This window comes from Microplitis mediator, chromosome 9 (genome assembly GCF_029852145.1).
Source record: "Microplitis mediator isolate UGA2020A chromosome 9, iyMicMedi2.1, whole genome shotgun sequence".
In the NCBI taxonomy this organism is placed as follows: domain Eukaryota; kingdom Metazoa; phylum Arthropoda; class Insecta; order Hymenoptera; family Braconidae; genus Microplitis; species Microplitis mediator.
This window is the reverse complement of record NC_079977.1, coordinates 21,216,938-21,289,026: the sequence shown is the minus strand read 5'-3', so window position 1 is coordinate 21,289,026 and position 72,089 is coordinate 21,216,938. Positions and strand designations below refer to the sequence as shown.

At 29.1% G+C, this 72,089-nt stretch overlaps 1 protein-coding gene and 1 long non-coding RNA gene across 3 annotated transcripts; one reads left to right on the top strand and one right to left on the bottom strand.

Annotated features, from left to right (window-relative positions):
- Nucleotides 1-25,756: 25,756 nt before the first annotated feature.
- LOC130674918 (uncharacterized) lies at nt 25,757-63,195 on the top strand. 2 transcript variants are annotated; one of them, XM_057480372.1, is made up of 9 exons: nt 25,757-25,923; nt 28,406-28,481; nt 46,232-46,263; nt 46,353-46,440; nt 46,916-46,995; nt 55,277-55,320; nt 61,463-61,570; nt 61,698-62,978; nt 63,054-63,195. In XM_057480372.1, exons 1-9 carry the CDS (start codon nt 25,904-25,906, stop codon nt 63,092-63,094), a joined length of 1,770 nt encoding a protein of 589 aa, XP_057336355.1. In that variant the 5' UTR covers nt 25,757-25,903; the 3' UTR covers nt 63,095-63,195. The 2 variants fall into 2 exon arrangements, with proteins under 2 accessions (XP_057336355.1, XP_057336354.1); XM_057480371.1 differs by having other exon boundaries at nt 61,698-63,186.
- Nucleotides 63,196-68,441: 5,246 nt separating this feature from the next.
- LOC130674753 (uncharacterized) lies at nt 68,442-70,497 on the bottom strand. Its single transcript, XR_008991114.1, has 3 exons — nt 70,348-70,497; nt 69,098-69,201; nt 68,442-68,644 (listed from the first exon to the last, which is right to left on the bottom strand). It is a non-coding gene; the product is annotated as an uncharacterized LOC130674753 (long non-coding RNA).
- Nucleotides 70,498-72,089: the final 1,592 nt, after the last annotated feature.

The window sequence follows — 72,089 nt, the reverse complement described above, 5'->3', positions numbered from 1 at the left end:
TTGCAATTATTACTAAAGGTTTAGTAAAATTTACCACGGTCCGTTGGCTCTTCGGAAATAAAAAAATTTTAAAATTCTTAGTCTCGTGGTATTTCTCATGCTTGCACAATAGCCGGAGCTCTTAAAAAATTTTGATAAAAATGCACCGAAACCAGAGATTTCAAGCTATAAAAAACTTTTTTTTTCAAATGCCGATACGATAATTTTTCTCAAAGTTATAGCCTTCAAAAAAGCACTGAAAAATTTATAATAGGTTTGTGTTACTTTAATTTACTGCGTTAGTGTATTAAAAATTATATTTTTCTCGATATATTAAAAATATAGTTTTTATAAACCGATATTTTTTTAGAAGCTGCCTGATAGAATAGAAATACAAATTGCAAACTAAAATGCATGGTTTTTATTACGTAACATAGGGGAGAGTGGGGCAGAGCGGCCCCCCTAAAATTTTGATCAAAAAAAAAAATTTTTCTTTTTTTTCGACTAATTACTATAAATCCGATATGTTCGCGCATTTTTACCCCTACGCATGACATTTGGGCAAAATGAACAAGCTCAAAATTTTGAAAGAGTGATTTCTCCATATTTTTATCGTCAAATTAAAAAAAATTATTGTAATTCCACATTTCTAGCCCTACGCATAACACCTGGGTCAAATTGGACCAGCCGAAACTTCCGAAAAAATTATTTTTTCATATTTTTCGGCCGTTCCTCTATGTAAGACGCAAATTTGGTCACTAAAAATTTATAAAAATAAAATTTTTTTTTTTTGTTGATAAATTTTTGAAACAGAGTAAAACTACAGAATTGTTTTTTTTTTTTTATTAAAAAACAATTAGTAATTAAGGTAATCGAGAGTGAACGATTTATTACGCTTTAAAAAATTTTTTTCGAGTAATATAAAACCAAAAATAGTTGTCAAGAGAAAGAAATACATTTTTAATGATAAAAACAATTTAAAAAAAAAAAAAAAAACGAAAAAAAAAATTTTTTCATCACTTTTTGGAGGGGGGCCGCTCTGCCCCACAAAAAAAATTTTTTTTTTCAGAATTTTTACAAAACCTCCATAAATTCGTTCGAAATAGAACAAAAGTAAAGTGATCTTATGGTTGAAAGCTACAAAAAGTAATAATTGGCTTAGGGGGGCCGCTCTGCCCCAACCTTCCCTACCATAGTTCGAAAAATATGTATAGTACCATATATTTTGCAATATACTGGAAAACTTACATAAAAATATACATCATACTGTATATTAATAAATATACTACTTTCAAGACAATATATCAATACATAATAAAATATACTAACCCGAGTAGAATTCTGGGTAATGAAGATGAGTTTAAAGCCAGCCACTAGCAGTTTAAAGCATTACTAGCTAGCAGATTAAGCTAATAACGAGCTCACCGTTGGCTAATTTTTGTTTCAAGAATATTTTTGAAACTAATATAATAATTTTGAATATAATAAATTATACCAAGATATATATGCTAAACATACATCAAAAAAGTTATATTGATAAATATATAATTAACACATAGTAGCAATATATTTTTTTTCAATATATTATCATATATTAATACGGCAAAGATATAAATATTATTTTATATACTGTGCAATATATCGCATTATTATATTCATATATTTTTTCACATAGTAAGTTTTTTTGTGCGGAATATTTACGTGGCTATCAATATAAGTGCTGACAAATCCCAATCGTATTTGGCGTCATGACTGATGCCTTAGAACGATAGTGTAATACTTTAAATGAATGTCTTACGTTAAGCTCCTGTTACAAAGATAATTGATTTCAATTAAAAAACGATTAAAAACTGTGAAGTTTTCATACATTCATTGAACTTATTGTCTAAACATCGGTGCCAGACTTTTAATTTCAGAACCCTTAGTATCTACATATATATAGATATATAAATATATTAGAGTACTTTAAAGAAAAAAATGTTTTTCTTATGGCCTCAAAATTTATTTTTAAGTATAAAAAAATCCTACCAAAAGAGCAACTCGGAATCTCAATTCTACTAAGAGCTCACCGAATATTCATTTCCCCATTTAAATTGCATGTAAAATCTATTTTTTTTTTGATTTTCGAAAATAAAAGTATGTCAAATTTTTTTTTAAACATCAAAGTACATGGTCACGTAGGAAATTAAATACTCTACAAAAAAGCCCCTGAGTGTTTTTTTCGCACAACTAACAGAAAAAAAGTTATGAAGCTTGAAACAATAGTGAATTGAAAAGCTTAACGTAAAGATAATTCCCGGACTTTTTTACGTGGAAATGTTTATACGGTGAAGCTATATAATATGTATAATCAGTGAAGTGTTTTAAAAAGATTTCTAAAATCTTACTTGTTTTTCGTATAAATTTCAAACAAGAAACATTTTTTTTTTATTAAAATATTTTTTCCTTTCTGTATTTTTAAATAAAAAAGAAAGTTCTGTATTGAAAGTAAGAAAAATTTTTTCCGTGTATTCAAAAAAAAATTGACAGTTAACATGAGTTCGGATAAAAGAACCTAAATTTCTATAAAAAAACTGTTTCATATAATAAAAACACGCAGTTATACGATTTGACATCGTTCAAAGCTTCATAACTTTTTTTCTGTTAGTCCTCCGGAGAAAAAACACTTAGGAGCGTTTCCTGTAGAGAATTTCATTTCCTACTAGACTGTGTATTTTGATAAAAAAAAAAAAAAACAAAATTTGAATCCTTTAATTTCCAAAAAACTAAAAAAATATTTTGCGATTTAAATGGGAAAATGAATATTCGTTGAGCTCTTAGTAGAATTGAGATTTCGATCTGCTCTTTTGGGAGTTTTTTTTTATTCCTAAGACTAATTGTTGAGACCATAAGAAAAAAATTTTTTTTTCTTTTAAGTACCCTAATATATTTATATATCTATATATATATATATATATGTGGATACTAAGGGTTCTGAAATCAAAAGTCTGGCGCCAATGTTCAGACAATAAGTTCAATGAATGTATGAAAACTTCACAGTTTTTTAATAGTTTTTTAATCGAAATCAAATATGTTTGTAAAGGAAGCTTAACTTAAGACATCCATTTAAAGTATTACACTATCGTTCTAAGGCCTGACTCATTACGACATATACGACTGGTATTTATCAGCACTTACATCGACAGCAACGTAAATACCCCACATGAAAAAACTTTATATGTGAAAAAAAATTGATTATAATAATGCGATATATTTCACAATATATAAAATAATATTTATATTTTTGCCGTATTAATATACGACAATATATTGAAAAAAATGTATTGCTTCTATATATTAATTATATAGGGAAAAGGGAGGTAAAAGGGGATAGGGTAGGCAAAACGGGGTACCTCCAAAATTTTATGAAAAAAAAAATTTTTTTTTTTCGCCTAATTACTATAAATCCAATACGTTTGCGCATTTTTCCCCTACGCATGACTCCTATGGCAAAATGGACCAGCCGAAAATTAAAAAAAAATGATTCTTTCATATTTTTATCGTCAAATTGAAAAAAATATAATACACTAATCCATTTTTCGGCTGATTTGTTATAGCTGGGGCAAATTTGGTAACTAAAAATATTCGAAAATGATATTTTATTTTTTTATTGATAAAATATTTAAATAATGCAAAATAATCTGCAATCTAAAAAATCAAAAATCATGTTTTTTGGGTTCAAAATAATGACAAATAATGTATTTGAAATTATATTTTCCTCGATACACTGAGAAAAAAAAATACTTTTATTAAGAACATTTACTTGATACAAGAACATATATTTTTGATAATTTTCAAGAATATATAATTTTGTCTCAAGAATTCGTAGAATTGTAGGAAATAATTTTTATTTAATTCAAGTAAAGCTATTCTTTTGTTCACTCATAATACTTCAATTTTATCCATTAGTGTATAATATCAAATTCATATAATAACAAAAATAAATTCGATGCTTTTTTTTCAAAAATTTGATAATTAATAATAATAAAATAAATATTTTGAACGGATTTCTTGAACCAAGAAATTCTTGTTTGGAAAATAGTATTTTTTTTTCTCAGTGTATATTGAAAATTATAGTCTTTATAAACTGATATTTTTTCAGAAGCTGCCTGATAAAATAATAAAAATTACAAACTAAAATGCATGGTTTTCATTAAGTAATACCATAGTTCAAAAAATTCGTATAGAACCATATATTTTGCAATAGACTGGAAAACTTACATAAAAATGTACATCATACTGTATATTAATAAATATACTACTTTCAATACAACTTATCAATATAATGCTGAACATACATAAAAAAAGTTTGATTGATAAATATATAATTTTTATATAGTCTGGTCGTATTAAATCGGATTGAGAAACGGAGATATCAATAACTGCTTCGAATCGTGTTAAAGAGGATCGGATGTTGAATCCGATTCAATCCGATCCTGTTTGCTGGGGTAGAGTAACTATTATAATTAGAGTTGTATCCGTTTTGTGGTTGATGATGATACTGATGTTGATATACAGTCTGACCATATCCAGCCGATGTATTTCCATCTCCTTCGGCGATCAACTTCCTTCGGTTTCTGTCGTTTATTTCTTTCTGCCTCAATATTTTTTCTTTCTGCCGACGATTTTGAAACCAGACTTTTATCTGTAAAAAAATTATTAACTTAGGAATTTTCAAACATCACATCTATTAATATTTTATTACAACCCGGGTCGAAAATGAAACTTGATTCAGGCTCGCTTCGCCTTATTTTCTTTTGAATTTATCGATTTTCCGACGATTTTTTGATAAGATCTCGACTTTTTCAACTTTTTGCATCTTAGTTTCAACTTATTTGTCTTTACTTCGAGCACGATAGTCATTCATCTTACTTTTGACTTGCTAAACCAAGTCGAAAAAAAGTCATTTATTCGCCTTACTTTCGCGTTAATATTTAAAAATTATTTCACCTTAGTTCTGACTTTTTCGACATAATTTAAGTCGAATAAGTCTACATCAAGTAAATTTCGACTTGATTTCAACTTTTTCGTCTTAAATCGTGACTAAGTAAGCCAGTAAAGTCCAAACCAAGGCGAAAACGTAATATATTTCATACCTCCGTAAAAAAAGTCGAGTTTGTCTTGTGAAAAACGGCTCCAAATTTTGACTTCCCGGGTCAAAAAATTAGATCTGTTTTAAAATACATGATAAATTTAAATATTTTTTCTTTAATTCAAGTGTATAAATCGTATTTATTTTATATAGGAATTTAATCTGTTTTTGCCCTTACTATTCCTTATCCAGGCCAATATCAGACTTAATTTCGAATGATATTTAGTCTGTTTTTGATTGCGTTTAGACTAAAAACAGACTTTTTTATTATAATTATTGGTCTGTGGTCAATTGTTTTTGAGGACAAAAACAGGACATTTTTTAAATATAAATAATAATAATAATAATCTAGAATTATAAATTTATTTTGATTTTCTTGGTATTTGGAATATGCTAATGCGCTTCGGTAATAAGATTTCACACGGAGAAAAATGTTGGCTCGAAACCTACCAATTTTTACAATGCTGTCGACCAAACTTGAAACAGGAAGTGAAGCATTCCAAAAATTATTGTGCTCATACGAAAAATTATTATGCTGCATCACAATACTTACAACGTGTGAGAAACTTATCGATAAGCTTTGATATCAATTACTTTCATACGTTATAATCAAGGCCAAGAATTTGGTATTGTTAAAAGAGAGAGATAAAAGATGGGAGGAGTTGAATTTCTGATTGGTTGAATTTTTATAGATTTGTTTTTGCTTATTTGAATGGAGTGAAAAGAGCGATGAAACACAAATAAGTTTAATCAATGCAAAACAAATATACTAGTCACATAACCATGTATATTTGCAATCTTGATGTGGAACTTCATCCCGCATGAAAAAACTTTATATGTGAAAACATATATGATAGAATATATGAATATTATAATGTGATATATTGTACAATATATAAAATCATATTTAGATTTTTGCCGTATTAATATATGATAATATATTGAAAAAAAAATATATTGCTAGAATATATTTATCAATATATGACTTTTTTATGTATGTTTTACATATATATTTTAATATATTTTTTTTTATATTAATATATTATATTGAAAGTAGTATATTAATTAATATATAGTATCTTTTATATTTTTTATATATGTTTTCCGGTATATTGCAAAATATATGGCACTTTTTTTACTTTTCTTAGGTTATTGCGTTAGTTATTCAGTAAATGTAATGTCAATGAAAAGAAAAAAAAAATAGTAAATTTGACTTTTTTTGTGGATTTGTGTAGAAATTGAAAATGTATATTGAAAAAATCAAATTTTCAATATATTCCGAAAAATATAAGTTTTGATATACTGGAAAAATATAATTCCAATATACCGCTAACCATATATGTAAACATATAAATTCTTTCATATATAATCAATTATATAGAAACCATATACCACTAATTATATGAGTCAAAATATATGGATATATATATTAAGTTTATTATATTATACTTATAAACTATATATATACCATCCATATATGACAAGAATATATTGAGTATTATATGAGATAATATATATAGAAAAATACAAAACATTATATACAAGTAAATATATTATTATAAATATATAATCCAATATATGTAAAAAACATATATTTTTCAATATAGATATTTTTGCCGCTATATATTTATCACATATTCACCATATATTTTTTTATATACTTTTAACAATATATAGCTTTTCCATGCGGGATTGGTTGAAACTCTAAAATACGCACCCAACTATATTTTGAATGAATTTAAACTAAGGGTATTATTTTGCAAATATTTTAGATGATATTACTTTAGCCGACGGATTAAAAAATTTTTCTTTAATTGGAACATGATTTGCATGCTGAACAGCTTCTATTCGTTCAAAATATAGTTGACTGCGTATTTTAGAGTTTCAACCAACGAAGTTCCACCTCAAGATTGCAAATATACATGGTTATGTGACTAGTATATTTGTTTTGCATTGATTAAACTTATTTGTGTTTAAAAATTATTTCACCTTAGTTCTGACTTTTTCGACATAATTTAAGTCGAATAAGTCTACATCAAGTCAATTTCGAATTGATTTAAACTTTTTCGTCTTAAATCGTGACTAAGTAAGCCAGTTAAGTCTAAACCAAGGCGAAAACTTAATATATTTTATACCTCCGTAAAAAAAGTCGAGTTTGTCTTGTGAAAAACGGCTCCAAATTTTGACTTGGTAAACCAAGTCTGAATCAAGTTTTATTTTTGACCCGGGAAATTACGGTTTTCCGTAAAAAAAAACTTTTTTAAACACATGTTACATAGATTTCGCGAATAACCAATAACAAAAATGAAAGGATTCTCTTACTTGTCTCTCTGTAAGCCCGAATATGGCTGCAACTGCAATTCGGTCTGCCCGCGATATAAATTGATTAATCGAATATAAATATTCCAGATGGAGAAGTTCTTCTTCGGTATATTTGTGCCGTCTTTTTTGTTCTTCTTTATCTATAAAATAAAATGATAACATTAGATATTTATTTACTCAATTAATACTAAATATCTATAAAGTTATTTTCATAAATAGCAACGAAAGAACAATAAAAAACTTAAAAAATATTTTTTGAGAAGCTTTTCATACTTTTTGTCGAGAAATTAGTATCTAATAAACGGATATAAATAATAAATTAAATTTTAATAACTACACGGAAAGAATTTTTTGATAAAAATTACTCTCTAATTTCGAGTAATCCTGGGCCGTTGCAAAAAATTGGTATTTTTTTGTTTCAAATTTAATATTTTTTGTTTAAATATTAACATTGCTAGACTATGTTTTACTCTACTACTGAGTAATTTTTTAAAAGTCTTATACTTAGTCGATTATTGTGAATATCTCATTTTAATCTATTTATTTTCACTCCCCAATATACCAACAATATATATATTGTTATACCAAATTTTATTTTTTTCGATTTTTTGGGAATTTTCGCCATTTATTAAAAATTTTAGAGATGTCTGAGCCATGGATGCTCGAGAATTATATGTGACAGATAAACATACATGAAAATAATTATTTATTTGGCCCTATAAAATTTTTTTCATCACAATACTAAGACTTTTTTTGCGTTTTTGCAATTTTTTGGGGTTTTTTGGAATTTACTCAGACTTTAAATGGCTAATATTTTAAATAAACTTCAGGTTAGTATGTGGAGGACCGAAATACACTTATCCAAAAAATTAAAGGAACAAGAAAATTTTATAAATTTTTTAGTGATTTTTGGAAGGCTGTATTTTCGTGAAAAATGATCGTATCGAAAAAATAAAAAAAGCAAATTGAAGCTTGAAATCTCTAGTTTGAAGATCTTTCAGCAAAACATTTTTTTGAGCCACGGTTTTTGCGGAATCAGAAGAAATAGGTCGAGACAAAATTTTTCTAAATTTTTTGGTTTCGTTTTTTAGGTCTACGGGGCCGGGAAAAATTTTTTCAAAATAACGAATTCATAGCTTGTTTAGGAAATTTATTCAGCTACAATTTTCTTTTTTTTGTTTCTCTGTACGACAATTTGCTGCTGAGATATCAGCCTTCAAATGAAAAAGGATCCTTTTGTCTATGATTATTGATATCTCAGCAAGAAATGGTCACACAGTAATTTGAAGGGCAGTTTAATAAACTTGAATAAATCCCCTACAAGCTCCATTTTTGATTAAAAAAAAAAAAAATTTTTTTTCATCCTTGATATCCATTCCAAAAACCTTTAAAAAATGGCCATTTTCTAGTTTTTTATTCAACTCATCGCTACTCTGCAAATATTGATAAAAAAAATAATGTTGCCAGGTAATTTTACAGCTTAATGTACCCCCAAAAACCCTGGAAATTTTCAGATTGATCCATTGAACCGTTTGTCCGGTCCGATTGCTCAAAGTTTTACAAAACAATTAAAGGAACAAGTTTTGTTCCTTAATCTGGGTAATCGTTATCAAAATGAAAAAATCATTTTTTTTTTGGATTTTCTTTCATTTTTGCGTTAGTTATTTAGTAAATGTAAGGTAAAGAGGAAAAAAAAAAAATTTTTTTCCGAAAAACGAAAAAAAAAATAACCTCCCGAATAAAACATAAAAAAAAAAAAATTGGAAAAAATTCTTGTTTGGTCTCGTTTTTTGGAAAATTTTTTTTTTTTCCTCTTTACCTTACACTTACTGAATAACTAACGCAAAAATGAAAGAAAATCCGAAAAAAAATGATTTTTTCATTTTGATAACGATTACCCAGATTAAGGAACAAAACTTGTTCCTTTAATTGTTTTGTAAAACTTTGAGCAATCGGACCGGACAAACGGTTCAATGGATCAATCTGAAAATTTCCAGGGTTTTTGGGGGTACATTAAGCTGTAAAATTACCTGGAAACATTATTTTTTTTATCAATATTTGCAGAGTAGCGATGAGTTGACTAAAAAACCAGAAAATGGCCATTTTTTAAAGGTTTTTGGAATGGATATCAAGGATGAAAAAAAATTTTTTTTTTTTAAAATCAAAAATGGAGCTTGTAGGGGATTTATACAAGTTTATTAAACTGCCCTTTAAATTACGGTGTGACCATTTCTCGCTGAGATATCAATAATCAAAGACAAAAGGATCCTTTTTCATTTGAAGGCTGATATCTCAGCAGCAAATTGTCGTACAGAAAAACAAATAAAAGAAAATTGTAGCTGAATAAATTTCCTAAACAAGCTATGAATTCGTTTTTTTGAAAAAATTTTTCCCGGCCCCGTAGACCTAAAAAACGAAACCAAAAAATTTAGAAAAATTTTGTCTCGACCTATTTCTTCTGATTCCGCAAAAACCGTGGCTCAAAAAAATATTTTGCTGAAAGATCTTCAAACTAGAGATTTCAAGCTTCAATTTGCTTTTTTTATTTTTTCGATACGATCATTTTTCACGAAAATACAGCCTTCCAAAAATCACTAAAAAATTTATAAAATTTTCTTGTTCCTGTTAGAATCAATGACATTTGTTCCTTAATATATTTATGTATACTTTGATATACATATATATAGTTTGATTAATTAGTTCATGTTCTATTCATTAGATATACTTTGTAGTTAGTTACAATAAAGCCTAGCTACTGTAAGGATCGCTAATTATTATTTCTATACCTGACTCTAAATATTCAAAAGGTTATGGGCCCAGGAGATAATAAAGTAGAAGTAAAGTAAAGTTAAAGATAATAAAGTAGAAGTAAAGTAAAGTTAAAGATAATAAAGTAGAAGTAAAGTAAAGTTAAAGATAATAAAGTAGAAGTAAAGTAAAGTTAAAGATAATAAAGTAAAAGTAAAATAAAGTTAAAGAAAAGTGGTGTGATTATTAAGTTCGTTAGTGCTAAAAATTGAGAATGGCAGAATCAAATTCAGCTTTTGGCATCGCCAAGTTAAATAATAATAATTACCAGGTGTGGAAATTTAAAATCGAAAAACTATTAAAGCGTGAGGGGACATGGAGGGCGATTTCGAGCACCAGACCCTCTTCCGGCGACGAAGCTCAGGAAACATGGGACATACGCGACGATAAGGCACCTGGGATGCTCTAAAGGAGTATCATGAAAAGGCCAGCGGACTGAATAAATTTTCGCTAATCGTCGAACTACTGCAACTGAAGTACCAAGAAGATGAAGATATGGAAAAGCACGTTGCCAGGATTCAGGAACTCATAGACAACCTCACGGCACTGGGTAACAAAAGCGCAGTGGAATTTGGGCCATGGATAATTCTAAGAAGCATGCCGACGTCATATCATACACTGATATCAGTACTCGCTTCAAGGCCGGAAGATGAGCTCACCATTGACGTTGTAAAAGCAACATTAATCAGTGAATACAAAAGACGGAAGAGCTTAGTACAAAATGAGGATTATGACTCAGCCATGAAAGTAAATATGAGCAGGACTAAAATTGAATGCTATTTTTGTCATCAAGTCGGTCATATTAAATCAGAATGCCCAAAGTATATTGCATGGAAGAAGAGACAAAAGCATAAAAGAGCTCATGCCAGAGCTGTTGTTGAAGATATTTCAACTGACGACGATGACGATGATAGTTTTTCAGAATCAACACCACATCAAGCATACGTCGCTACATCAAGCACACGTAACACCAATTGGTTTCTTGATTCAGCTGCTAGCAGCCACATAACTAATAATGTGAATTTTTTTGAAACAATAGACACAAATTATACGTCATCAGTACTAGTGGCAAATGGACAAGCCTGCAAAGTGTACGGCATAGGGCAAGGAAGGATCGAATGTTTAAACAGACAAGGTAAAACTACCGTACTCAAACTAACAAACGTTTTGTACGTTCCCAACTTCGACTGCAGCCTCATATCGATTGGCACACTGGACAAGCTTGGTTTCCACCTCAAAATAATGAATAACCAGATGGCGATATTCACTAAAAGCAACCAGGAAATAGCTGTTGGTGATGCCACCGGACAAGTCTATAAATTAAGAAGACCTGAATACGCATATGCGGTTTTACCACAACACCCTGAAGATTGTATCCACCAGTGGCACGCAAGATTTGGACACAGGGACCCGAAGACAATCAGACATCTTTGGAGCCAGAATCTCGCCACGGGAATAAAAATAAACGACTGCCCAATAAAACAAGTATGTGAATGCTGTATAAAAGGTAAAATTACACGACATCCTTTTCCACAGAAAACAACAAGCAGCACTGAACGACCTCTAGACTTGTTGCATACCGATTTATGTGGACCAATGCCGACAGAAACACCTGGGGGAAGAAAATATATCATGACCTTGATTGATGATTATAGTCGCTATACTTATGTATTCCTGCTGCGTCAGAAATCCCAAGCTACGGAAGTGATCAAGAACTTCATCCAATTCTGCATCACGCAGTTTAAACAAAAACCTAAAGCCTTCAGATCTGATTTAGGAGGAGAGTATACGAACAACGAACTGGAGGAACATCTACGACACTGTGGAATAAAATTCCAACACACCACACCATACACTCCGGAGCAAAATGGCATCGCAGAACGTAGAAACCGATACCTAGTGGAGGCGATTAGGACCATGCTGATCGACGCAGAACTTCCAAATAAGTACTGGGGTGAAGCGGCTGTTACAGCAGCATACTTGCAGAATCGGCTACCGATCCGAGAAAAGACATTGACCCCCTATGAACTTTTGCACGGCAGAAAACCTGACGTTAAACACTTGAAAGCGTTTGGATGCAAAGCTTTTGCACATATTCCAAAACAGAAGCGTAACAAATTGGATACAAAAGCAACAGAGTGTCTGCTAGTGGGTTACTCACAAAATTCTAAAGGATACAGACTGCTTGAAAGATCCTCGGGGAAAATTATCATCAGTAGAGATGTGAAATTCGTCGAAGAATCTCGTATCAAATGGGAAAACACAGATAAAATAGACTTTTATCTGGAAGAACAGACTTCACCGACTGAAAAATCGGAGGAAATAGTATACATCCCTTTGAATTCTTCTGATGAATTACCCACAACAAAGTCACCGTCCGGGAACAAACTATCTAAGTCAGTAGAAGCCTCAACAAATCACCAAAAATCATACGAGGACGAAGAAGACATACCGTTAATACAGAGGATTCCGAATGTACAAGTGAACCCAGCAGAAGACCTGAGCAACTATGACGAGGAGACAGAACAAGACCACGAACTGAGAAAACTGGACGATGATGATGAGCCACGGACAATTCAGCAAGCTCTAAGCGGACCCTACGCTGAACAGTGGAGCAAAGCAATGGCAGAGGAACTGGAGTCACTCGAGCAAAACGAAACGTGGGATCTTGAGCCAATCCCAAGGAACAAGACAGCCATTGGATGCAAATGGGTGTTCAAGATAAAAAGAACACCAGAAAATGTTCCAGATAAATTTAAAGCCAGGCTGGTCGCCCAGGGATTTTCCCAGAAATTCGGTGTTGACTATGAAGAAGTTTTTGCTCCTGTTGTTAAAACGACGACAGTACGAACTTTGTTATCTCTTGCCGGTAAAATGAAACTTCATGTCAAACATTGGGACGTGAAGACAGCTTTCCTCAACGGAAAGCTCAAGGAAGTAATATACATGAAACAGCCACCCGGACATGAAAGGCAAGGACAAGAAGACTTTGGATGCAAGCTCAATAAAAGCATTTACGGTCTCAAACAGTCGGCAAAATCCTGGAACGATAGATTAAATGAAATCCTGACCAAGTATGGTTTCACACGATGCGACAGCGACCCCTGTCTATACAAACACGGAAATAATACCCGCTCATATCTAGCTGTACACGTTGACGACATTATGATCGCATGCGGATCGCTATCAAGAATAAAAGAGATAATTCAAGTCCTCAGCCAGGAATTCAATATTACTGATCTCGGGGATATCCAATGCTACCTTGGGGTAGAAGTTACCAAGAATGGAACCGGCGATTTCTCGTTGAGTCAACGGAACTATATCGAAAAGATTCTAATCCAGGCTAAGCTTGAAGATGCAAAACCCTCTAACTATCCGATGGACACCGGGTATGAGAAAAATCGTGTAGAGTCAGCTGAAATAAAAAATAACTACTACAGCAAATTAATTGGAAAACTACTATATGTAGCCATTAACTCAAGACCAGACATCAGTGCACCAGTGGCGATATTAGCCCAACACATCAAGGGCACACGACAGACTGACTGGAATGAGCTTCAGAGGGTCTGCAGATATTTGAAGACCACCAAGAACTATCAACTCCACCTCAGCTCCGATTCTGGTGGTACTCAGGAGCTCATTGGTTATGCTGACGCCAACTGGGCAGAAGACAGAGCCTCAAGAAAGTCCAACACAGGATATTTGTTCAAGTTATACGGTGGTACGATAAGCTGGGCAAGCAAGAAGCAAACGTGCGTATCGATCTCTTCGACAGAAGCCGAAATAGTGGCACTGTCAGAAGCATCTAGAGAGTGCGTACTCATTCGGAAACTGCTGGAATTCCTTGATCATCCGCAAAGATCAGCCACCATCATCTTTGAGGATAATCAAGGGTGTATTAGTAACATCCGCGCTCCTGGACCAAATCCTCGTAGTAAACACATTGATACGCAATATTTTCATACTCGAGACCTAGAAGAAAAAGGTGTGGTAAACATAACTTATTGCCCATCTGACGCAAACGTAGCTGATATCCTCACCAAACCTCTGGGACCATTGAGAACTGCAACCCTGGCAAAAATGATTGGATTAACCGTCGAAGAATGTCAAGAGTAATATCATTGAGGGGAAGTGTTAGAATCAATGACATTTGTTCCTTAATATATTTATGTATACTTTGATATACATATATATAGTTTGATTAATTAGTTCATGTTCTATTCATTAGATATACTTTGTAGTTAGTTACAATAAAGCCTAGCTACTGTAAGGATCGCTAATTATTATTTCTATACCTGACTCTAAATATTCAACAGTTCCTTTAATTTTTTGGATAAGTGTACATAAAAATCATGCTTAGTTAGAGTTAAGAAAATTTATAAATTTAAAAAAACGGTCGATTTTTGTGATTTTTTGAGGTTTTTTAAAGTTTTCTAGAAATCTGAGGGTGTACGGGTTAAACGGACCTCGGATTCGGATTCAGCGGGTCAAAATACATGAGAATAAATCGGTCCCGTCAAAAGTACAGAGAACTTATTTTTTTTTGTGTGCCGGTGAAATTAATAGGCAATATAGGGGATTTTCCATAACCGAAATATGAAAAATTACTAAACGACTTGTAAAATATGCTTATCTGTTTATGACTTTCTCATATAAATCATAAGCGTTTCGAGACTACTATCAAAATTTAGTAATTATTCTCATATTTTTTAGTAAAATTTACTATATTTTTTTCTCCGTGTATGTTTTCATATTGACTATGATTACACATGTGTAATATATTGTAAAATATACTAAGATATATATGCTGAAGATACGTAAACAAGTTACATTGATAAATATATAATTAATATATAGTAGCAATATATTTTTTTTCAATATATTGTCATATATTAATACGGCAAAAATATAAATATTATTTTATATATTGTGAAATATATCGCATTATTATAATCAATTTTTTTTCACATATAAAGTTTTTTCATGTGGGATATTTACGTTGCTGTCGATGTAAGTGCTGATAAATACTAGTCGTATATGTCGTAATGAGTCAGGCCTTAGAACAATAGTGTAATACTTTAAATGGATGTCTTAAGTTAAGCTTCCTTTACAAACATATTTGATTTCGATTAAAAAACTATTAAAAACTGTGACGTTTTCATACATTCATTGAACTTATTGTCTGAACATTGGCGCCAGACTTTTGATTTCACACTGAGAGAAAAGTCGATAGTCATTTTAACTTAAAAGACTTCAACTATTAAAAATTAGTTATTGGTACTAATGCGTTAGTATGGCTAACTATTTAGTAGTTGCTTAAACTAAAAAAAAATTAATTAAAGCAACTAAAATTTTTCAGTCTCCGAAAATTGTTGTTTTAACTAAAAAAATTCAGTTGATAGTATATGAATTTTAAAATTAATTATAACTTAATTTTTTTAGTGTATGTAAATAAAAATTTTTTCTATTATAACTGCTAATTTAAAGTTAAAATAAAAAAGTTGTTATAAATATAAATCTAGTTAATGGAACTAAAATTTTCAAGTTACTGTAATTGAGTTAAATGTAGGCAGGAAATGGATTTTTAATTTTTTTTCAAAACTTAATGATTGAGTAAATAAATTTTTTTAAATCGCCAAAAAGTTTTTATCAAAAACTTTTGCTCAAACATATTTTTTTTGCAAAATTATTGTTTTTTGAAAAAATTATTTTTCAAAGAATTTTTTTTTCCAAAAAATTTGTTATATCTCAATTTTTTTAGAAAACTTCAGCTGTTAAAAATATTTGGAAAATAGAAATACCTATTTATATCAATTATTTAAGATAAATTGGAATACTTAAACTGAACTGTCGTACAAAAATTTTCGATTTAAGCATAAAAATATGTTGACTTGAGAAAAAAAATTTTGATTCAAAATAAAAATTATAAGATAATTATTTACTTAGTGCAAGAAAATTTTGATGTTCCGAATCGTTAAAAAAAAAGTGTTCTTGAATCAAGAACATTTTTACTTGATTCGAGTTAACTTTTATCGATGTAGTTATAATTCGCAAAAATATCGGATAATTTTAAACAACATTTAGGATCAATATTAATAGCTGACAAAAGTTTTTCCTTTAGCTAATAAGGTTCTTCATTTGTACGTTATCAAAACCTATAAATGCGTCTTTCAAATTTTAGTTTCTTTACACTGTAAAATATTATTGGACTCGGTGTAGTGTAAATGTCTGTGTAAAAATTGTGGTGTGAAAATTACACTAAGTATTGTATTAAATTTAAGCGGTGGGAATTAGAAATTTTCCCTCCGTCAAGCGTGTAAATGTGTAATTTATGTTTAAATTTTGCGTTTAAGGCAAATAATCATAAAAAAATTAAAATGTTCAAATTACGAGTTAATATCTAAATACAATTGCTTAAACCAAGAGAAAAATTTCTTGAGAGAAAACATATGTATGGAGGAGAGGAAAGTCACCGGTACCAGACAGCAGTAGCGGGAGTAGTTCGATGCTCGCCACGAGATCGCGCCCAGCCGCTGTGTAGTGTCCCTGGCAAGATATATATCTCAGAACTGTTATATTTCAAATCTAAAAACAATTCGGCATCAGTACAACTCTGTCATTTGACAAAGTGACAATTACATTTTTGGATTGTATTATAGTTTATCCTATATTACATCAAGACACTAATATTTATCATTAAAGTTTCAACAAATAATTTATCTTTAAAATTTAACTTGAACTTTCAAAAAAAAAATTAATTCTAATCAAAACTCTATAGAGTCTCTACTTAATAATTAAAACCATGTGAATGGTATGTTTGTACGAAAAAAAATTATTTATTTAATGGATTTAACTAAAAAATATTCAGTGAATTAACTAAAAAGCATTGTAATGATACTTAATATTTTTGTTTGCTTTAATGAGAAAGTTATCGATGAATTAACTACCCCAGTTCAGTTTAAAAAATTAAAAATTCTTAATTGAATACTAGTTTAAAAATCAGTTACATTAACTATTTATTTAGTTGATTGAACTAAAAAATATTTAACATAACTACTTAGAGATATTTATAATAACTATCTATTGGTGTTGTAGTAACTCCGAAAAAATAGTTAAAGCGCTAATTAACTGTCATTTTATAGTTAGATTTACTGGATTTTTCTCTCAGTGCAGAACCCTTAGTATCCACATATATATATATATACATATATAAATATATTAGGGTACTTAAAAGAAAAAAAAAATTTTTTCTTATGGCCTCAAACGTTATTAGTCTTAAGTATAAAGAAATCCTACCAAATAAGCAGATCGAAATCTCAATTCTACTAAGAGCTCAACGAATATTCATTTTCCCATTTAAATTGCAAAATATTTTTTTAGTTTTTTGGAAATTAAAGGATTCAAATTTTGTTTTTTTTTTTTTTTTATCAAAATACACAGTCTAGTAGGAAATTAAATTCTCTACAAAAAAACGCTCCGAAGTGTTTTCTCCGGAGGACTAACAGAAAAAAAAGTTATGAAGCTTTGAACGATGTCAAATCGTATAACTGCGTGTTTTAGACCAGTCATTTTATTCCTAGGCTACCTAAAACTCGATGCTATGTAAAATTAAATTTTTTCAAAAATTTCTAAAAATCGAAAGAAATAAAAAACTCAAAAATGTACAAAAATCGGTGAATTGAAAATTTTGTTATTAACAAAAAAATAAATACCGCGTATCTTGAAATAATTTTGAAACCGATAAAATGCATCAAAATGCAATATATAAATTGCGGGTATTGTAAATAAACAAATATCACAGATAATATAGAAAAAAAAAAATTACCCTAAATGTCTTTATTTATTTTATAAAAATGTTTTTTATGAAATTTAATAATACTAAGACGAGACATTTACCGACACAGTCTATAACGTTAAAGTGACGCTGCTTTCGCCTAGGAGGCGTGGCTTAAATTCAAATCGCTATAAACTCCGAGACTAAATTCATCAAAAAAAATAAATTTTTTTAACTTTTTAATACTATTGAATAAATATTTATTTACTGACGTAGTAAATTTATAAATATTTATTCAATAGTATTAAAAAGTTAAAAGTTTTTAGCGATTTGAATTTAAGCCACGCCTCCTAGGCGAAAGCAGCGCCATTTTAACGTTATAGACTGTGTCGGTAAATGTCTCGTCTTAGTTTTATTAAATTTCATAAAAAACATTTTTATAAAATAAATAAAGACATTTAGGGTAATTTTTTTTTTTCTATATTATCTGTGATATTTGTTATACAATACCCGCAATTTATATATTGCATTTTAATGCATTTTATCGGTTTCAAAATTATTTCAAGATACGCGGTATTTATTTTTTTGTTAATAACAAAATTTCCTATTCACCGATTTTTGTACATTTTTGAGTTTTTTATTTCTTTTGATTTTTAGAAATTTTTGAAAAAATTTAATTTTACATAGCATCGGGTTTTAGGTAGCCTAGGAGTAAAATGACTGGTCTATTTTTATTATATGAAACAGATTTTATAGAAACTTCGGTTCTTTCATCCGAACTCATGTTAACTGTCAAATTTTTTTAGAATACACGGGAAAAATTTTCCTTACTTTCAAAACAAAACTTTCTTTTTTATTTAAAATACAGAAAGAAAAAAATATTTTTCTTTTGAAATTTATACGAAAAACAAGTAAGATCTTAGAAATCTTTTTAAAACACGTTACTGATTATACATAGTATATAGCTTTACCGTATAAACATCTCCATATAAGAAAATCCGGAAATTATCTTTACGTTAAGCTTTTCAATTCTCTATTATTTCAAGCTTTATAACTTTTTTTCTGTTAGTTGTGCGAAGAAAACTCTCAGGGGCTTTTTTGTAGAGAATTTAACTTTTTACGTGACCATGTACTTTGATTTTTGAAAAAAAATTTGGTATACTTTTATTTTCGAAAATAAAAAAAAAAAAATTTTTTTACATGCAATTTAAATGAGAAAATGAATTTTCGTTGAGCTCTTAGTAGAATTGAGATTTCGAGCTGCTCTTTTGGGAGGATTTTTTTATTCCTAAGACTAATTGTTGAGACAATAAGAAAAAAAGTTTTATTTTTAAACACACCCTAATATATATATATATGGATGGTCGTTAAAAATTAAATTTTCAGAGGTGCCCCATAAAAAGCTAAAAAGCCAAAAAAAAACTTCCAATCCATTTCGCATGCGGAGTGATTTTTTTTAAAACTCCGCGACTTTGACTGGCGGAGTGAAATTAAATCCGCATTTACTCCTGATTTTTTATTATTTTTTATATTTTGCAATATATCGCGTTATTATATTCATATTTTTTTTCACATATTAAGTTTTTTCATGCGGGATATTGACGTGGCTATCAAGATAAGTGCTGACAAATCCCAATCGTATTTGGCGTCATGACTGATGCCTTAGAACGATAGTGTAATACTAAAAATGGATGTCTTAAGTTAAGCTCTTGTTACAAAGATAATTGATTTTAATTAAAAAACGATTAAAAACTGTGAAGTTTTTATACATTCATTGAACTTATCGTCTAAATATTGGCGCCAGACTTTTAACTTCGGAACCCCTAGTATCTACGTATATATATACCTGTTTAGGTGTTCCAGTATATTTAAATGGTGTATTCCCGCATGGAAAAACTATATATTGTTAAAAGTATATAAAAAAATATATGGTAAATATGTGATAAATATATAGCGGCAAAAATATCTATATTGGATTATATATTTATAATGATATATTTACTTGTATATAATGTTTTGTATTTTTCTGTATATATTATCTCATATAAAGCTCAATATATTCTTGCCATGTATAGATGGTATATATATATAATTTATAAGTATAATATAATAAACTTAATATATATTTCCATATATTTTGACTCATATAATTAGTGGTATATGGTCTCTATATAATTGATTATATATGAAAGAATTTATATGTTTAAATATATGGTTCGCAGTATATTGGAATTAAATTTTTCTAATATATTAAAACTTATATTTTTTGCAATATATTGAAAATTTTATTTTTTCAATGTACTTTTTCAATTTCTACTCAAATCGACAAAAAAAGTCAAATTTACTATTTTTTTTTCTTTTCATTGACATTACATTTACTGAATAACTAAAGCAATAACCTCAGAAAAGTAAAAAAAGTGCCATATATTTTGCAATATACTGGAAAACTTATATAAAAAATACTATATATTAATTACCATACTACTTTCAATATAATATATCAATATAAAAAAAGATATATTAAAATATATACGTAAAAAATACATAAAAAAGTCATATACTGATAAATATATTGGTAATATATTCTAGCAATATATTTTTTTTCAATATATTATCATATATTAATACGGCAAAAATCTAAATATGATTTTATATATTACACAATATATCACATTATCATATTTATATATTCTATCATATATGTTTTCACATATAAATTTTTTTCATGCGGGTTATCGTATATAAGGTAAAGCACGCAGTAGTTGAACAGGTTCAAGGGGGGGGGGGGGTAAGTAGACAATTTTTAACAGAACAAATAGAATACAGAGAGGGGGTGAGGTACAGGCCATGTTTTAGTCTGAATATTGGTGTACCTGAAGCCATCAGACATCAGTTCTCTCAGTGACTTCCAAGAGTTAACTTCGCCATCAACGTTCTAACTTATTACAGTTAAAACATCCGATATTTCATTAAATTTAACAATTTAATAAAGAAACAATCAAAAATCATGTCATCTTTATATTTTGAGTCGATAAGGAACGAATTCATGAACACACCGGAAAGCCTATACTTAGCTGGGCCAGGAGAATCGAGTCCTCCATCCTCCAGTTCTGAAGAGGTCAAGTCTCCTGATCATCCCCTGGGGAATATTGCCGATGTAGAAAGTGATAAAACAGAAACAATAGGTAATGAATCATTTATAAGTACAAACTATTTTATAGATTTTTCTTAAAATTTATTTTTTTAATTACTGATAATCGCGGTAATTGTTGAATTTATTTTTTCTCGAATGGTCTAAATTACACGGAAAGAATTTTCGTATGAATATTGCCATGTTGTTTATTCTAAAAATTACTCTAAATCGAGTAATCTTGGGCCATTACGACTTTTTACTTTCGAATTACGAAATTTTACTTTTTCAGTGAGTAAAATTCAATCAGAATAATTTTTACTCACAATTGCGAGTAAAAATTACCCGTAGCGGATGTCTAAATAAATTCTCTCTAATTCAATTTATATAAAATTTATATTGACACAATAAAAATTACAATTAATAGGCTGAAATTTCTATAAAAAATCTAAAAACCATCTAATTGCCTTAGAATATGACTTAAAATAAATATTTTGAAAAAGAGAAAAAAAAAAATTTTTTTTTTTTTCTTAAATAAATATTAAGTTATAGAGAGATATTTAGTATTAATTGAGTAAATAAATATCTAATGTTATCATTTTATTTTATAGATAAAGAAGAACAAAAAAGACGGCACAAATATACCGAAGAAGAACTTCTCCATCTGCAATATTTATATTCGATTAATAAATTTATATCGCAGGCAGACAGAATTGTTGTTGCAGCCATATTCGGGCTTACAGAGAGACAAGTAAGAGAATCCTTTTATTTTTGTTATTGGTTATTCGCGAAATCTACACAGAAAAAAAAATTTACTTGGTTCAAGTAAATTATTTTCTTCAAAATATTATTCTTGTTTCGAAACATCTAAACTTCTCAATTCAAAAAAATTTCAGTCTTGAATAAATAAATTATTACTCTTCAATGGAGAGTAAAAATTTTTCTTTCAAAAATTTTAATCTTAAAAGAAGCATTTTTTGCTTTCAAACAAGATATATATGTGTTTCTCCCAAGAATTTTTTTCTCTTGGTTTGAGGCCGATAATATTGACTCAGGATGATACCGACTTAGTTTGAGTTTGGCGCATTTTTTGAATCAGGATGTTATTTTATTCGATTCAGAAATATACAAATATATTTTTAAAAATTATTAATCAGTTTATTACTACAATGGTTACTTATACTAATTTTTGATTTGGAAGTTTAATGCATATTTTTATTTGAAAAAAAATTTATTTGTACTAAAAATTTAAATAATATTTTTGTTTAATGGCCACATTTTCAATAATAGAAAATTTGAGGTTACCCAGTAAATAAGCATTGACAATTAAATACATTTACTGTGAAAATCTTTAAAGTTTGAACACAGTAATTATTTAGTACTTTAAGTATTATGATACCGAAATTTGTTCATATGCATATACATTAAACAAAAATAATTATCAACGGCGAGATTAATGTTTTGATGTTCAAATTGTGAACTTACAATTCAAAACTAACTACAACTGACCGAGAAAAACAAGCAAGTACGCTGTTCCCATCGAGGCGCCACCTGGCGTCAAAATGTTCACTTCACTCAAGTAAATCTGTTACTTGGTTTGAGAGTTAGATTTATTGTGTGAAAAAAAATATACTTTTGAACCAAGCATATACAAATCTTGATTTAAGAATCCTGAAACTTCTTGAGCCTAGAAATAAATTCTTGAAGCAAAAAAATGGAATTTTTCAAACTAGTATCCTTGGTTCAAGAATATTTCACTTGAATCAAGTTAATTTTTTTTTCTGTGTATGTAACATGTGTTTAAAAAAGTTTTTTTTTACGGAAAACCGTAATTTCCCGGGTCAAAAATAAAACTTGATTCAGACTTGGTTTACCAAGTCAAAATTTGGAGCCGTTTTTCACTTCACAAACTCGACTTTTTTTACGGAGGTTTGAAATATATCAAGTTTTCGCCTTGGTTTAGACTTAACTGGCTTACTTAGTCACGATTTAAGACGAAAAAGTTTAAATCAATTCGAAATTGACTTGATGTAGACTTATTCGACTTAAATTATGTCGAAAAAGTCAGAACTAAGGTGAAATAATTTTTAAATATTAAGGCGAAAGTAAGGCGAATAAATGACTTTTTTTCGACTTGGTTCAGCAAGTCAAAAGTAAGGTGAATGACTATCGTGCTCGAAGTAAAGACGAATAAGTTGAATCTAAGATGAAAAAAGTTGAAAAAATTTTAATTTAAGTCGAAAAAGTCGAGATCTTATCAAAAAATCGTCGGCAAATCGATAACTTCAAAAGAAAACAAGGCGAAGCGAGCCTGAATCAAGTTTCATTTTCGACCCGGGTTGTAACAAAATATTAGTAGATGTGATGTTTGAATATTTATAAGTTAATAATTTTTTTACAGATAACAGTATGGTTTCAAAATCGTCGGCAGAAAGATAAAATACAACGGGAGAAAGAAAAAAACAGCAGCAACCAAAGGAAGTTGATCGCCGAAGGAGATGGAAATACATCGGCTGGATATGGTCAGACTGTACATCAACATCAACATCATCATCAACCACAAAACGGATACAAGTCTAATTATTATAGTTTCTCTAGTACCAGCGAAACCAATAATAGTCAAAATAATTATGTTTCTTATTCGCAACCTGCAGTGATGTATCGTGATGAGTATGACTATACTACTCCTGTACCACTGAATGAATTAACAGACGCGTATGCTGTCAATTTGATGGATTATGTTCTGCAATCATATGAATGATACGTCAGTAACACTATTGTAAATAATTATTTAAATAAAAATTTGTATCTTTTTTTAAATATGTTATCTTTTTTTATTCAATCATTAATTGTTAGTTAATTTTTTACAGTTTTTAAAATATATGTTAAGGTAAGAACTTGTCAACAAGAAGTCGTTCATCTAAATATTTTTTTATTAAAAAAAAAATTATATTTTATTTAAAACTAATAAAATTATTTTATAACCATGCACAGAAAAAAAAAATTTCTTGGCGCAAGAAATTTTTTGTGTTATAAACTGAAAACAAAAATTTTTTACGATGAGAAATAATTTCATACTTTAAAGAATTTTTTCTTGTTCCAAGAATTTTTAAGTTTTCAATTTAATACGAAATATTTCTTGAGGCTAATAAAAATTTTTTTGGGACAAATCAAAATTTCTTGCACTAAGAAATTCTTTTTTTCTGTGTGGGAACAAAGTTTGGATCAGTTAAGATCCAATTTGATCTGATATTTCAGATTCGGATAAATCTTTATTTTGTTCAGATTTTTCCAGATCGAATTAAATCGTTGGATATATATTGAATAAAATTAAAGAAAATGACATTTAAACAATAAAATACTATTTTACCAATAGTATTTTTTGCCTCCGACTGCATCCGGTGAAAAAGAAGTAAATACATTTTCCTTTCGAGTTTTGTAGGTAACTTTTTTATGTTATTCCACTTTTATTGTAATTTAATAGTTTGTCGTCAAGTTGGCCCCAAAAATTGTCATTTCCATAAATTGATGGCGACTTTCTAAGAAAGTTGGCAACATCTTGTTGTCAACAATTACAAAAGCTGAAAGTTTTCGACAACTTGTTGTCAACTTTATTGCAAGTAATTGACACCAGCGTTCTGATCAATTAGGGATTCATTAATTGGCAATATATTTCATCGACTGTAGTCGGTAATGGCCCTTATAGTTACCTTAACTACAACCCCGATAACCAGAGTTTCAGTGAAATTTTTGAGCTGAAACTTTTGTCATCTCAATGACGTTTAGTACACGTAAAAAATCCAAGTTCAACTTTTAAGCGTTTTTTGACGTCAAATTTCACTTAAATTTGACGTAAACTTAAAGCTGCTATTAGACGTTTATGAGACATCAAAATTTGAGACGCAACAAATGACGTCAACAAGACCTCAAGTGTTGATATATTTTTTACCTTTTGATTTTTGAATTTACTTTGTTGATCAGTTGCTAGATGTCGCAAGCTGGCTTCTCTTTAACATGAATCTTTTCCTTTTGTGATTACCCTAATAGCTACTTTAGCTTGAAATTGACTGTAATTTACTGCCCGAATTTGCTGACAATTTTACAGCCAAAGTTGTAAAGCAAATTTTTCGGTTAATTTTTCTAAATTTGAAGGTAAATTTTTACTCCAAAAAATAAGTCGCTGATGTTCGTTCTTACCATTTCAGAAGGCAACCAAATTTATGCATAATTGTCTACAATTTAACGATAAAAAAATACTTAACAATTTTTCAAGTCAAATTAACAACAAATTGATATAAAATTTGCCTGAAAATTAACGACAACTTTTTAAGTGAATTTTTATTGTAATTCGGGCAGTAAATTAACGTCAAATTCAATAGCAAGTTGCAGACAAATCGTCGTAAAAAAAAATGGAAAAGTCCAAAGTTGACGAAAATTTGACGAAAAATTCAATAAAATTTCTATCTTACCTTAAAAAAGTAAAAGAATTTTAAAAAAAAGTAAAATACTGGAAGTGACATTACCGGCCGCTAGTCGTGATGACGAGAATTTTTACCGATTCAAATTTCAAATTGTATCCGCTCTCGATATCTAGTGTCTAGTGACTAGTGACTAGTGTCCTCGACCACGCGGTCGCGGACTTACGTATATTTTAAAAATAATTTTAACCAAAATCTTATTATTATTTTAACCCGCGATCTTTTAGTTATCAATCAATTTTTACAATCGATCTATTTGTCAGCAAGATTTTTACTCAGCCATGAAAAAACTACCCGACAGGTAAATTATTCTTGACAAATTCCTATATATGTTGTCTATTTATTATTTTTCGAGGTTATGTTTTTATATTTATTTACTCATTTCTTTTTTTTATTTATTTGCAATTATTCGAAGACGTCAACTTTTGAAAAATTTAAATTAGTAGAATTAAAATTTTTTTGAATTAGAATTTTAATTTTTCTGTCATTGAATTTATTTAATTAATTTTTATTTAGTGTTTCAAATATTCAAATTAAGTTTATGATTTATTATTAACCTATTAAATTATAATTGGAAATTAATTAATGAAGTTATTAAATAAATGTCATTATTTATTTTTAGTAACAGAAAATTTTAAAATTAACTAGCAGTCATTAGGTGACTTGGAGTAAAATAATAGCAAATTTATAAAAAAATTTTAATTTAAATGTTTAGTGAAATTTTACTAATTGACTCTCATATATTTTATTTATTTTTATTATCATTGAAGTTTGACAAGACAAATCGGGTAATTAATTCCCAAACTCATTGATTTCGATAATTTTATAATCATGGGATTCGAAAAAAAAATCAACACGGTCAAATTTTTTTATTAGTCGTCTGATATATTTTATTTATAAAATATATAAACTGCGATTAAAGACACGACAAAAGTCATTTACTTCTGAGGGTTCGCCCAAGGGCTGATGTCTTTAATTGATACTCGAAAATTAAATGTCTGCTCTCAAAATATTTATTTATTTTTATCTCACTAATTTTATAAAATCCCAGCGACATCTTTTGCCGGACAAATTTCTATATATATTAATAATTATTTATAAAACGTCAAGACATTGAACTGGCAGTCGCGTAAAAGATCTGAAACTATGAAAAGGCACAAATTTAACTCGAGACCTTTCGCTGATACCAAATTTCATTTTTTTTATTTTTATTATCGCAGAGACATCCCATGGACTTGATTTTTTTTATTCTCTCTTAATAATATAGACAACAGCGATATATATGTAAATATATATAAATATATATTGAGTGAGATTGATCTATAATTAAGTGGCAGAATAATTAAAATATTAATTTATTTAAAGAAAATAAATACGATCGTCTTTTTTTGCCGCGCAATTTGAATTTATTTCGAATGATATCGATAATTTTATTTATCTGGACACTTGGCAATAAAAAAGAGTTTGAGCCATGAAAAGCCACAAATTTAAGTCACGACCTTTACAACGATACTAATTTTAATAACATCAACTAATTTTATCATCAAGATACCACTGGAATAAAGTTTTCCTATTTCTCTTAAGAATATCGAGCTACAGTATCCATAAGGGCTCAGAGATAATCATCCGCCCTTTTGGTTCCTGGAAACCATAAGGTCGCAAATCTTTTTTTTTTATCTAACAATTCATTTGTTTTTTTAATTGAGTGTCAATTAAAAAAATGTGTGTCCTTATACTTTATGGCCCTAGTATAAGGAACTGTAAGGGCGTAAAAAAAATTCATTTTTTATTTTTTTAAATTTCTAAATCAAAAATTTATCGATAAATAGTAAAAAGAATTTTGCGGCCTTATTTTTTCTCTATAGTTTCTTTCACTAGGTTCCGACCTACTGGTACCTGAAAATCCTAAGGGCTTAAAAACTTTTTTTTAATTTTTATCTAACAATCGCCTTGTTTTTTTGTTTAAGTATCAATTAAAAAAAAAGACCTTTTACGTCCTTATGGTTCTCGGCCCTAGTACCAGGAACCATAAGGGCGCAAAAAAGAATCAAAATTTTTATTCTTTAATTTTCAAACTTCTCAATAAAAAGTCTGTTCACATAAAAAAAAATTTCTCGCCCTCATGATTCTCGGATCTGGTACTAGGGCCATAAGGGCGTAAAAGAATTCAAAATTTTTTATTTTTATTTAAAAATTTTTAAATTTAAATAAAAGAAAAAAATCTCCGCGCCCTTATATTTTTTCTTGGCACCTTTCACTAGGATCCGCCCTCATGACACCTGAAAACTATAAGGGCGCGAAATTTTTTTTTTTAAGGTCCAGTAAAATTGTCAATTAAAAAAAAAATATTTCTAAAAAAATTTCAATTAAAAAAAAATTTCGTCCTTATCGACAATTTCGATTCTCGAACCTCAACTTCAGTTCCCTAGATGTCGCGACGATCGCGATTAGATTAGAAAGTAAAATATATTTTATATTTAAAATTCCACAATCGAAACTAATTATTCATCTCGGGTATCAATAAATCAATTAAAAAAATAATAAAACGGTATCTTAAAATAATAAATTAAAATTTGAATTTGAAATTGAAATTTAATTATTTATTTTTTTAAATTACTAATAATTCATCCGTAGGTTAATTGATTAGTAATTAATGAATTTTAATTATTTATTCATTTCTCTAGTCTATGAAAGTCATTATTTTATTGAACGTCCACTCGCTATAAATTTTTTTTTTTAATTTATTATTAATTAATTTTTTTTTTCTTTCTTTCTTTCTTTAGATGGTTGGACTACAAACCTTATGGATCCGTGATCAAAAACACAAAAATAATGGCATTCAAAGTCCCTCTACATGAGGTGAGTTTTTTTTTTATTTTTCAAAAAAACTTTAATTTGCATTTTTGAATTCTTTATCGTTTGTAATTTATATACAGATTTTTTAAAAATATTCTTATTTGTTTTACTATTTTTATTTTTACTTGAAAAAAAAAATGCAGGAGATTAATTGGCGATTTATTTTGAATACAACTCAAGGTACGGCTCAAATTTTTGGAGATTTTTGTTTTTGGTGCAGAGACCTTTAGTTTGAGTACCGACATCACTAGGTTTGAAAAAAAAAATTTCGAAATTTGAAAATTTTCAAAATTAAAAAATTTTTAATTTTTTTGGAATTAGAATAATTCGGAAGTAAATTTGAGGACCAAATTTTGAATTTCAGAAAAGTAGATAAAATTTGATGATTACAAAATTTCATAGTTTTTTTTTGAAAATTATGAGAGTCTCGAAAATTATTTTTGATTTATTTTACTCCTATTTGAAAATACTTTGGAATGAGTACCCACAAGACTAGGTTTGCGTAAATAAATTTTGGAGCAAAAAAAAGAGTAGAAAATAACTTTTTTGGAATTTTGGTTTTTTGAAAAATTTAATGCAGCAAAGTGTAACTTGTGGGTACTCGTTTGAGAGGAAATTTGATGAGGATTATTTTGAAAAAAAAATTAAAAAGATAAGATCATAATTTTGTGACATAAGTTTCATATATTTGATAATTATATTTATTTTGAGTTTGCTCAAAAATTTATTTACACAAACCTAGTCTTGTGGGTACTCGTTTCAAAGTATTTTCGAAAAGGAGTCAAATGAACCAAAAATTATTTCCATGGCTCTAATAATTTTCAAAAAAAATTATGAAATTTTTTTTATTATTAAGTTTTATTCATTTTTTTGAAATTAAAAATTTAGTCCTCAAATTTACTACCGTACTATTTTAATTTGAAAAAAATAAAAATTTTTGAATTTTGAAAATTTTCAAATTTTGAAAATTTTCAAATTTTGAAAATTTTTTTTTCAAACCTAGTGATGTTGGTACTCAAACTAAAGGTCTCTGCACCAAAAACAAAAATCTTCAAGAATTTGAGCCGTACCTCAAGTCGTATTCAAAATAAATTGCCAATTAATCTCATGCATTTTTTCCCATTTAAATCCCATGGAATTTAATTTTAAACTTTTAAAAATTTACAAGATAATTTTCTACAAAAAAAAAAATAATTTAATAATAAAAATATTAAAAGTGTTTAAAAGTTGATTGGGCCCGTTTTGTCAGCCCTCAGGGGGGTCTGAGTCCGTTAATAAGGGCCGAAAAAAAAGTAAAATAAATATTAAATCTCCTATTTCATTTGCCTGGTGTCAGTAGAGACATACTGATGAGTTCAATGATTACCAGAGATATCTTTTTACATATTTTATTTTTTTTTTTATATTTTATATTCTCACCTGTTGCTTCATCTTATTCTTCATTCCATAAATTTTTTTATTATTTTTATTTTTATAATCAAATCACGTTTGCTTATAATATTTTTATTCAATTTTTATTTATTTTACTACTAAATTTTTAATTACATTACGTAAATATAATATTTTATTTATTTACGTAAATAAATTGAAATATTTAAAAATTTATGGAATCGTAAAAAATTTTTTATTTCAATTGAAAATTTTTTTATTAACTTGTAATTATTCAAATTAAACTTTTAATGGTTCATTAGAAAGCTGAATTCCCAATGAAATCTTTTTTAATTTTTCTCAATTTTTTATTTCCACTAGAGCAAAATTTTCTAGTCGATTGAAAAAATTTAAAAATTCACGGAATCAGAAAATGGTTCGATTAAAAATTTTTTTACTCAGTTTCTAATTAATTAAATTTTACTTTTAATGGGTCATTAGAAAGCTGAATTTCGAAGGAAATTTTTAAGATTTTTTTCAATTTTTTTATCTTTAGTTCAGAATTTGTAGCCAAGGAAAATTTATGATGACAATAAAGTTAGCAGACATTTAACAATATTTGAACTTTTTTTAACGAAAAAATAAATATTAAAAAAAATATTTTGAAAAATTGCATGAGTAGTTTATGAAATTTCCGACATGTGCATTTTTTTAGAAATTTTTTTTTTTTATTATTTATCTGTTAAAAAAATTTATGAAAATTTCAAATGTCTGCTGATTTTACTGTCATAAATTTATGGAATCAGAAAAATAGTCTGATAAAATTGTTTTTTTTCTTTATTTCTAATGATCGAAATTAGACTTTTTATGGGTCATTAGAAAACTAAATTTCTGAGGAAAATTTTAAGATTTTTTCCAATTTTTTATCTCTAATAGTTCAAATTTTCTAGTCGATTAAAAAATTTGAAAATTTCGAGGAATCAGAAAAATAGTCCAATTAAATTGTTTCCTTTTTTTTATTTTCTAATTATCGAAATTAGACTTTTTATAGGTCATTAGAAAACTGAATTTTTAAGAAAAATTTTCAAATTTTTTTCCAATTTTCTATTTCCATTAGTTCAAATTTTCTAGTCGATTGAAAAATTTGAAAATTTATAGGAATCAGAGAAACAGTCCGATTAAATTTTTTTTTCCTTAATTTCTAATTATCGAAATTAGACTTTTTATAGGTCATTAGAAAACTGAATTTTTAAGAAAAATTTTCAAATTTTTTTCCAATTTTCTATTTCCAATAGTTCAAATTTTCTAGTCGATTGAAAAATTTGAAAATTCCTAGGAATCGGAAAAATAGTATGATTAAATTGTTTTCCTTAATTTCTAATTGTCGAAATTAGACTTTTCATAGGTCATTAGAAAACTATATTTGTAAGGAAAATTTTAAGATTTTTCTGAATTTTCTATCTCTATTAGATCAAATTTTCTAGTCGATTGAAAAATTTGAAAATTTCGAGGAATCAGAAAAATAGTCCAATTAAATTGTTTTTTTTTCTTGATTTCTAATGATCGAAATTAGACTTTTTATAGGTCCTTAGAAAACTGAATTTCTGAGGAAAATTTTAAGATTTTTTTCAATTTTTTATCTCTATTAGTTCAAATTTTATAGCAGATTGAAAATCAAACAAATTTCGAAATTTCGTACAATGACAAAACCAATCTAATTAAAATTTTATTTCCTTACTTCCTAATTGTTATAATTAGACTTCTAACGTCTCATGAGAAAGCTAAATTCCCAAGAAAAATTAAAGAAAATTTCCAATTTTCTATTTTCATTACCTCAAATTTTCCCGCAAATTAAAATTTAAAAAATCGTACTATTTATATGAAAAGTATTTATATTATAAGATATTTTGTCGGAGATATTTTGTCCATCGGATAAAATATCTTCGGATATTTTGTCTTCAGATAATAAGTGACGGTACCATAAAATCGACCTTAGGTCCCATTTTGAAAAACGATATTTTTAAACTAAATTAATTATTACGATAATTAAAAACAATTATCCGCAATTTAATACTTAATACACGTAAATCTTGATCACAAGTGTGTAAATCACATAAAAAATAAAAATAACAAAAAAAGCCGGCAATGCACGCCCACGTTCATTTAATTACCGCGATATAATCGTTAAATTCTCCGTATTTTTCCACAATCAAATAAACTTAATAATAATTTAAATTAAATACTCTCATTAAATCTTAAGATTTAAAAAAATATTTAAGGACAAACTCTTTCAGTCAGATCGTTTTAATAAATAATTTCCTTACACTCTTTATATAAAATATATGGGGAATAAAATAAAAATAAAAATAAAGATGTTAAAAATGACATATTTTGACTTCTTAAAGTTGGTTATAATAAAAGATAAGAATATATTATTATTTTTAAGAGAGTATTAAATTGTTTAAGTTTTTGTTCGAGGATCAGATATCGTCTGGGTTACCGGTTAATGTAATGTAACAACAGTTTGTCGTTGACTAGACGACGTTTTTTAACTTTCTTTTTATGTTTTCCCAGAATATATATACACATATACATAAATATATGTTGTAACATCTTTTCTCGTGATCTCAGTCAGTAGCTAATTATTTATAAATTTTTTAAATATTTTAGAAAATTATTTTCTATTTAAGTTTGAAAAAAAGCGGGAGAGATTTTAAAAAAATTAGACTAGTTTTATATACTAGGGTGATCCGAAAAGTAACAAATTTTTTTTTCTCGGAAACAGGTTCGAAGGTTTCATTTAGATAAAAATAGCCTGTGAAAATTAGAGCTGAATATTAATATTAAGAGGTTCCGAATTGCACTTTTCTATTTTCCATAAGGATAACATGGAAAACATTTTTTTTACGTCTTCTGATTTTTATAAGTAGCTAACGATGCGTCATAGGAAGAATTGGCAGGCATATTTTTGTAGGGAATTGAATGCTCTACAAAAAAAGTTTCTTATTATTTTTTGATAAATCTATTTGTTCAAAAGTTATTTGAGGTTGAAGTCGAATTCATATTAAATTTTGAGATATTTTTACTTTTCCGGCGAAACTATCAGACCTATTACAAAATATCATAGGACCTTTTTTGTAGACAATTTTATTCCCTACAAGTTATTTCCAATAAAGTTTTTTCGAATTCCGCATTGTTTTCTAGTTATTTTCATTTCAATGTCATGCTCATAAAAAAAAATAGTCTTCTGATCGATTTTAAGAGCTTGACATTAAAATTAAAAATAACTAGAAAACAATACGGAATTTGAAAAAACTTTATTGGAAATAACTTCTAGGGAATAAAATTGTCTACAAAAAAGGTCCCATGATATTTTGTAATAGGTCTGATAGTTTCGCCGTAAAAGTAAAAAGATCTCAAAATTTAATATGAATTCGACTTTAACCTCAAATAACTTTTGAACAAATAGATTTATCAAAAAATGATAAGAAACTTTTTTTGTAGAGCATTCAATTCCCTACAAAAATATGCCTGCCAATTATTCCTATGACGCATCGTTAGCTACTTAGAAAAATCAGAAGACGTAAAAAAAATATTTTCCATGTTATTCTTATGGAAAATAGAAAAGTGCGGTGAGGAAACTCTTGATGTTAATATTTAGCTCTAATTTTCACAGGCTATTTTTATCTGAATGAAACCTTTGAACCTGTTTCCGAAAAAAAAAAACTTTGTTATTTTTTGGATCACCCTAATATATATTAGGGTGGTCGTTAAAAATAGTTAAGGTGTCGCACATCGATAATTCTTGTGCTAAACACTAACCAGTAATGTGACGCACAGAAGTAAGTTTTGTGCAGGACATCGCACATTACTAATTTGTGTGCCCACAGACCCCAGTCGTGTGTTAATTTTCCCGTGCGTTTAATCGGCTGTCAAAAAAAAAATCAATGAAACTCAAATAAATTTTCGTAAAAACTTGAGCTAGACAATTTTTTAACCTGACCATCTTACCCACTGCGCGATGAGTATCTATAAAATTTAACTTCGTCATGGCATTCAGTTTCGGATCCTTGTTTTTCTACCCCGCGGTCTGTACAACAAAATATTTGATACCAAACCAAACCGATCCCTTTTTTTTTCTTTGTATCCTAGGTAACAAATTTATTTTTTATTTTATTTTCTTTGGAAGGCGCCAGGGCGTTAAACAAACACTTATTACTAATAACACGTATCCTGTGTTAATATTCATCATCGATGATAAATTATTTACTTCTACAAACTTTTTTTTCTTTTTCTTTTTAACGCCCTTGGGTGTCCTGAGGAAGTGTTTTTTTTTTGTTTCACTAAAAGCTTTTTTTTTTTTAATTTTGAAATTTTTTTTTTTCAACGTCGATTGTCCTCGAATTTTTATTTTGAAATTTCGATAATTTTATTTATTTTTTTTTTATTTACTTTGAAATTTTTAATGAATTAGAATAAAAATTTGGAGAAATCTATACAAATTTATGGGAATCCATGAAAATTTCTAGAAACCCATAGAAATTTAACGAGAATTCTCAGAAAATCACGGGAATTTTCAGAAATCCACAAAAAATTTATAGAAATCCATAAGAATTCATGGAAATTCATGGAAATCTATGGAAATTCAGAGAAATTCATGGAAATTGGAGAATTTCATAAAAATCCATGAAAATTTATGGAAATTCACGGAAAGTCATGGAAATTCATGGAAAGCCATGAAAATTCATAGAAATCCATAAGAGTTCATACAAATTTATGGAAATCTATGGAAAGTCATAGAAATTCATGGAAATTGGAATAATTTCATAAAAATCCATGAAAATTTATGGAAATTCACGGAAATTTATAGAAATCCATAACAGTTCATTCAAATTTATGGAAATCTATGGAAAGTCATAGAAATTCATGAAAATTCATAGAAATTCATGGAAATTTATGGAAATTCATAGAAAGTCATAGAAATTCATGGAAAATCATGGAATTTTATGGAAAATCATAGAAATTCATGAAAATTCATAGAAATCCATGAAAATTCATAGAAATCCATGAAAATTCATAGAAATCTATAAGACTTCATATAAATTTATGGAAATTTATGAAAATCCACAGAAAGTCATGGGAATTTTTAGAAATTCATAGAAGTCTATATAAAGTCATGGAGTCTATGAAAAGTCATCGAAATTTAAAAAATGTATAGAAATCTATAAAAATTTACCAGAATTCATACAAATCTATAAATAGTCTTGGAAATTTTCTAAATCCCATGGAAATTTATAAATATTTAAGGGAATCCGTAAGAATCCGTAAAGAAATTTTATAAAACTCCATAAGAATTTATAGAAATTCACGAAATCCTCGAAAAGTCATGGAAATTTTTTATAAACCCATGGAAATTTCTAAACATCTATATAAAAATTTATGTAATTCCATGAAAATTTAGAAAAATTTGTATAAATTTATGGGAACCCATGAAATATCTTTTGCAATTGAAAATTTCTTTTTTTTGTTTTTTATATTTCTTTTCGATTTCTCGATAAAAAAAAACTTTTTGAAAAAAAAAAAAAAAAAAAAATCGTAAAGGCGGTTAGCATTATATATTTTTCGAAGAATCTTTAATAAGTAATGTGTATATATGTATATATGTATATATATTTAAAAGGTTGTAGGTCGATTGTCTTAAAAGTCTAGTATTTAAAAAAAAAAAATTATAATATTAACGATCTACGTGAATCGTTGAAAGATTAACGATCCTTTTAATATATATTATACCTCATACATTATATATATAGTTAAACGAGTGAAAAAGTTGTGGGTTATAATTTAAAAAATGTTTGTTTCTCAAAAGATCAAAGGAAAGGAAACAAAAGCATGAGAATCATGAGAATAAAAGAATAGTAGGAGTTAAAAAATAAATAAATAATAAATATACATATATATGTATATATAAAAAATGTGCGTGATCATGGTGTGTATTTTTAAGCTTCACGCCCTTTTTTTCTCGTATTAGGTTTAGTTTAGCGAACCGACGCGGTCATTTTTATTTACTCGGCTATTTCACCTAATACGAGATTTTAATAGTGAGACTATAACTTTTTTTTTTTTTCTTTTAAATTGAACAGACATTCCACTTTTGGGCAGCTGCTCATTTTTTTCAATTCGTGGAAATGCTTTTTTTTTAATTGTTGTAATCAATTACTCGATAGCTAGTTAAGATATAAGGCCCATTTTGCCTCATTTTTCAAATTTTCAAGTAAAAATAATTAATTTTCTGTTTATTTGGGGAAGGAGTAAATTTGGGCCTTATTTATCTACGAGACAAAACGGGGCCTATTCATATTTTGAAAATTAATCCGTAAAAGGGAAATGGACATTATGGGCCTTAGGTTTTAATATAAGGCCCATTTTGCCTCATTTTTCTAATTTTCAAGTAAAAATAACCAATTTTCTGTTTTTTCGGGAAAGGGTAAATTTGGGCCTTATTTATCTACGAGACAAAACGGGACCTATTCATTTTTTAAATAAATTAAACCGTAAAAGGAAAATGGGCATTATGGGCCTTGATGGATTTTTAATATAAGACCCATTTTTGCCCCTACTTCTTTTGTTCACAAATTAAAATAACAAATTTGACTTTAATTATTCAGGATTAGAGCGATATGGGACTTATGGGCCCATACGCCAAAACAGTCCATTAAGTTTTTTATAAATCCAAACATGAAAAGAAAAAATGGGCCCGATGGGCATTACCGATTTTCTCACATATATAAGGCCCATTTTCGCCCCATTCCCTTTATTCTAAAGTAAAAATAGTAAACTTAATTATTGTCAGTTGTGATGAGCAATATGGGCCTTACGGTTCAAATTAGGCCCTGCACATTTTTTTAGAAATTTAATCTATGTACGGTTTACTGGGCCTTATTTTCACTTTTCCGTGTAAAAATACCAAACTCAATAATTACTATGGAGGACTTATGGGCCCTACATATCAGATCAGTCCCACTTTTAATTAATCTTCTAAAGGGTGAATGGGCCTTATTGTCATTTTCCACATAAGGCCCATTTTTGTTTCTATTCCCCTGTAAAATACCAAACTCAATTATTACTGGATAGAAATTTGGGCCTTATGGGACTTACAGCTCAAATCAGGACCAATAATTTTTCATATCTTAATCCTCTAAAGGGTAAAAATGGGCCCTATTAAATTTTTTCTTATAAGGCCCATTTTGTCCTCTTCTAAAAGCAAAAAAAAGTTCCGAAAAAAACCGCAAATTTCCAAGGAATTTTCCGTTATTTTCTTCCTGTTCCTCGTGTTAACTTCCAGTAAACCATTACCAAGAAAAAATAAAACCCATAATAAAAGAGGATATAAAATAAAAGAAAGACATCTATTTTGTGTAGAACAGTGTAAAAATGGGAAGCTGTTTCCGGCGCGGAAATTTAAAGAGACTTTTAAAAGCCGCTATTTTTCTCTACCTTTTTTTACACGCCTTTCGGCATTTCTTTTTATTCTACTATTTTTTTTCTTCTATTCCCTCCGCCCAATCTCTCTGTCCTTTTTCATTCCCTTCCTTCACTTCCTTACTTCCTCTTTACGATATTTTACGATATTTCTATCTCCCTCGCCCTTGGACTGTCTAGTCAACTAGACCCTAGTCTACTAGACCCAATATAAGTTTGACTTGTGTCCAGTTTATCCTTGAGAATAAAAGACGCGTGGTCAATTGCGTTTACACAATAGTAACAAAACTACCTTATATATTTATCTATATATATATACATATATATGAAAAATAATAATAACAATAACAATAACAATAAAAGGGCGTGCGCAATAAATTGGACATTGGACAAATTTAAGCGACGTCTTTTATAAACAGACATGAGATATATATACATATATATGTATATATATTTTAACAGACTATGGGATATGGACATTGGACATAGACTTAGACTTATGGATCTCCTGGAATATATGAGACCTTTATAAGACGGTTCGGGGGAAGAATAAAAATGTACGATAGATCTTAAATAGTGAAAGTGTAAAGATTTAGTGGCGAGCCGAGTTGTAAAAAACATTTTTTTTTGCTGTCTGCTTTTTTTAGACGGTTATATTAAGAATAGAAGGATTTTGGAGAAGAGGCAGGTGAAGAATTTCGAAAACACGGCACGTGACGGTTAATTTATGCCACTGAACTGGATTTTTCGTTACGGAAGTTCAAGTAACGAAATTTAAATAAAGGCGCGAAATTCAAATTTTCAAATTTTTGCTATCTGGTTTCTAGACGGTTATCATTTAAAAGTGAAGATGTTGAGGAAGATGCGGGTAGAGAATTTCGAAAACACGGCACGTGACGGTTAATTTCTGCCACTAAACTGGATTTTTCGTTACGGAAGTTGAAGTAACGAAATTTAAATAAAGGCGCGAAATTCAAATTTTCAAATTTTTGCTATCTGGTTTTGAGACGTTTGTCATTTAAAAGTGAAGATGTTGAGGAAGATGCGGGTAGAGAATTTCGAAAACACGGCACGTGACGGTTAATTTATGCTACTAAACTAGATTTTTCGTTACGGAAGTTGAAATAACGAAATTTAGAAAAAGGCGCGAAATTCAAATTTTGAAATTTTGATATTGTTTTTCATGGAATCGAGAACATGGTTGTGGGCTAGAAATTCATTGAATTCCGTAGTTGATAAGCAAGAAAGTCTATTTTGAGAATTTGGGAATTTCCCGTGGGAATTTTTAGAGGGCGCGAGAGTTAAACGTTAGAGAAAGTTTTTGAATTCAAAATATCTCAGTAGGTATTGGGTTTTTGGAAAAAAGAAAAGACACCTTTTTTGTAGAGAATTTCATGGGCTACAAAAAAGGTGTCTTTAGTTTTTTCGGATATTTCAATATTTCTGTAGATATGTGGAAATAACCTGTTACATTTTTTATATGGTATTGGTAATTTTGAAATTTTCGGTGAAAATTTTGAATTTTCTTTAATAAAATAAAAATTTCTTAGAAAGTGAATTTTCTTTTATCAATTTTCAATCACAATACATTTATTTTCCAAGAGTTTTCCTCATAAATTAGATGAAAATTTTGGAAATAGTCTCAGTTAATTTCCCAGGAAATTTCTCTCTCCCAAACATTCAAAAAAAAAATTCATAAATTCAAAATATAACATAAATTTCTTAATCTCTCCTCATAAATTTTCAAAATTGACATTAATAATTAATTTCCAAAATTTTATTCGGATCTTAAAATTTTTCATTTTGTCAATTTTTTTTTTCTCAAAAAAAATGAAATCAATAAATGATTAAAAATTCCACTAATTTTTTTTATCGAACAATATGTACATATATATATTAATACAAATATATATACAATAAAATATAAATGGCAAATGTGTTTGCAAAAGCGCCAGAGACCTCCTGCAGCGCTAAAACTCCGCGGGGTTAAAAAGGTCTTGAAAAAAAAACCACATATACATATATATTATATATATATGAAAGTTATATTAAAAGAGCATTCTTTTATTATTATTAATTTTATTACCCGCTGTAATATGGAAATTCGATGAGAAACATTCGTATTATTAGGTGTGAATTGAATTATAGGTTAACGTTTTTATTCACCATAATAATAACAATAATAATAATAATAACAATTATTATTATTATTATTATTATTATTATTATTATTATTACAACAATTTAAATAACTTGACGACATGGATGATGAAAATTATGACAACTACGATATTACGACCTTGTTTCGTATTTGTCAATATATATATACATATATCTATATATATATATGTGTCTGTGTGTATGGATGTGTATATATATAAATGACTAATGCAAGTTGTCTACATATTTTTTATGTGCATTCAGAATAACTAATTAGGGTACTAGTATTTCTGAATAATAATAATGCTATTTTTTATGTCATATATATTTTTGTTAATATTAATAGTCATGAATATTTTTATTCATGCGTTTTGGCTAAAATTGCGATGACATTTAAAAATTTGTATGAATTTTATTTCAATGATTCATTTTTTTTTGAATTCTCGGCGGTTTTTAGAACTATGATGTAGAATTTAAACAATAATTTTATTTTTAAAAAATTTAACACCAAAAATAATTATTTGACACCAAACACCCAAAATGATTGGTCTGAGAAATAATTCAAGCACCAACAAAAAATTAATGCGCTGAAATTAGAAGTTGTAACACCAACGACAAAAACAACCTTTAAAATGTGGAATTGAAACACCAATAAAATTTGAACGGCGAAAGAAATAATTAACACCACAATAAGAAATCACAACACCAATGCAAAAAGTTTAAACACCGCGAAAAATTGAAACATCGAATTAAGAAATCGAAACACCAAAAAAATTCAGTTGAAAATCATAAAACACTGCATTGAAATTAAAAATTGTAACACCAATGAACGTGACAGAATCTAAAATATCGAATTGAAACATCGATATAAATTCAAACGGCAAAAGAAATAATTGAAACATTAAAAAAAAAATAAAAACACCAAAGTAAGACAGCAGAACACCAAAGCAACCAGTAGAAACACCAAAAATTTTAAAACACCAAAAAATCACTACATTAAAATAACAAATCGAAAAGGATCCCAAAAAATAGAAACACCAAAAAAGAAATAGTAACACCAAAAATAAATTCAAAGTCTAAGATAAGAAATCACAACACCAAATTCTAATTTTGAAACACCAAAATTAGAAACCGAAACACCAAATAAATTCAAAGTCTTAGATAAATAACTATTACACCCAATTAAAAATTTGAAACACCAAAATAAGAAGCTAAAATACCAAACAGATTAAAAAATTACTACACCAAATTTGAAATTTGAAACACCAAATTAAGAAATCAAACACCAACAATTAATTCAAAGTCTAAGATAAAAATTCACTACACCAAATTAAAAATTTGAAACACCAAACAAGCAACTAATACACCAAACAAATTAAAAGTAAAATAAAAAATTATTACGCCAAATTCGAAATTTGAAACACCAAATTAAGAAATCAAACACCAACAATTAATTCAAAGTCTAAGATAAAAATTCACTACACTAAATTAAAAATTCGAAACACCAAACAAGAAACTAAATCACTAAACAAATTAAAAGTCTAAAATCAAAAGTTATTACACCAAATTCGATATGTGAAACACCAATATAAAAAACCAAACACTAAAAATAAATTCAAAGTCTAAGATAAAAATTCACTACACCAAATTAAGAATTTGAAACACCAAAATAAGTAACCAAAACACCAAAAAAATTCAACGTCTAAGATAAACAATGACTATACTAAATTAACAATTTAAAACACCAAAATAAGAAACCAAAACACCAAACAAATTAAAAGTCTAAGATAAAACATTACTACACCACATTCGAAATTTGAGACACCAAAACAAGAAATCAAACTCCAAAAATAGATTTAAAGTCTAAAATAAGATAACACTACACCAAATTAAAAATTTGAAACACCTTAATAAGAAACCGAAACACCAAATAAATCTCAAGTCCAAGATAAAAAATTATTTATTCAAATGTACTGTAAGAAGTTACTGACTAAATTAAAAATTTTAACACCAAAAAAATGCATAACACCAAAAAAATCAAAGTACCCAAATAACATCAATAACAATAATGGAACAAAAAATATGCAATTTAAGTTCTATGAACCCCTGTATCGTTTATCCTTTTATTATTCTTCAGAAGGCAGTATAGACTGTTATATATCCTGAATAAAATATCAGTGATATATATATATATATATATATATATAGTATATATAAAGAGCATTATCCTTAACCACTTGTACTTCCTCCTTTGGCAAAGGACTCGTATCGCTTTTAAACGATTTTTTTAAAAATAGGTCACTCACGGAAATTTATTAACTCTTTAACCGAGCACACTAATTTTATCCTTTCAAGGCCGGACAAAGGACTCACATTTATTATCATTATCCTTATTATTCTTACAATTATTATCATTATTTATAAATGTAATATTCCTTTTTTTTTTTTTTTTTGTAAAATTTAAAATAAACCCGCGGAATTTATTAAATTCCGTAAATTATTTCGTATTTTAAATCAATCAACCAACAATTCGATTAGTTTCGGATTATCTACGAGACCCTCCGGCTATTGTGTACAACGAATTGCCCATTAGCCTTCCAAGATATCATCTCTTACCGGTTTTAACATTTTTCTTTTTTAATTATTTTTATTCGACGATTAATTTTTTTAATTACAATCAGAAAATAAACTCACATTTCTCATTTCATTAATTTCTATCTATATAAGCCTCTCCCGGCTTTCCTATCAAGTTTACGACTAAAATGCTTGGGACCTTTTTTGTAGGAAATTTAATTTCCTACAAAAATTGTCTCATATATTTTTTTCGTATCTTTGATACTTTCCTCAAAAATTTAGTTCAAAGTTTTCTAGACAAAAAATTTTTCTGAATTATTTCTATTAGAATTTTTTCAAATTCGAAATTTAAAATTCCCGCTTAAATTTTGGATTTATAAAAAAAAGTAATGAGACCTTTTTTACAGAGAATGTAATTTCCTACAAAATTGTCTCATACATTTTTTTTATATCTTTGATATTTTCCTCAAAAATTCAGTTCAAAGTTTTCTAGATAAAAAATTTTTCTAAATTATTTGAATTAGAATTTTTCCAAATTTCAAATTTGAAATTTCCGCTTAAATTTTGGATTTATGAAAAAAAGTAACGAGACCTTTTTTACGGAGAATTTAATTTCCTACAAAATTGTCTCATACATTTTTTTCATATCTTTGATATTTTCCTCAAAAATTCAGTTCAAAGTTTTCTAGATAAAAAATTTTTCTAAATTATTTGAATTAGAATTTTTCCAAATTTCAAATTTGAAATTTCCGCTTAAATTTTGGATTTATGAAAAAAAGTAACGAGACCTTTTTTACGGAGAATTTAATTTTCTACCAAAATGGTCTTATACATTTTTATCTTAACTTTGATATTTTTCTCAAAAATTCGATTCAAAGTTTTCTAGATGAGAAATTTTTCTAAATTACTTCTAATATAATTTTTTTCAAATTTTAAATTTGAAATTCCCGCTTAAATTTTGAATTTATGAACAAGAGTAATGAGACCTTTTTTACGGAGAATTTAATTTCCTACCACAATGGTCTCATATATTTTTTTTATATCTTTGATACTTTCGTCGAAAATTCAGTTCAAAGTTTTCCTGACCGAAATTTTTCTCATTTATTTTTATCACAAGTTTCCCAAATTCAAAAATCAAAAATTCCCGCTCAAATTTTGAATTTACAAAAAAAAGTAAAGAGACCTTTTTTACAGAGAATTAAATTTCCTAAAAAATCATGTCTCGCAACTTTTGTCGTATCTCCCATAGTTTTCCCACAATTTTCATTTCTTACGTAAAAATTGAGTAGAACTAAAATCCCCCTCAATTATGAATTAAAAAAAAATGAATTGAAAAGTAATTAATTTTAACTGCTAATTACAATAAATGTATCATTATACTTGTAATCATAAATTGCAATTAGATGATATATTTAATATATTTAAAGTATAGATTTTTTAAAATGCATTTTATTTGACGGAGCTGAGAACGAAAAAACTGAAAAAAAAAAATTATTTTTTGCTTAGATACGATCTTATGAACGCCCAGTCAATCGAATGGGGTCCCTGGATTACTAAAACCCATTATTAATATTAGTAGAGAGCGCCCACCCATAATATTTTTTTTTATGGGGTTGCGTACTGGAGTATTATTAGTAGTGATAGTGGTAGTGGTTGAATGGGAGAGGGGGAGGGGTGAGGGTAAAATATGAATTTCAATTTAGCGAAAAAATATATTTTTATTTTTTTATCCACACCCACTTTTATAATTTGTGTTATATGTTGATTATGAGATATTATTAATTATCTAATAGATTTTTATTATTATTCATTTTTTTTATTTTTATTTTTTTTTTGGGACAGAATTTTTTAATTTAATTAATTAAAGATTTTTTTGGTCATTTTGTAGTTGAGAATAGAAAAAAAATATGGGAAAAATTTTTTTTTGAGAATCGATATATCGATTTAGATAATCGATATATCGATTTGAATAATCGATTGGTAAAATAGAGATGAGTATTTTGCAAAGAAGTCATTGAAGTGAGTTTTGAAAATATTGGAAAAATAAGGATTTAAATGGATCGATATATCGATTTTATGGAAATCGATATTTTAATCGATTGAATTGTAGGTGATTTATTTGAGCACTAAAATTATAATCGTAAGCATGACAACTGTAACATAATCGATCAATATTTGATAATCGATTTTTGTAATCGATACTCGATGTATCGATTTGAATAATCGATGAATCGAAATTTCTATCTCTAACATTCATTACATTTCACTTTTAAGAAAGATCGCAAAAGTCAGTTGCGATAATTAAATTTATTAAATCGATATATCGATTCAGATCATCGATATATCGATTTAAATAATCGATGATCGATTGGTGAAATAGGAATGAGTATTTCGCAAAGAAGGCATTGAAGTGGATTTTGAAAAAATTTAAAAATAAATATTTGAATGATTCGATATATCGATTTTATGGAAATCGATATTTTAATCGATCGAATTATAGGTGATTGATTTCAGCACTAAAATTTCAATCTTAAGCATGACAACTGTAAAATAATTTCTCAATAGTCGATAATCGATTTTTGTAATCGATACTCGATGCATCGAGTTACATAATCGATGTATCGATTTAAATAATCGATAAATGAAAATTTCTATCTCTAACATTCATTTCATTTAACTTTTAAGAGAGATCGCAAAAGCCGGTTTCGATAATTGAATTTATTAAATCGATATATCGATTTCAATTATCGATGATTTTGAAATTTATGACAATAATTGGAAATTAATATAAGTTGGAAATTACATTTATTTTATTACAAGTCATTATAATAATAAATATTAATAATGTCCAATCACATATATATATATATATATATATATATATATATATATATATTTATTTCATATCAATTGATAATGTCAAAGGATTGAAGTTCTTTCTAAAGGAAAAAAATTGTCCTCCACATACACATATATATATAGAAAAAATATATATATGTATAGATATATATATATATATATATATTTTTTTTTTGTTACTCCTGTATCACGAAAGTGGTTCTGTCATACACATGGATAAACGTATTTACGCACAATGCGTTACAAACCAAATACTTTGTCGATATATAATCCTGATTTAGTTCCAACAATATATATAAATATATGTCTATATATATACTCAAACGTAAAGAATCGTGAAATTGAATACATTCAATCAGATAATTTCTTTTTCTTATATATATATATATATATATATATATATATATATATATATATATATATATATATATATATATATATATATATATATATATATATAGATAGAGGGGCAAAATGCCCACTAAAAAATTATCAGTTGATTTTTATTTTGATTTTTGATTAAAATCTCGAATTTGGAAAAAAATCTGAAAAATTTTTTATTAAATTAAAATTATCATATCATTGTTTTTAAATAAATTATATATACGTACATATATATTTTGTCTCTTGACTTTCTTGTTTTTTTTAATAATTTTCCCAAAATTTAAAATCCATCAACTGTCAAAATTTCGTCTTATCTCATAATTCGAATCAAAATTTTGTCTAGAATATCAAATTTATCAGAAAATTCCTCATGACCTTTTTTGTAGGAAATGAAATTTCCTAAAAATTTCTCCCCATAAAATTTTTCATATCTCTAATAGTTTTCCTAAAATTTCCCTTCAAAGCTCAAAATCTAAAAAACCATCAAATTTTGTCTTATGACTTTCGGATCAAAATTTCCACTAAAATATCCAATCTATCAAAAAATTCCTCAGAATCTTTCTTGTAGGAAATTAAATTTCCTAAAAATTTCTCCTCAAAAAATTTTCCATATCTCTAATAGTTTTCCTAAAATTTCCATTCAAAGCTCAAAATCTAAAAAACCATCAAATGTCCAAATTTTGTCTTATAACTTTCGGATCAAAATTCCCACTGAAATTTCCAATCTATCAAAACATTCCTCAGGACCTTTTTTGTAGGAAATTAAATTCCCTAAAAATTTTTTCCCATAAAATTTTTCATATCTCCAATAGTTTTCCCGGAATTCCCATTCAAAGCTCAAAATCTACTAATTTTTTGTGAAAATCAAATAATCCCATTATACTTTTTAACAAAATTTATATAAATATATATATTTTTTTTCGTTCCAGAGATTAACCAGGCGATTACCTGAAGCCCATCAGTAAGTACAAAATTTTTATTTTTTTTTCTAACAAAAAAAAAAAAAAAAATAAAAAATAAAAAAAAAAAAATTTTTTACTTTTTTTCTAGATTTACACCAGAATTATTATTAAAAGAAGTGCCGAAACTTAAATATATAATAGACCTCACAAACACCACACGGTATTACAACAAAAAGGTAAAAAAAAATTCTCAGTATAATTAATTATTCAAAATATTTAAATTAATTAATTTAATGGGACGGCATTAAAATAACAAATAGTCAAATATTTCTCAACTGTCCTTTGAAAAAAAATAAATAAATAAATACTAGAGATGATAATTAAATAATTAAAATATATATATAGAAAAACGAGCGGAGATTTTTGTTTGAACAAACAAAAGATTGATTTTTATCTCAATATAAAATTCCAGGTTTTGTATAAAAAAAAAAAAAAATCTGAGATAAAATTACGTATTATATTTTTATCTCGATCTTATTAATAAAAAGCCCTTTCTTATTCTATCCTTTCGTCAACATCAATTTTAAAACGCCGAGCATCCAATCGTTTTCTTTTTTTTATCTTAATTTTTAAGAGAAAGCCGAGTCGGTAATTAATTAACGGAAAAATTTTATTTATTTATTAATTACGTTGATTATTTTGGTGATGTAGGAGTTCACTGATAAGGGCGTCGAGTACAGGAAGATCCCGGTTGAGGGGAAACGTATTCCTAAGCAACGGGAAATTTTGAGGTGAGTTGACAATTATATTTTTAGAAACGTTTGGTTTTCGATGGGAAATATTGGAGATATGGGAAAATGTGTAAGGACCTTTTTTGTAGGGGAGGAAATTTCCTACGAAAGTTATAAGAGTGAATTTTTTGATAGAGTCAATATTTGAAGCAATAGAAGCGTTCGAAAAATTTTTGAATCGAAATTTTGACGGAAAATTGGAACCAGAATTAAAAGTACGGAATTTTTTGGAGAAATATGAAAATTGTGGCTTGAATATTAAATATATCGGAAAATGCATCGGGACCTTTTTTGTAGAGAATTCAATTTCTTACAAATTCTGTTTGAAAGATTTTCTCATATCTTTGATAGTTCTCGCAGAATTTAAGTTTGAAAGTTAAGAAAATATCGAATGTCGAAATTTTGTCTTTTGAAGAATCAAAATTTCCACTAAAATATCAAAATTACCGGAAAATTCCTCAGGAACTTTTTTGTAGGAAATTAAATTTCCTACAAATTTCCTCTCATGAAATTTTCTCATATCTTCAATAGTTTCCCTAAAATTCGAATTTTAAATTTAAGAAACGATCAGATGTCGAAATTTTGTCTTATGGCGAATCAAAATTTCCACTAAAATATTAAATTTATCAAAAATTTCCTTAGGACCTTTTTTGTAGGAAATTAAATTCCCTAGAAATTTCCCCTCATAAAATTTTGTCATATCTTCAATAGTTTTCCCAAAATTCCATTTTTAAAAAAGAAACCATCAGATGTCGAAATTTTGTCTTATGGCGAATCAAAATTTCCACTAAAATATCAACTTTATCAGAAAATTCCTCAGGACCTTTTTTGTAGGAAATTAAATTCCCTAGAAATTTCCCTTCATCAAATTTTCCATATCTTCAATAGTTTTCCCAAAATTCAAATTCTAAATAAGAAACCATCAGATGTCGAAATTTTGTCTTATGGCGATTCAAAATTTCTACTAAAATATCCCATTTATCAAAAATTTCCTCAGGACCTTTTTTGTAGGAAATTGAATTCCCTACAATTTTTCTTAATCAACTTTTCTCATATCCTCAATAGTTTTCCCAAAATTCCAATTCTGAATTTAGAAAACCATCAAATGTTGAAATTTTGTTTTCTAGCGAATCAAAATTTCCACTAAAATATCAAATTTATCCTAAATTTCCTCAGGACCTTTTTTGTAGAAAATTAAATTCCCTAGAAATTTTCCCTCACAATATTTTCTCATATCTTCAATAGTTTCCCTAAAATTCGAATTTTAAATTTAAGAAACAATCAGATGTCGAAATTTTGTCTTATGGCGAATCAAAATTTCCAACAAAAATGGTCTACTTTTCCTCATAATAAACAAAATTTCTCCCAAATTTTCCCCGATTCCTACTTAATTTCTCATCACCCCCAATTATCAATCAACCGAAAATTTCATTCATAAAAATAAAAATGGCGAAAAAAAATGATTTGAGAATTTGTTAAATAATTAGACATTTACGACAGTTAATTAGCTGAGCATCGGAGATCAGCAGTCGTGTTAAACAGTCATCGTTCAGTTGCCCAAAGCAGTTTGCGTGAGAGAAACCACTTCTTTCTTATTTAAAACTTTATCTTTTACTTCGTCTTACAAACTATTTATCGTGCGTGTGGGTTGCCAAGTTAAATAATAAAAAATCCATAAAAAAACTAACCAAAAGGCTCAAGCAAAAGCGTGCGTACGTAAGTTGGCGCCGTGCAAAGGTTAACACGCCTCTTGTTGGCAGTCTAAGGCATCAAAACAGTGACAGATGGCCACAGTCATCACACAAATATATTTATATATTTTTTTTGTTAATCAATAAAACCGCAAGTCATTAAAAAATACTGACATTCTCAGAGATTTAATAACAAGAGGCTAAAAAAATTATTTTATTTAATTATCGACTTGTTGGTTAAGTTTTTCAGGTTATACCCACGCATTTTTATCCATATATATGAAAATATATGTTTATTTTGAATACTAAATGCACTTTATGCTGCATACTGTAATAATTATCATGCTTGTCACGATAACTATCACGATTATTATCAGAATGTCAACTACTGTGTTAGTTTGATGACGCTACCGTAATGTCGCCACGGTCGAGGTGAAATGATTTTTATCTTGAGGTATTATGTTACGGCTTGCATTACTTGGGTGGTAGAAAGTAATAATATAATTTATGGAAATTTAATTATGAATTTTTTTATCAATTAATGATGGATTGATGGAAGGAAAGACGGAGAATTGAGAATTGGGGGTTAGGCAGTGGTTTGGGAGAAAAGTTGTAAGGAGCTTTTTTGTAGAGAATTTCGAGAGCTACAAAAAAGGTCATGAGGCATTTTGTGATAATTTTGATATTTGAGGGGGAATTTCGGTATTTAAGAAAAATGGGGATTCTTTGTGAAAGATTTATATTTTGGGAAAAGTTCAAAAACGTTCTACAGCTTTGGGTTATGGGTTGGGAGAAAAGTTGTAAGGAGCTTTTTTGTAGAGAATTTTGAGAGCTACAAAAAAGGTCATGAGGCATTTTGTGGTAATTTTGATATTTGAGGAAGAATTTGGATATTTAAAAAAAATGGGGATTCTTCGGGAAGATTCATATTTTGGGAAAAGTTCAAAATCTTTCTACAGCTTTGGGTAATGGGTTGGGCGGAAAGTTGTAAGGAGCTTTTTTGTAGAGAATTTTGAGAGCTACAAAAAAGGTCATGAGGCATTTTGTGATATTTTTGATATTTGAGGGAGAATTTGGATATTTAAGAAAATTGGGCATTCTTTGTGGCACTTATATATTTTGAGAAAAGTTCAAAAATTTTCTACAGCTTTGGGTAATGGGTTGAGAGAAAAGTTGTAATTAGCTTTTTTGTAGAGAATTTTGAGAGCTACAAAAAAGGTCATGAGGCATTTTGTGGTAATTTTGATATTTGAGGAAGAATTTGGATATTTAAGAAAAATGGGGATTCTTCGGGAAGATTCATATTTTGGGAAAAGTTCAAAAACTTTCTACAGCTTTGGGTAATGGGTTGGGCGGAAAGTTGTAAGGAGCTTTTTTGTAGAGGATTTTGAGAGCTATAAAAAAGGTCATGAGGCATTTTGTGTTAATTTTGATATTTTAGGGAGAATTTGGATATTTAAGAAAATTGGGCATTTTTCGTGGAAATTATATATTTTGAGAAAAGTTCAAAAACTTTCTACAGCTGTGGGTAATGGGTTGGGAGAAAAGTTGTAAGGAGCTTTTTTGTAGAGGATTTTAAGAGCTATAAAAAAGGTCATGAGGTATTTTGTGATAATTTTGATATTTTAGGGAGAATTTCGGTATTGAAAAGAAAACTTATGGGATTTTTTGGAGCTTTGATATTTATGGGAATTTTTGGGGGTTTTAGAGTTTTACGTTATGGGTTGAGAAAAAAGTCAGAAGGAGCTTATCTATAGAGAATTTCCAGAGCTACAAAAAAGCTCATGAGGGATTTTACGGTAATTTCGATATTTTAGGAAGATTTTGACATTTAAAAATAAATTAAATACTTTTTATAAAATTTTATGTCTTTGAGAAATTTCTTCTTTCAAAATCTAATATAAAAAAAATAATCCTGAGGAATTTTTATAACCTAATAATTTTGATTCAACTAAGAAAAATTTTTTTCTCTGAAAATTTCAGGAATTTAATTTTCCGAAATTTCTCAGGAAACTAAAAGTTCATGGAAAAAAAATAAGAAATAATTTAGTTTTTAAAAAAAAATCCTTAAAAAATTTTATTTATTTCAAAATTAAATAATCTGACATAAAAAAAAAGTTGTAAATTTAATTTGAATTTAAATTTGAAATTTAAAATATAAAATTATAAATTCGATTACTTTACACGTGATTGCGGTGACACAACACGTATTCTCACGTTACAATATCAATGTATGACTCGGTAATACGAAACGTGATATACATAAACACAACAACACCTATGTTAGATGTCCAGGTAAATAAAGACATTGTACATAGCGAGGCGCCAACCGCCTACACTTTCATCTCTATATACATTTTTTAAATATTCACTAACCCAGAAATTTAAAAAAATATTCTACCCAACACCTCTGACATTAAATTGCAATATCTTTTAAAATATATGAGATAAATATACGTCATGTATGACTTTTGGATCGGAAATTTAATTCCCCACAATTTTGGTCCTCTTCAAAATTAGCGTAAGTTCAATCCTTCAAGAGTTACAGGCGTCAGAACAATTGAGTTGCCCAATTAAAATGATTTTTTTAAATTCGGGCTACAGCCGAAAAGTTGCAACTTTTGGAAAATTGAGTTTATAAAAATTTTCAGAGAGAATCGAATCGAATGTAACTAGTCGAATCGAATAGTTGAATAAAATCGAATTATTCGAAACTTTTCGAATTATTCATCAATTTTCGAATGATTTGAAAATTTTCTTGCTAATAATTCCAAAATTTTGGAATAATTCGAATATTTTCAAACTATTCGAAAATTTTCGAATAGATGAACTATTCGACTATTTTCGAATAGTTCGTTAACTTACAAACTATTCGAACATTTTTGAAACTTTTGTAAACTTAAAAATAATTCGAACATTTTCGAATAGTTCGTAAATTTAAAAATTATTGGAATATTTTCAAACTAATCAAAAATTTTCGAATAGTTCGTAAACTTACAAACTATTCGAACATTTCCGAATAGTTCGTAAATTTAAAAATCATTGGAATATTTTCAATCTATTCGAAAATTTTCGAATAGTTCGTAAACTTACAAACTATTCGAACATTTTCGAATAGTCCGTAAACTCAAAAATAATTCTAACAATTTCGAATAGTTTGAAAACTTAAAAATAATTCGAAATTTTTCGAATATTTCGAAAATTTTCGAATAGTTCGTAAACTCAAAAATAATTCGAACATTTTCGAATAGTTCAAAAACTTAAAAATGATTCGAAAATTTTCGAATAGTTCGAAAACTTAGAAATAATTCGAAAATTTTCTAATAGTTCGTAAACTCAAAAATAATTGGAATATTTTCAATCTATTCGAACATTTTCGAATAGTTCGTCAACTTACAAATAATTAGAATATTTTCAAACTATTCGAAAATTTTCGAATAGTTCGTAAACTTACAAACATTTCGAAAATTTTCAAGTTCTTCGAATATTTTCGAATAATTCAAAAATTCGAATTACTCACACATTTAATATTTATATCAATTATGAAAAGTTATGAATAAATATATATCATGTGGGTATTCATTTGAAAGAGAATTCAATTCTTTAGTTATATATATACATGAGTATATATATATATACTCATGTATATATATGTATATAGAGTTGATATAATTTCCGAAAAAAAACCAAATGAATTTGTTGATTTAAATACTGAATCAATACCTCAGGATCCCTTAAATTTATTGAATAATAAAAATAATAAAATAAATTAAACCAACTGATAGTTTTATTATTATCGATGAATTGGTATTAATAATAATAAATATAATAAGAATGAAGATGCATTGATATAAAATAAAAAAATGATTTATCGATATTGAAAATAATGAAAATATATATATATATATATATATATATATATATATATATATATAAGTTTAAAATAATAAAAAGAAAATGAACGCACAGCGCCGCGGCGCCACTTGAAAAATGACGAACAAATATATATATATATATATATATATATATCTATATTTAATTTGATTCAGTATAAATTTGAATATTAAAATTAATTTTTTTTTTTTCATATTTTTTATCAATAAGTGTCTGTATAATCGATGCTATCATTAATCAATCAATGAAATGCATTTTCAAAAATTACACACACACACATATATATATATATATATATATATATATATATATATATATATATATATATATATATATATATATATATATATATATATCTATAAAATTGAATAAATTTAGTTGTAAAATTTGAATTAATTTATCACGAATTTATTTATTTTTCTACACTACGTGTGTGCATGTGTGTAAAAAAAGGGGGGGGGGTGGCATGTGTGTATTAAGAAGAGTAGAAGGGGGAATAAATTTGTATGTGTGGATACGATTGAAGACGATAATAAAAATTCTTGAAACCTAAACTTTCACGGAGTCTATGATTTTAAAATAAAATATATATGTCTATATATATTTGTATTAAGTGAATGTCTTTATAAATATAAATTTATAATAAGTATGAGAAAAAAAAGTTATAACTAAATTGACGTTTACGTAGCGCAGGTTTATTTAAATTCCGTTACACGTGTGGTCGCGTGCAATTTTTTTTTTTTTTTTTTTCTACTAAAATTTGATCAAAATTTTGGAGTCGCGATATTGTCATTTTTTTTTAATTTCAAAATTTTTTTTCTATCGATATATCGAAATTCTAGTAATCGATATATATATATATATATATATATATATATATATATATATATATATATATATATATATATATATATATATATATATATATATATATATATATATATATATATATGTATAAAAATATTTTCTTCATAAAAAAAACAGTAGATTAATATGAGTTAATATATATTTGAAATTGTGGCTAAAATATCAAAGATATGAAAAAAATGTATGAGACCTTTTTTGTAGGAAATTAAATTTCCTACAAAAAAGGTCTCTTTCACTTTTTACATAAACTCAATAGTTAACCCGTAATTCTAATTCAAAGTCACCGCGTAAAAAATTTTTAAATTTTAATTTCCAAAAAAAACCAAAAAAAAAAAAAAATATATGATAGAGATAAAAATGAAAAGGTTAATTAGAGCATTAAATAAGTGTGAATGGTAACCGTGAAATGAACTCTGGCGGCAGGTGTTTCAAAGGATAATAATGAGCAGAGGCCACGTGGGTCACGCGGTTTTTTAAAAAAAAAAATATGATTTAGACCGCGAGTTTGCTGTAGCTCTGACTTGTAACAACAATTTTTTTTTTTACAATAGAATAGATCAGGCCCCATAGATTTTAATAGGAGAAAAATATCTGACGTAGAAAAATTAAAACCAATAAACAAATTTAGTCTACAATTTTATTTTTTTTCTTCCACTGAAGAATGCGCGGTATCGCAAAAAAAAGACTTTAAATTCCCGCGATAATTTATCGACTCGCGTTAATTCGTTAATAAGCCGTCTATATATTTGTACGCATGTTATATTGTAGAGGAGTAATGAAAAATGAGTCAAAAAAAAGTTGGAAATTTTTTTTTGGCTTTCAAAAATAAGGGGTTACCTCCCCTGTGAATTATTACTGGCGCTCTTTATCTTTGAATCTTCTTTACAACCAACTGTATTATATATAAATGTATACAGAGGAAAAAACATATTTTTACTCTCCAACCTAAAACTTTTTTCCCGGGTTTTTTTTTAATTACGGCCTCAGATGAGTCCAAATTTTATTCAATGAAACAGGAATTTGATAATTTTTTGGAGTTTCTGTGGAAAATTGGAAAATTCTTGGCCATGGGTTCGGTTACGGGACAAGTGGATGAGGAAAATTTTTTAGGAAATTTAATTGTCTGTAAAAAAGGTCCTGAGGAATTTTTGAGTAACTCTGTTATTTTCAAAGTTATTTTGGTTTTAAGGAGCGGGAAAAAATTGAGGGAAATACTCAAAATTTTGGAGATGGAAAAGTTTGAGAGGAAATTGTGGGGAAACTATGGGAGATAAGAGAAAAATTGTAGGGATTAATTTTGTAGAGAATTTAATTTCCTACAGAAAAGGTCCTGAGGAATTTTGGAGTAACTTCGATATTTTGGAAGTTATTTTGATTTGAAAGTTGGGGTGTAAAAAATTTGCAGTCGTGAATTTTGGTTTGGAAAATTTAAATGGAAAATTATGAGGAAATTATGAGAGATAGAAGGAAAATGCTGAGGAGTAATTTTGTAGAGAATTTAATTCTCTACAAAAAAGGTCATGAGGAATTTTTATGTAAATTTGATAGTTCGCGTGTAATTTTAATTTCAGTAATAATTTTTATAATTAGTAAAATTTTCCAAAATTTCAAAACTTCGCGATCTCAAATTTCATCAATCAAAAATTTTTTTTTTAGGCTGCTCTCATTTCCCAACTTTCCCAAATCATAAAATTCCCAACAATACTAAATTTTTCAGGAGAGTTACAAAAATTTTTCTCAATTTTCCCCAAAATTTATCAAAAAAAAAAAAATTCAAATATGCCCATAATTTTGTCATTGAAAAAAAAAAATTGACTTAATTTTTCCAGATTTTACCGAGCAATGGAATCATTCGTCGAGTCAGCAAAAGATGGTGAGTAAAAAAAAAAATAGAAATATATAAAAATTATAATTTTCTCGAAGTAATTTATCGGTTAAAATATCGGTAATTTGTTATTTAAAATGCTATTGTATCGATACTTGTTAGTATGACTGTACTATACATATATATATATATATACACATATAAATATATGAGAATGGTTTTTATTTTGTTGGTGCTTCCAATTTACTCTTACACTCCATTATAACCATTAACTATATATATGCGTGTACTAACACGATATACGTGTTATGTTATATATATACATATATATATATATATATATATATATATATATATATATATAGCCAAGGAATGAAACATGAAAGTAAAACATTATTATTTTATTTTCAACTGACGTTAGTAACTACTGTATCCATATATGTACAAATATATATATATATATACATATATATAGAGTGTATGGAGTTACTGGTACGTGATTTTTAAGAGCTTGAATACTTATGAATGATATTTATATTGTAATCAATAACAAATATTTATTTTAAAAGTTGAGGTACTGGCGATATTTGAATGCAGGTGACTGCAAAAGTTCAATGGCAGGATTTGTAAAACGTGAAAATTACAAGGGGTTATAGGAAATTTAAGTTTACTGACAGAGTAACACAAGTAGTTTATAAAATAAAAGTTTTGTTTCGAATGTTTCGTCAATTCGGCGAGCGTTTGATTATCGAGGAAGGAAATAATGGGACTGGAGGATGGCCTCGGGGAAATGAGGGACCGATTCCCGACCGTCAAATACCAGACTCTTTATTTGCTTAAACAAACGCGATTATTAAATACAAGGAGATAAACTTTTAAATAAAATGATTTTAGTTCATCGGAGCAGACTCTTACGTTAAATCGCCATTTTTTTATTTAAATAAGAGCGGGAATTATTTTATTTGGGGAAATAATATAAAGATTGTTATTTAGTAGATTAATATCATTTATTGGTTTTTAAATTACGTGATTTCTGATGTAGAGAAGCCACAAAGTCAATAATTCAAGTTCAATAAATTTTTAATGAAAATTTAGCAAAAACCGAAATTACGGATTTTAACATTTTTGTGCCGCGTTACCACACTAACACTCAGTTTGGCTTTAAAATTTTTTCCTACATTCCCCGAGACACCTAGAAACCTCTCCTACATTTTCTCTGCAATATTAAAACCCCTTCCCATTGAAACAAATAGTCCCCAAAGGCGCCCTGGAGCCTTTTGAAAACGTAACCGCGAAAAACGACTCCAGCCAGATTGAACCATTTCTACATCCATAGACACTTTGCATTGGTCATTCCTACACTCCCTTTCCTCAAAATCAGAACCACAATACCTCTATTCAGTGATATTTCAAAAATTTATCAAAAACCGAAATTACGGATTTTAACATTTTTGTGCCGCGTGACCAAACTAAGCTCCAGATTGACTTTAAAATTTTTTCCCACATTCCCCAAGACACCTAGAAACTTCCCCTAAAATTTCCCCACAAGAATAAAACCTCTTCCTATTGAAACAAATAGTCCCCAAAGGCGCCCTGGAGCCTTCTGAAAACGTAACCGCGAAAAATGACTTCTGCCAAATTTAACCATCTTTACCTTCATAGATACTTTGCATTCATCATTCCCACACTCCCTTTTTTCAAAATTAGATCCTCAATACCTCCATTCACCAATTTTTCAAAAATTTCCCTCTTACAGAAATCCCGAATTTCAACATTTTCGCTCTCTATACCCTTCTAGTGTTCCATTTGCCCAAAAATTAACTCGACTAAAAAATCCCGCGGATTCTAAAAAAATGTATCACAAACAACATTGAGCAATGGGTAACTCAATGGTTTGCCCTCAGCAAACAAAGGAACTTATTTACTTAAATTCAAAGTGGAAAGTTTTTTATTTTAAAAAGTATTTTTTATTGGAGAGGACTCTCGAGGTTGAGCTCGCTAGATACTCGATATTGAGCATGTTGGTCATTGATAAATGCTAAGTGGTGGTCCAACTCCTTCTCCATCTTCTCATATATTTATTTCTCATCCTCATTCTTATTATTCCTTCTCAAGTTGTCTCTTTCGCCGACTTGGAATGCGTCGAGAATAATATAACTCAACTCCTTCACCTTTTTTCCCCTCTCTTACATGTATTAGTCTCTACTTAGATTCTATATATATACACAAACATATATCTATATATATATATATATATATTTCTAACAACACCAAACATTTCTCAACCTTCTCATTAACAAATTCGTCCCAATGGAAATTATTTCCGGGAAATTGAAATTTTTGTATCATGAATAAATTTATATACATATATATATACTTATGAATTTTTTTTCAAATAAATAAAAAAAAAATCTAATCGATATCATACATAATAAACGTTAATCGAATAAGGACACCAAGGTGTATTACAAGTAACTTTCTTCTCATATGTTTGATAAACGGCGTCAGATAATTAACAACTCGCGCGTACGCTCAGTTGGATACGCGTGGGCGTGATATTCTGTTCGTTTACTTTTTTATTTATATATATATATATAGATATACGAAATTTTACTACTGTATTATATAGCCAGCGGCTGCCGGAAAAATATAAAAAAAAAATCTTCTAGAAATGTCGAATAGTTTGCGTGTAATAGAGAAAAGTTTGGAAAATAAGATTTTTTCCGCACGAGCCTAAGGTTAGTGCTGCCAACATGAGTGAATAAGTTCGCTTTTACTCGACGCGTTTGCTTGAAAATTAATTTTCATTTTCATAGAAAAATTATTGATAGTTTATTAATGAAGAGCGAGTAATTGAAATGCTCTTGCCTCAAAAGCCTAAGGCGAATGCTACCAACGTGAAGTTGTCTGCTACATTTTATCTTAAAAATTTTACTATTCTGTTATACTGTGAAATTGTAGCTATTTTAGTTAGCATAAGTTACAGAGTGTGCAAAGTTGCTGCATAAGCCTAAGGCTGACGCTGCCAATGCAATTCAATGTGTCTGTTATTTTAAAATTAAAACGTTCTTTTGCATACTAAATCATAATTGCTTACAAATAATCAATAATAGAGACGTTTCTTGCCGCAGAAGCATAAGGCTCGTGCTGCCACCGTAAATAAATTAGTTTTAATAACCCATCACTAATAAAATCAGTTTTCATTGACAACTCACCATTTATTCAATAAAAATAAGCTTTATAAAGTTTCGTTTGCTGCAGAAGCCTATGGCTCATGCTACTAACGCAAGTTTATCTACTCTATTTTGTTTAAAAGATTTTAATATTCCTTTTAATCGTGAAATTGTAGGAATTTCAGTCAGAATAGGCAATAAAAAGTGTTAGTTGCCGCAGGAGCCTAAGGCTTGTGCTGCCACAGTAAATAAATTAGTCTACTCTAATAACCCATGATCTGTTAAACCCATTTCTACTTACAATTCACAATCCATTCAGTAACAATATCCTTTATATAGTTTCATTTGCCGCAGAAGCCTAAGGTGGGTGCTGCCCGCATATATAAAAATCCACTTATCTCTCAAACTATTAACGCTAAAATTCTGATCTTTGTTTCAAAATTCTCGTAGTTAAGTTCTCGTTAATAAAAACTCATTCTCCGTTGAGTTAATTTTTATCTTCACACACATTTCATCTTTTAACCCTCAGCTGTCAATACTTAATTTCTTGAGATTTAATGCTTGACGTTAACGTTTTCTCGTTTCAACAACGTAATACATATTGTATATTCTCGAATATGTATTATTATTTTTTTCTTTCTCAACAAAATTGTTGAGCTACTGAACCTGTAAACCGCCTTCTCATTTTCTTGCTGCATATATATCACGTTGCCACATTAACTACGTCCCGGGGCACTTTGGTATTTTCTGCAGTAGTCAAACTGGACACAAGTTTTAAATTTAATATTTAACTAAATTTACTATCTTATCTAATTCAATGTCTAATTCCAAATGTTGTGTTATCTTTAATAAGACAAACAAAAATTGAATGAAAAAAATAAATATATCTGTAATTTAATGGAGATTTGTTGAATAATGTGGGAATAACTTGTGCTACTTTCGTTGGTCTTATCGTCTTACATTTCAGTGTTTGTATATTTTTATTCAGCTTCATCCATTTGACCACCCATCGTGTATTACCAGAATATCGAGAGACCCGTATAGAAAATCAGCAAATACATATATCCCGCTGGGCTGAGTATAGTATCGCGGTATCGGCTCAACGGGAGTCAAATGTACAAAATTGCGGAGGCGGTGTCATCAATTAGCTCTTAGGCCTCGATTAATTCAAATCGACTTATGGATTTGTTACTAATTATTTCTGGCATTGACGACTCGATATTATCTATCGGAATTTAGGCACTAATGTAGAAGTAAGTAAATTGAGAAAAATCCCTTTTCAGTTTCACAAATGACTAGTAGGAAATATTCTAAAGCCAGTGGTCGATTGGCTTCTAATTTGAGCATAAGAAATCATGCGCACCAAATTTGGGACCAATTTACAGATTGGTTCGGGTATAAACCGAAAAATTGACAAATTCAAAAAACGCCTTTTCAAAACGGGATTTGGTTTCATTGGCTGTTTTAAAAAACCACTGGATTGATTACTTTTAAACTTGGTAGCTACTTTACTCGAGTATCTGAGAAGCTACACACCAAATTTGAAACCAATCTGAAGCTTAGTTTCGTCAGAAGACGTAAAAATGTAAAAGTCATAAAACGGCGGGTTCAAACCGAATTTGTGGTTTTTTTGGTCCTTTAATAAAACTATTGGATCAATCACTTCTAAACTTTACAGCATTTCTGTTTGAGGTCCAAGAAACATTCACACAAAATTTTAAACCAATCTGAGAGTTAGTTTAGTCGTAACCTATAAAAATGTAAGTTTCGAAAAGCGCCCTTTCTGAAATGGAATTCTAGCTTCCGTTGATTTATTCAAAAACTAATTTATCAATTGATTTGAAACTTCGCAGCTATTTTATATGAGTATCAAAGAATGTACACACCAAATTTTGAACCAATCTGATGATTAGTTCAGCTACGATCCCCAAAAAACTATAATTTCGAAAGCTCCTTTTCAAAAACGGATTTTTGACTTCCATTGGCCATTCCGAAAACCAGCGGACCAAATGCTTTCAAACTGTAGATCATTTCTATCCAAGTCTGAAGAACCTCAGACAACAAGTTTCCAACTAATCTGCCCCGTAGTTTAGTCCCAGTTCTCGAAAATTTCAAATTTTGAAACCTTCCAAAAATAACTTTTCAGCCCCTTCCGATTTTCTAAAAAAATCCTTCTAATTAATGGTCCCAGACTCGTCTGTTTTTGACCGACTACAAAAAAACTGACACCCAAAAACCGAGACAGGGTGAAAATGGGCCACTTTTATATAATTTCATCAAAAACAATTTTTTTAACTTCAAATTCAAATTACGTAGAAACCATCGCAGATAAAAAAAAATCTATAAGAAATAAATTTGTAGCAAATTAAATTCCCTCAAAAAAAGGTCCTCATGACTTTTTATCTAAACCCAACCATTGTCACAAAAATCCAAGCCATCCAATTATTTCCCGCGCCGCGATAATTGAATTTCAAGAAAAAAAAATTAATTTTCTAACTTGCTATGAATTTAAAACAAGATAAATAATGCGATAAAAGGATTATGAGGAGCTGAATAAATGATTTTGTTATTAATATTTTTTTTTTTTTTTTTTCGTTGCTCTAGATTATGCATTAGATGCTGACGTGTTCTCAGAATAATGTCCCCGTAGTTTAGCTGTAGTAGCTTGTGATACATATGAAAGTATGAATTACTGACATGCAAAACAACAACAACAGCAACAAGATGACCTCGCGTTTTAAGATATTACTATATGTATATATATATATCTGAATAATAAGAATGTCCTCTCTGGCTCGGAGGCATATAAACGACGACTACTCTCAGATTACAACTGCATTTTTTCCTCGTACATCTACAACTAAGACTACTTCCTTCTTGAATTACTTTCACTAGTTTTATATTTTTATTATTATTATTCATATTTATATGCGATGCGTTAATCAATTCTTAATTAAAAAAAAAATAATATTCAAGATAAAATTTTTCTAAGGATCCCGTCAAATTTTTGGTTACAGATGAAATTATAGGCGTTCACTGTACCCACGGCCTCAATCGCACGGGATATTTAGTCTGCAGATATCTAGCTCAACAATCAGGCTGGAACGTGATCGATGCTATCGAAGGTAAGTTTTTGAGTTTCCGTAATTTTTCCTCAGAAAATAGCGAAAATTTTGCTGAAGATGTTACCGAAGTTCAATCCCTCGTCTAGTTGTGATTGTAAAGATTTATAATCAAAATTTTGGCCCTTAGCCTTCGAGGATGCCCGTGGTCACAAAATTGAACGCGAGAACTATACCGACGACCTGAAAACCAGTAAACTGGACGAAAGGATCAATACATCTGAAGATTTGTTAGATATAATAAATAATACAGACACATCACATACAGAAAAGTCAGATCAATTTAGACACCGAGATCGGCCATCTTCCAAAAATTGGCGTCTTCCCGTTCATCCTAGTGATCCCTTTCAAGGTCGTTATCATAAATCACGCGAAGACTCTCGTAGACCAAATTATGTTTATAGTTGGAGAAATCCTTCACTTTCATCAAGGCCGCCATACTTTGATAGACGTGATAGACATGACCGTTATGATTCAAATAAAAGAGAAACTGGACCTACAGAACCTCATTACTTAGGTCCTATGCATCATTTACCACCTCCAGGGGTCCCTAGATCGATACTACATTCACCAGAGAGACTTCCAGGTCCTTTGGATGGTTATCGTGGTCCTTCGAGCCATCCCGATGGTCCAAAATACCCTCCCGCAAGTCTGTATCCTAACAAATCAGTAAACATACCTCCCAGGTCTGCCAAAAGCTTCCAAGAACCACTTCCCCCTGGAGTTAAATCACATCACAGTCACACAGAAAGTCACTTTGGCCCTGCGAGCCATCCCGATGGTCCAAAATACCCTCCAGCAAGTCCGTATCCCAGCAAATCAGTATACGTACCTCCGAGGCCTGCTAAAAGTTTCCAAGAACCACTTCCCCCAGGAGTTACATCACACCACAGTCACCCAGAAAGTAACTTTGGTCCTTCGAACCATCCTGATTCCTTGAATCACTATCCCGAACGTTTGCATCCTTCAAAATCACTGCAATTACCCCATGTACCTTCTAAAAACTGGCCAATACCTACTCCAGTCCTCAAATCATATCATAATCGCATGACAAGCAACCCAGGTCCTTCGAGCCACCACAATATCCATTCCAAGACCTTCCAGGCGCCTTCAGGGGCTTTTGAAATAACTCCAGCTTCGAAAGTTACTGGCGTCAGGTCGCATGAAGCTCCAAAATATCCAGACCATCCGGTTTCTTCAAAACTACGATCCTCCGACGACCTAGTGGGCACTTATCTAGGGCCAGAAGCTCGCTTGGGGCCACCAGAACGTCCTATTCTTGGGCAAAAACTTTCAATCCCAGATCAATATCCCATTCCACCTCCGATACCTTCAAGATGGAGAAATCCACCTCAGTCACAATCTCCTGACAGGACTGACGAATGGACTACAGTTGGAGGAAAAAGGCGAAGTAAGTTTGATATAAATTATGATAATCCAGAATTAAGTGATAGCGATAATTTGAATTCTTATTCTATTCCTCTAGATCATCAACCTAAACGTCAACGATCTCGGTTAGACAATTAACAATTTAACACTTACACAAATTACATAATTCTGTATATTTATTAACATTAATTTAATGCAATTATGTAAATTCTGATCTATTTTTTTTTTTTTAAATAAAATATACATATATTTTATGGTAAACTATTTTGTATTAAATATTTATTAGTCTGTCTGAGGGAATCCCCGTGTTATTTGCCTCGATCCTTACGGCTGCAGCTATTGCTGCTGCCGTCCTCGATGAAAGTAGATTCCCAGCTAATTACTATAAGCCAGAGAGGAGAGTAAAAGAGTTTATAAGTGAGTGAGTGAGTGAAGGGATGAGTTGAGATGTAGAGGGGAGAAGTGAAGGGAGGATAAGAAAACTGGTTGACGTTCTACATCAGCGTTGCTTCGCGATATTGCCTAATTATCCTTCAAGATTGGCTTTTCCATCCTTCGTAATTACAAAATTTTGTAATCTTAAAATGAATTATTGGTTATTATTGCACGTCTTAACGTTACAGTATTAGCTGAGTAATTGACCGTTTTTATTTTTATTTTTTTATTATTACTTTTAAGACGTCAATCTGTCATGGGTAATTGACGCGAGTTTAGGTTAGGTCGTAGGTCAGTGGAATGGACACCACGTCCATTGTTAAGTGAATCATTAAGTCTGACATTGAATTTCTCTCGGTCTTGTTAAGAACAATAATTAATGATCAAGAGATAAATTTATTTTACAAATCACTGGTAAGAAATATTCTTAAGCCAGTGGTCCATTGGCTGCTAATTTAAGCATTGGGAATCATGCGGAACAAATTTGGAGCCAATCTACGAATTGGTTTGGTTGTAAACCGAAAAAATGACAAATTTGAAAAACGCCTTTTCAAAACGGGAATTGGTTCAATTGGCTGTTTTAAGAAACCACTGGATCGATTACTTTTAAACTTGGTAGCTACTTTACTCGAGTATCTGAGAAGCTACACACCAAATTTTAAACCAATCTAAAGCTTGGTTTCGTCAGAAGACGTAAAAATGTAAAAGTCTAAAACGGCGGGTTCAAAATTGAATATGTGGTTTTTTTGGTTGTTTAACAAAACTATTGGATCGATCACTTCTCAACTTTACAGCACTTCTGTTTGAGGTCAAAGAAAGATTCACACTAAATTTGGAGCCAATCTACGAATTGGTTTGATTATAAACCGAAAAAATGACAAATTTAAAAAACGCCTTTTCAAAACAGGAATTGGTTCCATTGGCTGTTTTAAGAAACCACTGGATTGATTACTTTTAAACTTGGTAGCTACTTTACTCGAGTATCTGATAAGCTACACACCAAATTTGAAACCAATCTGAAGCTTAGTTTCGCCAGAAGAAGCAAATGTAAAAGTCGTAAAACGGCGGGTTCAAAATCGAATTTGTGGTTTTTTTGGTTCTTTAACAAAACTATTGGATCAATCACTTCTAAACTCCACAGCATCTCTGTTTGAGGTCGGAGGAATATTCACACCAACTTTTAAACCAATCTAAGAATAAGTTTAGTAGAAGTGTCCAAAAATGTAAATTTTGAAAAGCGCCCTTTCTGAAATTGGATTTTAGCTTCCGTTGATTTATTCAGAAACTACTTTATCAACTGATTTGAACTTTTGCAGCTATTTTATGTGAGTATTATAGAATATACAAACCAAACTTCAAGCCATTCTGATGATTAATTTAGCTACGATCCCCAAAAAATGATAATTCCGAAAGCTCCCTTTCAAAAACGGATTTTTGGCTCCCATTAGTCGTTCCGAAAACCAACGGGCCAATTGCTTTCAAACTCTTGACCATTTCTATCCACGTACGAAGGAATTTGCACACCAAATTTCCTACCAATCCATCACTTAGTTTAGTTCCAGTCCCCAAAAATTTCAAATTCCGAAACCTTTCAAGTAAATTTTCCTCCCTCCAAAACTTCTCTTTCAATCTACTCCACTAAGTTGAAAACGCATCCTACCCAAAAATGCCCAAGGACCTTTTTTGTCGCAAATTAAATTCCCCACAAAAAAGATCCTTATACATTTTTCAAAATTCCTATAACTTTGCCCGCAATTCGGCTTCAACTTGAAAGAAACCTTTCGATCAGTCACAAAGAATAAATTATAAAATATTTATCATCAAAACCTCTTCATTACCTGGTCCCTAAAATTTTTTCACCAAAAAATCAAGTATTTTACATCATAATTTATATAGCAAACTTAATCCCTCAATAAATATCCAAATTCATGAGCTGTAAGATCGATAAATATGATCAAAAGTGTGAATAAAAAATTCTTTAAACGTTTAACCCATCACAGAAACATGATATCTTTATCTCATAAAACTAAAAACAGGCGAATTATTTATTAAAATTTTATAAATTTTTTATATTATTTAAATTATTATCTTGTCTGAGATTCTACGAACCACTAAAAAATATTTAAACCAAGTAATTAGTTAAGAAATTTAAATCTACGCGGTAGGTAAATAATCATAAACTAGATTTACATTTTGTGTGTTGATATATATGTGTATATATATGTCTACATTGAAAAGAATTGCACTCTTATGTCCGTGTAACCAAAACTAAATAAAATAATTAATGAAAAAAGGCGACGGCCTACTTAACATTTTCTTGTTGATTAACATGAGAGTGATTAATAGTCTGTGGCTCGTCATACCCATCCTCCTCGTGTTCCGTCGAGTCTTAAACTCCCGATGCTCCTCTTCCCTCTTTACTTATCTCTATAATACTACTCTCAAGTTCGAAGATCTAATCGCGCGATATTTATTGCCGCCGCGTTGTTCCCTCCAGCGAGCAATTTTTATTATTATTTTTCGTTTATTATTATTATTATCATTATTTTTATCTTCGATACTGCTGTGTACTTTTATTAAAGAAGGAGTTGAATAAGTGATAATTAAAACTATGCATTCGATATTTTGGAAAAGGTTAAATACTGCTATTTACAGTGTCTGAGTTTGTAAGTCGAATAGTAGCTAAAATTACAAAAATATCGTTATATTTGTTAAGAACTTTTTTGTAGAGAATTTAATTTACTACAAAAATGGTCCTTGACCTTAAGGCCGTAAAATGAACCCTTAAGCAGTAACAACTAATAATTGAAACCGCACTTTCGTATTCGATATTTTTGAAAAGGCTAAATATTGCTACTTACAGTGTTTGAGTTTGCAATTCAAATAATGGCTAAAATTACAAAAATATCGTGAAGAGCATCAAGACCTTTTTTGTAGAGAATTTAATTTCCTATAAGAATGGTCCTTGACCTTAAGGCCGTAAAATGAATCCTTATGTGGTAAAAACTAATAATTCAAAACGCAATTTCGTGGTCAAAATTTTGGAAATGACAAAATATTACAGTTTACATTTTACGAGTTTGTAATTCGAATAATGGCTAAAATTACAAGAATATCGTAAAGATCATAAGGACCTTTTTTGTAGAGAATTTAATTTCCTATAAAAATGGTCCTTGACCTTAAGGCCGTAAAATGAATCCTTATGTGGTAAAAACTAATAATTCAAAACGCATTTTCGTGGTCAATTTGGAAAAGACAAAATATATATATAAAAGAAAATTACAAAGATATCGTTCAAATCATAAGAACCTTTCTTGTAGAGAATAAAATTTACTATAAAAAAGGTCCTTGACCCTAAGGACGTAAAATGGATCCTCGGGCATGAAAAGTTTGTTTGAAAGTTAATTTTATTACCGTTTGTTTATTTTTAAATAATTATAATAAATATGAGAATATATTTATTGGATGAAAATTGTTTTAAGAATGTATGACAATATATCATGGTTGGATGATATATCCTTACGCCCATACAGTGGTATTTATTACTCGACAATCTTACAAACGTGTATTAGCATTACATATTAATTCCGCTTACCAGATGTGCGATCTTGATACCAAACGGCTAATATATTAATACTATCTGGGTAGTTTAGACATCAAAGAGATGTGGACACAAAGCCTTGAGATATATTAATGTCTCATAAACATATTTATTTTTTGTTTATATGCTTGATAAATTTATTAAGAAATTATTTTTTATCCTAGGAGATTTGAGTTCTGGTTTATTGTGATTTTATGAGTGCGTGTGGATGTGTTATTTAAGTACTCATATTTTTTTAATACTTCTCGGATTATGGTAGAAATTTTTACTATTCTTAAGCTACTTACTGTCTTCATTAGAATCAGCCCAAAAAAACAATATCCGTAAAACAGTGCGCCATCTATCGTAGTGAAATTTTTGGAATACAAGTAATCACCAAGTATAGTACTGGGGCTAGTGTATTGCTTACACGTATGCATAGCAGGCATGGCGAAACAGCATGGCCCTGAGACCCTTACTACAATGCCGGAAGCACGATGCTTCTAGTTTTTCCCGCCATAATTTCTGGCGTGTCAATCAATGTATACAATCGTAGTACCACCAAAACTATATAGATATCGTTAGACTAGGTTTATCGGCCAGAAGCAATGTGGATACGGCAATGCAGTATGAGCTCGACGGCCATACTGACATTGCGGCGCTCGCGACAACTATTGCCAATGTGTATACTATCGTATTACCACCAAAAGTATATAGATATCGTTAGACTAGGTTTATCGGTCAGAAGCAATGTGGATACGGCAAAGCAGTATGGGCTCGACGGCCATATTGACATTGCAGCGCTCGCGACAACTATTGCCAATGTGTATACTATCGTATTACCACCAAAAGTATATAGATGTCGTTAGACTAGGTTTATCGGCCAGAAGCAATGTGGATACGGCAAAGCAGTATGGGCTCGACGGCCATATTGACATTGCAGCGCTCGCGACAACTATTGCCAATGTGTATACTATCGTATTACCACCAAAAGTATATAGATGTCGTTAGACTAGGTTTATCGGCCAAAAGCAATGTGGATACGGCAACGCAGTAAGGGCTCGACGGCCAAACTGGCATTGCGGCGTCCGCGCCAACTATTGCCAATATTACTATTCCCGCAATGATTAAATCATCTATGCATACAATTTTATAACCTATAAAAATCTTCGACACCATACAGTATGGCGTTCGAGCCCATACTGGCATAGTGATAACCGCAAAATATTTCTTACCGTGTAAATCGTGAACAAAGTTTAAAAAACTGCAGTTGAATCTCGAAGAGCTCAAAAATACGAATATATTAAAAGATATTGCCTAGTTCGTCGAGCTGGAAGATGTATTTTAACAAAAGTGCTTTCAAGCTGTTTGAGCTCGAAAACAGCGGCAAGTTTCGAGCCACTGTCTGAATTAGTTAAAATTTCACTAATTTATTTTAATAATATAAACAATAATTAAATTTTTAAATGTAATATAAGACTTGAAATTTTATTAACGTATGTATTTCAATTTATATTTTCTGGTAATGTTATCCGAATATATCCCTCCCTGCATTATTCTTGTGAACTACCTTGTTCTTCTACTTGATCAATAGGTACGCAAAACCCTTTTGCCATTCCATTGCTGCATGTATAACCGTCACATCTACACCAAAGGTATTCTTCAGGATGACACTAAAAACAAATGAAAATTAATAGGGTGACCGAGCCACCCTGGTTCAAAACTTCGATTAAATCCGATTTAAATTTTCGAATCAGATTCAATCAGAAAATAATAATTTTTTTTTCGATTAACTTTTTGACTTCCGATTAACTTTCAATCGGATTCATTCGGAACTTTCCGATTAAATCCGATTGAAATTTTTCAGTCATATTGAATCCGATTAAGTCAGATTCAAATTTTTTAATCTGATAAAATTTTTTTTCTGTACAAGAACTTTTTATGTAGATATTAAACTGAAGGGTTAAAAGAAATCCGGAAAACTGCGGAAAGTTTTGGGGCTGGTCCACAGGGTTAACTTCGTTACTAATTTTTTTCTTGTAATTGTGGAAAATGTTTTTGTGAGATGTATTGGAATTCAAGTTATCGATCAAAGTTTTTTTTTCTGGTGTACAATAATTACTTACCCAAATTCCTTTACACTTGTCCTTTGCACAGTCACATGCGGCGAGAAATAAAAAAATTGATAATAACAAAATCAATTTTGACATTTTTGATTTTTTGTTGTAAACTGAAAAAAAAAAATTATGGTGAGTTTTTACAGTAGAATCGCGATATTCTTCCGATCGAATAATATTCGTGTGAGCAACAAGACAAAAAATCATGTTGCCCCCATGTTATTTAAAAGGGAAATATAAAATGATTTCGGCACGGTTTGATGAGAAAATTAAGAGCCTGTTTGTGTTGGATATTCTTTTTTAGGTCATAAACTACAGATTCAGGGGGCGATCGGTAAATAAAAATCGATTTGGGAAATAACGGACACCCTAATGTACAATGACGTCTCGAAAGGATATTATGAATAATGTACTAATTTAGACTGTGTCAAAATAAGTTTTTATTTTTTTTTTTTCGATTAAAAGTATCTTAATAGTTTCTTCAATATAAAAAAAAATTCTCCTAAAGTTTGAGCTCAATTTCTCAAAAATTGAGCTGGCGCAAAGGGGGGTCTCCTTTCCCATTTAAATAACATTGTAAAAAATTTTTTTTTTTATTTTTAAAATAACTACACAAAGAAAATTTTTTTTTCAATTTTGCTTTCGACTATTTCATAGGAAATTTAATTCTCTACAAAATTGTCCATGTCCATTTTTTTTTCAAACTCAACAGAAACAAAGTTACAGAGGCCCGAATAGGAAAAAAAAAATAGTTAATGAATTAATAACAGAAAAAAAATTATTAGTTTAACTTATCAAAAATTTTCGAATTCAACATTATTTCGAATTAATAACAAAACAAAATTTACAATAAAACAGAAATTAATTATAATTATAATTTTTTTTCTGTTATTAATTCATTAATTATTTTTTTCCTCCTATTCGGACCTCTGTAACTTTGTTTCTGTTGAGTTTAAAAAAAAAATGGACATGGACAATTTTGTAGAGAATTAAATTTCCTATAAGATAGTCGAAAGCAAAATTGAAAAAAAATTTCTTTGTGTAGTTATTTTAAAAATTAAAAAAAAAATTTTACAATGTTATTTAAATGGGAAAGGAGATCCCCCTTTGCGCCAGCTCAATTTTTGAGAAATTGAGCTCAAACTTTAGGAGAATTTTTTTTTTATATTGAAGAAACTTTTGAGATACGTTTAATGAAAAAAAAAATAAAAACTTATTTTGCCACAGTCTAGTACTAATTAAGTGTAATAAATTCTCACTTGTAGGTTATGTTTAAGTCAAGAACTGTCTTTGGCCGATTGAGTCACTGATGGCTCATGGCTTTGAATTCAGCGCATTTATGGTTGTCTCGAGGAAGAAATAGACCTTGGAAATCATTCCTACTACTGAAAATTTTCTAATTTTCGCGCATGCGCAAAATAAAGTGGAAGAATATTTAGTACATTGTGCACCCAGAGTGGGGGTAAAAACTGATGCCACCCACGGTATATTTTTTCTCTGGAAAAAATGTATATTTTAAGTTCTCATACATAATAACCAGCGATATCTAAGTTAATTGGTAACTACTATCGTAATACATTTAATTGCATCAGGAAAGTATACGTTCTGTAAATACATCGTATTTTTCGATAAGAAATATCGCAAAAGTTGTTATATTTCAATTTGTTGAAATAATAGTACAAGGACAAAACGAGTTTTAAAAATATTAAATATATTTTAGTGAGAATTAATAATGAATTTAGACAGCCGAAATTTTCTTCCCATGTTACAAATAATCCTTTAGCCGAAAAATAATTCGAATTTTTAAAATGATCCGTAAATTACCCGATAAATTTAAATTATTCATCAATTTTCGAATTATAATGCCCTATCGAAAAAATCCATGTAGGATTGCATGTGAATCGACAGGAATTCATTGAAGAAAGTATGGATTTATGTAAGAATCCATAGGAATTAATGTAGGAGTGTATAGATTCATCCAAGGTAAGAAATAGATTGTGGATATCACTAGGCCAGTATGGGCTCGAACGCCATACTGTATGGTATCGAAGATTTTTATAGGTTATAAAATTGTATGCATAAATGATTCAACCATTGCGGGAATAGTAACATTGGCGATAGTTGTCGCGGACGCCGCAATGTCAGTATGGCCGTCGAGCCCATACTGCGTTGCCGTATCCACATTGCTTTTGGCCGATAAACCTAGTCTAACGACATCTATATACTTTTGGTAGTAATAAGATAGTATACACATTGGCAATAGTTGTCGCGAGCGCCGCAATGTCAGTATGGCCGTCGAGCCCATACTGCGTTGCCGTATCCACATTGCTTTTGGCCGATAAACCTAGTTTAACGACATCTATATACTTTTGGTAGTAATACGATAGTATGCACATTGGCAATAGTTGTCGCGGACGCCGCAATGTCAGTATGGCCGTCGAGCCCATACTGCGTTGCCGTATCCACATTGCTTTTGGCCGATAAACCTAGTCTAACGACATCTATATACTTTTGGTAGTAATACGATAGTATGCACATTGGCAATAGTTGTCGCGAGCGCCGCAATCTCAGTATGGCCGTCGAGCCCATACTGCGTTGCCGTATCCACATTTCTTTTGGCCGATAAACCTTGTCTAACGACATCTATATAGTTTTGGTGGTAATACGATTGTATACATTGATTGACACGCTAGAAATTATGGCGGGAAAAACTAATAGCATTGTGCCCTCAGCATTGTAGTATGGGTCTCAGGGCTATGCTGTTTCGCCGTGCTTGCTATGCATACGTGTGAGCAATAAAATAGCTCCAGTAATAGACGGTATAATATATAACGCCATACTTCTGGGACTCGTTACAATACTGTCTTGGAATATTTCACATACTGCTTTAGTATCTGTCTTGAGGCCATACCAGCATGGTGTTGAACGCTATGCATTTCTTACCCGTGTACTTTTTCGTGCACGAAAAACGGCCAAAAGTTGCGTATATTGAAAGTATATT

What these genes read in the sequence shown, in the direction of transcription:
- LOC130674918 (XM_057480371.1), top strand. Translation starts at nt 25,904, where the DNA reads ATGAAAAAACTACCCGACAG. An exon ending in CACGGTATTACAACAAAAAG is followed by an intron (nt 46,441 to 46,915) that starts GTAAAAAAAAAT and finishes TTGGTGATGTAG; the next exon opens with GAGTTCACTGATAAGGGCGT. An exon ending in CGTGATCGATGCTATCGAAG is followed by an intron (nt 61,571 to 61,697) that starts GTAAGTTTTTGA and finishes TTTGGCCCTTAG; the next exon opens with CCTTCGAGGATGCCCGTGGT.